We start from the raw sequence: 72,089 nt of genomic DNA on the forward strand, positions 1-72,089 counted from the left end.
TTTTGCTCACAGCAGATTGTTTCCCCCCTCTTAATAACATTAAGATTGATAGCCATCACTCTGTCTCTCTCCCATCATCTCTCTCTTTATCTCATGGGAATACTTACTACTAATTCTTGCTTGGCTTAACTTCATCTCATCCTATGTGTCTATGCCTCTATGATGTTTCTTGTGCTTTCAATGGACAGAATAATATATCTGTTCTCAACTATATTGTATCTACCTCGATAGCCCACAAGGAATAAAATCTCTTTTTTCCACAAGAGCCAGCATGTCTTAAATAATTTTGGACATAATTGCTGATTGGTTTATGCAACAGGACCAAAGATGAGATAAATTTCAAGAAAAAAGTTAAGAGTTTGTGTGTAGGTCGAAAAAGAAGGTCCCAAATCGCAATTAAAATGAGATATAACAATATCATTTGACATGAAAATTCACTATGATTTAGCAAAGGCAATATAAAAACATAGTGGAATTACAGCTTACTGACAGCCATATAAATAAACAGGAGATCACATTCCATAAATGGCAAAATCATCCTTAGCATTGGTAAAAAGAAAATATTATGATGCATTCTTGTCCTTGATGGGAAAAGCTGAAAATCTGTGTGAAAAGCAACAAGATCTATGAAAATCTTTTCTTTCTTGTGACTTTCTTTTTCTATTATTTTTTCACTTTATTAGTATTTGGTAAACGCAAGAATTCTCCTAAAAAGGGAAGTCTCTCCAACTCTTATTAAGGTAATAGAATAGTTTTATATTGTATCCCATCCAAGTATGCAGTCTATATACGGATTATAATCACTGGTTGACCCAAACACTCAACTCTTTAAATCTCCTCCCTCCCTTCTTTCCTCAAACTCCACAAAAACAAGCACAACATACTTTTGCCTTAACTTAGGAAAACAATTTAACATTAGTATAATTTTTCCTTTCCTTGGACTTCTAGAAACATGTTTCTCAAACAACATACTACTACTAATATTCTTTCCACCACAGTTTTGTTGCTATGCTGCTGCATGCCTCTCTCCCTCCCCACCGTCCCGATCCCCATCCTCGGCCACTTCACCTTCGACGGCAACGAATTCGCCGGCCGCGATTTCGGCAACCAGCTCCATTCCCTTCCCTGGGCCGTCCTCCACCCTAAGAAGGTCTCCGACGTGGCATCCACCATCAAGCACGTCTGGCATATGGGCCCGGCCTCCGCCATGACTGTCGCCGCCAGGGGCCACGGCCACTCCCTCCTGGGACAGGCGCAGGCGCCCCACGGGATCGTGATCAACATGGAATCCCTCCGCGGGGGCGAGATGCAGTTGGTGATCAAGGGGAAGTCCCCCTACGTGGACGCCCCTGCCGGTGAGCTCTGGATCAATGTGCTCCACCACTGCCTCAAACACGGCCTCGCCCCCAAATCGTGGACCGACTACCTCCATCTCACCGTCGGAGGCACCTTGTCCAACGCCGGGATCAGCGGCCAGGCATTCCGGCACGGCCCCCAAATCAGTAATGTCCACCAACTCGAGGTCATCACAGGTTAGTATTACTATTATTATTCAATATCATCATTCATTCATATCAATCAAAATTATGTCAATAACTCGATGACTAAATGAATGCAGGGAAAGGGGAAGTGGTGGTTTGCTCCGAAGACAAGAATGCTGACCTCTTCCACGGAGTTCTTGGCGGGCTCGGCCAATTCGGGATCATAACCAGAGCAAGAATCTCCCTCGAGCCAGCGCCTAAACGCGTCAAATGGATCAGAGTCGTGTACTCGGATTTCTCGACGTTCGCGAGAGACCAGGAGAGGCTCATATCTGCAGAGAAAACATTCGACTACATAGAAGGCCTGGTGATAGTGAACCGGTCGGGTCTGATCAACAACTGGCGATCATCGTTCGACCCACAGGATCCGGACGAAGCCAACCAGTTTGTATCAGATGGGAGGACTCTCTTCTGCCTTGAGCTCACAATGAACTTCAACCCTGATGAAGAAGCTCACATAGATAAGGTTAGATTTAGATACCATTAACCATTGCACTGCACAAACAAAGGAATAAATGTGTGAAATCTTCTTGATTCTGATTTTGCTTTGGTATGCAGGAAATAAAGTCGTTATTATCTGAATTAAGCTACATCCCATCAACGCTGTTTGTTACACAAGTTTCATATGTGGAATTCTTGGACAGGGTCCACGCAGCAGAGCTCAAACTGAGATCAAAGGGGCTCTGGGATCTCCCACACCCATGGCTCAATCTCCTCATCCCGCGCAGCAAAATCCACACCTTCGCCGACGGCGTCTTTGGAAACATTCTAACTGATACCAACAGCGGTCCCGTTCTCATCTACCCGGTGAACAAATCAAAGTAATAATCATTAATTAACACGCCCTTGTTTTTCTTTTCGTTCAGGCATTTCGTCGAGCACATTGTGATCGCTGTCTTTATTTTTCCAGGTGGGACAACAGAACGTCATTTGTGACGCCGGAGGAAGACGTGTTCTACCTCGTGGCGTTTCTCCCGCACGCGGCGGAGAGCCAGGGGCTGCAGCAACTGCTGAATCAGAACAGAAGAATCTTGAATTTCTGCGATTCGGCGCAGTTGGGAGTGAAGCAGTATCTGCCTCACTACGAATCGCAGGAGGAATGGAGGGCCCACTTTGGGCCGCGGTGGGAGATCTTTGCGCAGAAGAAATCGGCATACGATCCTCTAGCGATTCTCGCGCCGGGACAGAGAATTTTTCAGAAATCCATATCGATTTTATGACGAAAAACTGGAATGTCTGAAAAGAGAAAAAACGATGATACAGAAAGCTGAATATGGGATTAAAATATTGTATTTATATTTAGATATATATAAATATCGCTATTTTTTTTATTGAGCATGATGAAATATTATTTATTATTGAGCATGATGAAATAATTATTTAGTTTATTAAAATAAAGTTTTAATACTATACTCCCTCCTGTCCACGTTACTTGAGTCACTTCTTTTTCGCACTCATTTTTGAAAATATAATAGTAATAAATAATTAAAGTGGAGATAAAGTAAACTAAGAAAGACTCAAGTAAGGTAGGACGGAGGGAGTATGTTCTTTAGATAGTATTGAACTGTTTAAAATTATAAATAAATTCGGATTAAAATTAAACATCGGTTCCGATTCGGAACCGGTTCTTAACTGGCCGATTCCAAACCGGTACCGATCGGTTCCAGTTTCGGTTCCGATTCTAGGATTTATGAAAATTTAAAACCAGTTAACCGATCAACCGGTCCGGTTAGAACCGGAACCGGCCGAATAATATAACTTTCTCGATTTAAATTATTTTTTCGCACAACATATATCAAATTAAAGATAATTTCATAAGTATTCTAACGAGATCTCACTTGCATATGTTCCGATGTCAAAATTTGAAAAAAATTTCTAAATTTTTTATAAATTTCATTAACAGCTTCATATCAATACACGACATATAATATGTCAATACAGTGCTTATACAATGTCAATATGAAATTGTATTAACATTGTCATGTCTTTGTGTAGATGTATTTCATACACTGTATTGGCATTGTGTTTCTAAAACCTATATTTGATAGTTGCTATTATTTTTTTAATATTAAAAAATAAAAAATAAAATTACACATGGCAAATAGTAGACAACAAGATTTCTAAAATCCTATAGTCTTAAATTAGTTGTACTCCGTAGTTAACAATTAGTTAGCAATTGATCATCCCTTTAAAATAAGGGGTCAAATAAAAGTCCAAGAAGCAAAATTACATAAATTGTAGTATTAAATAAAAATAACATAAGTTGGCGCGTGTTAAATTAACATATTTTTTCGAGCATTTGCCGAGTAAGTTTGGCTCGGCAATATTATTTTTATAAGAGCATCCACAATGGGGCGGACGATGCGATCGTCAATCCACTGTGGCATCGCGGACGATGCGAACGTGTTTTCTTTTTTCTTTTCTTTTTTTGATTTTTTTCCAAATTTTTTTCTTATTTAAACACCACAATTCTCTACCATTTCACACACTACTATTTCACATCTCTTCAATTATTCTCTCTTATCTTCTCAAAAATGAATCCCGACAACTACGATTTGAGTACATCGGATGGCTGCAGACGGGCCTTGACTCGAGCCTTGTTCGATGCCGTTAGTGAAGCCGCGGCGGAGTGCTTGGCACAAATGCAGCGGAAGGCAGCGACGGAGGCGGCGGCGGTGGCGCAGGTTCCTCGGCCGATAAGTACACGTTGGAGGGATGTGATAAGTACTTCCAGTATCGGAAAGACGACATCGGCAGACCCGGACTTATGCCGTTGTAGAAGTGCACAGTTGCGATCCGACAGTTGGCCTACGGCACCACAACGGATATGTTCGACGAGTACCTTCACGTCGGGGAGACAACTGGCCGCGAATGTCTCAAGAATTTTTGTAAGATAGTTGTGGAGGCTTTTGGCGACGCATATTTGCGACGCCTGACTGCGGATGATTGCCAGAGCCTGATAAGGATGCACGAGACGGTGCACGACTTCCTTGGGATGCTAGGGAGCATAGACTATATGCACTGGCAGTGGAAGAACTGTCCGACGGCGTGGAGAGGCCAATTTACTAGCGGCTACAAGGGCAGCCACCCTTTCTCGCCGGCGCGTCGCCCCATATTCGTCGATCCTCGGCTCCCACTCGCTCGACTACCCTCTTTCTCGATCATGCGTAGGGCGGTCTGTCTCGGCGCGAGCGCCGACGGATCGCTCATCTCGTATGTTCGAATAATTCAAGTTCTATGAGTCGAATGTTCTTGAGTTCTTCATGCATAATATAAAAAAAACAAAATAACAAGAACATGCTTCGTAATCAAATAAGTCATGCATACATGAATTTCGCGAAATTTAAATCCAAATAATCAGAGCCAAAAACTGGCTCTGATACCAATTGAAGGAACTGGCAGCGGAAGCGCTGGTGGCTCAATTAATTTGCATGAATTAACATAATTTAGCAATCATTAATCACACCAATAAATCACATAATAACCAGATCTATTTAGAATATTATTTAGACAAAATCTATTCGCGTAATTCTTACATGTATCATGCTCATAACTTGAATTAATCATACTTTAGAATATTGAAACCTAAAACATGCTTTTCTACAGAGCAGAAAAGTACCTAATTAATTCTCCAAAGAATTGAAGATGACTAGCAGCTTCTCCACGTGACGCTTTGAATACTAGACCACAAATCTTCTCTCTGGTCCCGAACTGTACTCCGATATCAGTGTGGGCTGATCTCACCAGAATACTAGGACTTAAATAAAGAAGACAGAAGAAATCCTTTTGTGAAAAGGAAGGAATTCGAAAATCTCCTCAGCTGCGGAAGGGAATTTTCGAAAATTGTAAGGCTGGAAAAATTGTTATTTCTGTCTCCTTTATTCTCCTATTTATATTAAGTTCCTTTTGGGCCCAGACAGGGATCTATGGAAGGTTTTGGATATGGGCTCATCCAATTTACTTTTTACTAAATAAATTGAACCCACAATTTAATATAAGTTATAATTGGAATATTACGAGCAGCCACTACAGAAGTAATATTAAACTCTCCCCATCCAAATCCGAAATTATAAGTAATCCGGGTTTCCGTTTAACTTTCATTTCCCGCGCTTAAGATAAAAATGTCCATTAACTAATTAATGTCTACTATGGACTTAATTAATTAACTTGTTATTAATTCCAAGAGTGGATTTAGCATGAAACGCTTATTTATTATTCATAGAGTAATCAAACTCCAACTAGTTAGGTTCCGAATAATAAAACCTTGTTTCGCGCTCCTCTTGAGGACATTATCAAACGAGACTCACCTTGCGCACGATTCAATATAATAGCAATCCTAGCACCGCTAGATATTGATCACCACTACCCAATATATCAGGATAATTGGGTTACGAAAAACCCGCACCATTTGATAAGTCAAAGTAATGCATAATCAATACCGTATGCTCAGTGCTAACCTACATTGATTAAGAAACAAATATTATCAAGACCTCGCCTTTCAGTAGATAGCCCAAGGACAAGTCTTGCTGTTAGATCCGTTCAGTGCTATACCACACCAATGTCATCTTATTTCAGTAAGGCTTAGAAATATGCGGACTGACATTGCAACCTTTCTCGATGGATAGTCAAATTCCATCTAGGTTGTGAAATTCATCTTTTTCTTTGTTTAGAACTGACCGTGTTACCTTAAAGTGGACGACGCTCACAACCGGTCTACTAAAACAAAGACTTAGACTTTGTTAAGTTAACTTATACATTTAAACATGCATTAACATCCATTAAATGTAAAACATAACAACATTATGACAAAAATAATCTGTTTTATTCATTGGAAAATAAAATAAGAGTTTTACAGTATTCAATCACTTGAAACTTGATTTCTAGTATACAAACTCTAACAGAGGGGGCTTTTGGGGTGCTCCGATCGCGGTGGACAATCGTGAAAGGTCCGGCGCGTTTCTGGTTCAAGGAAGTCATCGCCGACGTCATGTATGCGTGCATCATCATGCATAACATGATAGTCGAACAAGAAGTTGGACATGTCACCGATTGGGTGGATGATGAAGCCGGATCTAGCTCCAGCACGACGACCCCGCCTGTCACTCGAGGATTACCGCTTGGCTTCGGTGAGGTTCTACAGCAACAGACCTCAATGCGCAGCCAACAAGATCATACTCAACTCATGACCGACATGATTGAAGAAGTTTGGAACCGCAATCGCCGTTGAGAATTTGTAGTTTTTTTTTATTTCGCATTTAATTTTAATGAAATGAACTTTTTTTTTTCCACATTTTGAAGTATTTAATATTCAAATAATAGATAAAATGCTTAGGGCGTGGCTTAGGGCGGGCTATAGTCCGCCCCATTGCAGGTGGAAGGGGCGGAGGATAAAATGCTGATGTGGCAGCGCATAGGGTGGGGCTTAGGGCGTCGCATCCTCCGCCCCATTGTGGATGCCCTAACTCATAAGTAGGGGTGGGAATACGGGTATCCGTGGATACCCGACCCGAAAATGCCGGGTACCCAAACCCGAAAATCATCGAAATGTCTATCCAAAACCCGCCCCGATATATTTTCGGGTACACCAATACCCGCCCCGGTATCCATACCCGACGTATCAGGTACCCAAATACCCGACTCTTTACATGTGTTAATAACTAATAAAAAAATTCAAATTATATATATATTAATATAAATATAGAAATATTTAAATTGACTAATATCTTTAATGTTTCATTTATTTTAAAGTATACGATTACATTTTTGGAGATTGGTTATGTAATATGTAAGTAAAATAATAAAAGTTACGCATTTAATATAACTGTAGAAGCAACCATTAATATAATTCAAAAGTCAAAATAATTAAATGAAATATAAAAACCACATGAGTTTGTTGTGCAATAGTAAAAGTCATTAAACAACTAAGCAAAATATAGAAGCAGTCATTGCTAAACACCTAAACCTAATTTAAAAAATGCTTTTAAATAATAAATTGGATATTCGGATAATACCCGATACCCATTCGGTTATCCAATACCCGATTTATCTCAAATTTCAATATCCAATCTCATACCCAATCCCACAAAATTGGATATTAGGTATCCAAAACCCTGCGGGTATCGAGTCGGGTACGGGTAAATCCAATACCCGATATCCGTATTTCCACCCTACTCATAACATAAAAAAAATATTCTGAGTATAAAAAGTAATTAGTTGTCAGTCGATACAATTGGCGGGAAATAAGTCGGAAAAGTGTGCGAGCATTTACAGAGTATAATTAAAGAGCTCGACAATCATTTTAATAATTCATAAATAAAGAAATTGTTGAGCAATGTTACTGGGTATATTTCATTTAAATTTACCGAACTAAAATTCCATGTAAACCTATTAATACCAAATGATATGATTCCCTAAAATATTACAAACATTTATCAAATGTGAAATCTTTGAAAACAAAGAGCATATCTGTGGACATTTTAATGGTAAGACTAGTTAGGAAATTTTCTAACCAAATGTTCCAATAAAATATTTTTAAATTGCTCTATATGTAGTAACGTCGATCCCTAAGGTTCATGTTTGAAAGGCGAAATAGAATATCATATCCCAAATGAAGTAAAAGATGGGATAAAAGATGACTCAATTGGATCATTTTTATAGTATAGAAAAGACTGAGATCTGATAAGATTTGAATTCGTGGGAAAGAAATTAGGCTTGAAAAGGAAAAAAAAAATATTAAAAAATATAGCCAAAAATCGTTGGGCAAAGCCTAGGCCTGCTTAACCGGTTCTCCGGTTCTCGGGTACCCGGTACCGGAACCGGAACCGGTCGGGTAATTGAGGAACCGGGAACCGGAAAAATCGGTTCCGGTTCCGGTTCCGGTTCTTATGCTTTTGAAAATTTCGGTTCCGGTTCTACCCGGAACCGACCGGTTCTTACCCGGAACCGAATAATATATCAATTTTAGATATTATAAAATTTAAATATAAATTAAAATAATAAACTAAGCATATTTCATTTGTTTTATTATTCATAAAATATTTTTGATTATCCTATTAGCAAAAGTGATTACTGCCTTTGCAAAAAGAAAGTATTACTTTTTGTGATCAATCTTCAATTTTTCGCACCTTTTATTAGATCAAAATTATTTGTTGATTCGCTCCTATTATGATAACTCAAAAATAATTGAAATTTTTAAAAAATAACTCATAATTAATTAAGATTTTTTTATTATAAAAAATCAAGTTTAAAGTGAATGATTAAATGTATTAATATATCGATTTTTTTCTAAAATCAAAATAGAGTAATTAAGATTTTGGTCTTTTGAATATTATTGCCTTATTAGAATATTGGTTTCGTATTTTGTTGTGTATAGATTGTAATTTTTAGTGTTAGATTTTTTTAGTAATTTATTAAATTATTGTTTTAAGTATTTAATATTGGTTGATGCATATTGTTATCTTGTTGATTTGCATTTTTTGTATTTTTTGTGTTTATTTGGACTTTTAGGTATTAATTATTTTAGGTATTTATTGAATTATAGTTTTTAGGTATTGGAATATTGGATTATGAATATTGTTATTTTGATGATTTGTATTTATTTGAATTTTTCGGTATTAATTGTTATATTTCTATATGTTGAATTATTTAAAAAAAATTAAAATTGAAACTACAAATCGGTTCCGGTTCGGAACCGGAACCGACCGGTTCTTATCCGGCCGGTTCGAAACCGAAACCGGCCGGATCCGATTCCGGTTCCGGTTCCCAAATTTATGATAATTTGTAACCGGGTACCCGGTCAACCGGACCGGGTAGAACCGGAACCGGCCGAATAAGCAGGCCTAGCAAAGCCGACGGATTGCTAGGTGGGTTAGACCTACTTAGCGGGTCACTGAAAATTTCTATTCTTGCTGGACATTGTCACCGGGCCGTTGGGTTGGTTCAAACTAACTCAGTGGTCCTCTAGATTTGTACTGCATCAACCAGTTTTTCGTAAAATGGTAATAACTTTTTCTATTAGATTCTGATAGAAGCGTACGAAATACGTATCCAAAACTCTTTCGAATACGAAGACATTCGTAGAAATTGTACACTCCAAACTTTCTCCCTTTTCCATTTTACCTTGAACTAATTAATACTACCTATGAGAGCAGGAAGTACACTTACTATACATAATGTGTCTATAAAACACTCAAATTGCATAACACTAAGGTGAAAATAGCAAATATAATTCACATCAGTTATCATAAAATCACCCCCTCGACAGTCCCAAATTGCAATTAAGAAAGAAATTTTTTATTTGGATTGACCATTCGTAAAAATTGTTTTCTTGATTGGATAGTGATAAACGTCACATTAATTATAAATTCATGTTCTACAGTTTTAGTTACAAACGTATGGAGATCGTACGTATAGAATGTACATTATCTACACTAAAAGTTAGTATGCTTATTATTGGGGCGTCAGATAGTTGCTATCATCTTCTAGAAAGTGTAACAAAATCTACTAACATTACAGATGGTGTCTACACATATATATAGTCCCATTATTGCACACATATAATAAAGGTGAAAAATTAACTCCATATTTGACAAATGTTAGTAATCAATAACCTTCATTTCTAAATGTTTTTGCTAATGTTAGTCATCAGTAGCCTTTATTACTAAATGTTTTTGTTATACTTAATACTACAATTAAACTCCAAATTTGAAAATATTAGTCATCGATAACCTCATTTCTAAATGCTTTTGTTATGATTAATATTAAGCCTCCAAAGAATTATTTTTAACGGTCCAGTTTGCTCATCTTTGAGTTGACCCAAGTCAACCAACAACAAGAATTGGAGAAAAGCCACTGTGGTCGGTTTCACATAGGGGTGGGGTGGCGAAAATGGGTTACCCGCGGATACCCGCACCCGACAAGTCGGGTACCCGTACCCATTTTAGTCAAATTTGTTGTCTCAATACCCGCCCCGCGGCATACCGGGATTACCCGATACCCGTGTCGGGTATCCCGTACCCGACATTGCGGGTACCCATACCCGACCCGCTAATAAAAAATTTGAAAACCATAATAACCGTCAATATTCCCTAATTTACTTTATTAATATCGATGGTAAACGTCGAATAGATTGAGAATAAAAGAGATGTGACACTTTATAGCTAATTCCGGTGGGTTTTCAATTGTATGTTCGTTGGAATATAAAAATGTTTTAGAAGAACTCTTAGATTATATAAAGTACTTCTATAATTCCCCCTTAATAGAGGCATTTCAATTTCTTCACTCATTTTAAAAATATAATAATAGAAATACTCTTCTCTACATTATTATCCATCTTACTCTATTTTTTCTCCGTTCTAACTATTTATTTTTAATTTTTCAAAATGAGTGCGTATATGGCTATTAAGTAAGTACGTATTATTTAACTATTTACTTTTTTTTTTCTCCACTTTAACTATTTAAACACCTCTATTATTATGGAACGAAGAGAGTATTAAAAGATAGAATATAGCCAATACTAATAATAGCGGGTATTATCGGGACTAACGGGTACACCCGCGCGGATAGTGGGTATACCCGCTACCCGCAAAACTCTAAAACACGCTATCCGATCCCGCCCCATTTCCCATTATCGTCGGATAACGGGTACCCAATACCCGGCGGGTAGCGGGTCAAGATGGGAATTACCCATTACCCGCTACCCATTTTGCCACCCCTAGTTTCACATGTACAAACACAACAACCTTCTATATATCTAATATAAAAGGTAAAAACTTATACTCCCTCCGTCCGTGAATAGGAGTCCCGTTTTGCCATTTTAGTCCGTCCGTGAATAAGAGTCCCGGTTCACTTTTACCATAAATTGTAATAAGGTCCCACCTTTCCACTAACTCACTCCACTCACATTTCATTTAAAACTAATATATACAAGTGGGACCCCTATTCCACTAACTATTTTCTATCTACTTTTCTTAACATTTCTTAAAACCCGTGCCATTGAGAAATGGGACACCTAATAGTGGACGGAGGTAGTATTATATTATATTATATTATATTATTAGATCAATTAAAGTGCGGTTGTTGGACAAAATTAGGTGATGGGGCGGTGAATTTATTCTTCATTACAATAGTAAATTGCAAATTAAGAAGGTAAATAATGGCGCACTTTCATCACATGCATGATTATGAAAACTCACCACTGAGAGTCATTTTGATGATAATTTAATAATAATCTATCTATTTATACATAAAAGAAAAGTTTTGAGAAGTTTTGGAGAGTTTTGGAGAAAATAATAAGATTGCTATTATGATTTTTAATAAAATTAGAAAAATGAAAAAGTTTTTATTTATTTATGTAGTAATTAGAGAGATAAAACGGTTTCATTTATACAAATAAATTTAATACAAGCCGTTAACTATAATAAATATAAATGTTCCCTATAAAACCGTCACAAATGATAGTTAAAAAAAACAATCTATTTAACAATACTATTTTACAAAACTATGGCTTTGATTAATTTAATATTATGTGCGTGTTCAGTTTTCCTTTATAATTTTTCTTGAATATTGTCGGGTTTAATGTGTGATTGGGAATGTTTTAATATTACAATCCAACACTAATATTACGTCACAATTATACAGATCAATTTCCAACATCAAATTACATCTTACGATTCTTACCAAGTATGCAAAAAAAATAAGAAAGCAATTAAATATGGGTACAATGGCGTGAGCAGGGGAATGTGACCATGGCCATGAGAAGACTTTTGGCCTTTCATTTCACATAAGTAACATTCTTTATCTTAATTTTGTTGTTTACAGTGTGTTAATTCCATGACTTTTCATATTCTTATTTTGTGACTATAAAGGTTATAGGCTCGTGGATGGATTACACACCAACAAAAATATTTTCTCTTAATTCTCGTGCTCTCTACAATTTTGTGTACATTTTAGGCTATTGGATTCTCGAAGCTCAATCAATTTCGTCGGTCCCTAGCGAGTTTGTGGTGCTTCTATATGCTAGGAGAGTCGTTTTATCTTTGGAACAATACGTCAATTCAAGAGCACTAGCCGCGACATAATTTGTCTTGCTGAAAGAGGGATGTCCTCGACTCAACTAATCATAGTTCTATTTGTTTTATTATTTTCATTGTAATTTCATATTCCATTAATTGTTGTTTTCTTTCTTCGATTGTAATAGTTAGAATACTGAAAATTTTGACAATCAAGGCATTCCGCCGTTGATATGATGAGGGTTGTAGATCAGAAAACGGAATTTAGATTATTGTAATCATGTACTATTTAAAAATTACATTTAATGTTATGGTTGTTACGTGAAACATTGTATTAAATAAATAATTAAATTAAATTATAATTTATATTTTCTCTATTTTATTAATTGACAATTATTATATTTATAAATTTAATTTTATATGTATATGTAAATATTATTTTATAATAAATCTAAACTTTCAATAATTGATAATGCATATTTTTATCTAATTTTAGGATTATTATCAAATAATGGTAGTGAGTACTGTATTATTTTGTACGAAGCTAAAGTATTATATTATTTTTATGCCATGTAGATATTACTCTCTTCGTTTCACTATAGTTGGGTCATATAGTTGAGTCATTTTACCATTTTGGGAAGTTTGTTCATAGTTGAGTTATTTCTATTTTCGTGCCGAAAAGTTTCGCTTCAACTATGGCAGGGAGTACTTAATTTTGAAAAAATTTAAATTAGAAGAGTTTTGAAAAAAATTAACATAAAGTCATATAATTGCTATACACTAAAAAAAAAAAGCGCCCATTTGTGAGCACAATAGTGCTAGCAAACCTGTATTAAAGTGCTCGCAAATGTAAGTTTTGCTAGCAGATTGCGAGCACCAACTCTGCTAGCTAATTTGCTTACTAATTTGCGAGTACATGTATATTTCTGTCATGTTGCGAGCACCCTTTGCTCGCAAACTTTCGAGCACTAAAGGTGTGCTCGCAAAATCCCTCATTTTATTCCAGCTGGCTAAAAATGGGTGTAAATGAATATTGTTTTCGTGTATGCTCGCTAATCTGCTCGCAAACGTCCAAGCACAGACGTGTGCTCGCAAAATAGTGGTCGCAAACAAGCGCTTTTTTTTTAGTGATAAAATCATGTCGTAAGTGAGAAATCAAAAGATTCTTATGATAAATAAATGAAATAAGTGGAAATATTTTAAAATAAGATTGACAGAGGTCGAAAAGGTTTTTTCAATTATTATGATGAGTTTAGAATTTAAGGTTTAGGGGTTAGGGTTTTATATTTTATTATAAATTTAACAATATATGATGAATGTTTTAGTGATAATAATTTAATTGTAAAACGTTAAATGAATAGTACAAAATTATTAATTTGATAATCTCGGTATACAATTATAGTGAAATAGATAATTAAATTAAACTACAATTTATATATTCTCTCTTCTATTAGTGACCAATTATTATATTGATAAATTCACTTTTATAGTGTGTCGTATTTTTTGTGAATATACTTATTTTTTTCATTATTTTGTATAAGGCTAAATTGTTGTTGCAAATATATCTATTTATATTTTATGGCATATATATTACTTAATTTTTAAAATTTAAACTAATATAAAATAAATTAAATTCTGAGCATTGCATCAGTGTTTGCTCAATTTTACTAATATTTTAGTTTTTACTTTTCTTTGAGAAGTCATCATATTTGGTATTTAATTCTTTTTTCTTATTATTTGTTTCTGAAAAATATCTGGTTCGTGCATCGCACTTGGTGTATACTAGTTATCATTATAATTAGGCAATTCAAGTACTCCATCAAAGTTGAGACATCATAAAATTCTAGTATTTGATTAGCGAAAGGTCTTAGGTTTCAGGTTTAATTATCGATGTAGTGATACATAAGTTTGACATCATAAAATTCTATCATAAAAAATTGTCCTTAGATATATTTTTATAATGTATATATCATGTAATTCTTTCAAAAGAATAATGATAAATATTGTGAAGCACTGAAAAAGCTACATTGAGCTTGGGGTCCATACCATGCCATAACAATTTTAATGAATATCACGTATTATTTCATAAAAATAGAGACTCTTGCAAATAATTGTATTTTTATTATTTTTAATAATTGATTGTGAGACATTGATTTGCATGTTTACACCCAAAATTTCACAACAATAATCTAAATTGAATTTCATCGTAGACTGATTAAAGATGTGTAGAAATATTATAAAAAAATAATATAGAATTTTGAAATATTAATATCAACTATGGATGGATGGAAAAAAAAGAAAGATATTACTCCACCCCTCCCATAAAAATAAGAACGTTGGGGACGGCACGAGTTTTAATGCAAAATTAGTAAAACATGTATGAGAGATGTAGAAAGAAAAAGTGATTAAAGCATTGTTAGTGGAGAATGAGGCTCACCTTATAAGAGAGAAAAAAACTTGCCAAAAATATAAATGGGTTATTTTTATGGGACGAACCAAAATGGAAAAAGAAAACTATATTTGTGGGACGGGGGAGTATATAGTTTATTTCGTGTTGTGATGCTTATTAATCAAGAAAAAATGTTACTCTCTCTGTCAGTGGCGGACGCAGGATTTTGAAGTTGGGGGGTCCAATTATCTTATAACAATCGTAAAATATTATTTGATGTCGTTGAAGCTGAAAGTTGCGATATTATTACGATGCGAGGGAAATGAGTAATGTGATAGATTTAATTAGATGATATAGAAACTAGATATGTATATATTTAATATTATTAATCATGAATAAATTTTGAAATAAGTTATAATGAAGTATATAACAAGAAAATTTTTGTGTATAATATTGTAGAAAAAAAAACATCACAAAAAAATACTAGCTTAAAGAAAATTTGAAATAATTAATTTTAAATATATTAATTAATGAAGTACATAAACATGAATTTTTGTATATAATTGTGTAAAAATTAGTATAAATAAACATCAGATAAATAGTAAAAGTATGAAACTGAAAAGGACCAAAATGGTCTAGATGAGGCTTGAACACAGGATGGGGAGATGGGTGGCGTGTATTCTTACCAACTGAACTAAGTTGGTATATAATTTCTAGGAATATATAATTATACTAATATTCGTTAATGGGGTTTTCATGGGTCCCCCAAACTCCATGTAGGTCCGCCACTGCTCTCTGTCCTACTGAAAATAACTCATTTTTTTTTAGTTTGTCCAACTCATGATGTTTCATTACTAAAAATAGAAACTCATTTATCTCTACTTTATTCCATATCTCTTACTTTATTCTTTCAATTTAACACAAAATAAAACTATATAAATCTCGTACCGTCCAAAAAAAAGGTCATCTTCCTTGGGACAGAGTGAGTATTATAAACATATATGGATGATGACACTACTTTTTACAATTGTATGCATCTCTAGTTACGTATCCTCTGATTCTTTATCTTTCATTATCCATCTATATTTCTCGCATCCCCTTATTATCCACGTTGCATCTGCTTTTTCAACACCAAATTTTCAGTGTCAAAATCGTAGCTCCACAAATATAAACAACGGTGAATCTAAAAGATTTTGTCTATATATAGCCTTCAAAATTTGTCAAGGAAGGAGGCTATGTATATAGCTATTTTTTGTCCTTGGTAAGACATGCACTGCAAGCCGTCAAATGTTTCCTCCATTAGCTAGAAGCTTCTTAATTAGAGTAACTTGTTATCTTGCTTTTGTGTAATTTTAACGTAACTATATCAGCGACTTTAATTTCCACTAATGTCAAGTTAATTTTTATGAAATCGGCACACAAAATTTTTACATTTTTAAATAATTGCCATAGGATCAATTTTACATTATTGAAGAAACAATGTTAAAATGCATCAAAATAATTGATTGAAAATATGGCCTCAAGACATCCTTGAAAAAACCCTTGAACGTTGTGTACTAATTTGAAAAATAAATTATGAATTTTTGATATTTTTAAAGAAGAAATTCAAATGTCGTCATTATAGTTTCTGGCATTTTATCTTTTTTGGTATAAATTAGAGCATACTATTGAACTTATTTGTGATGCAATATGTATCTGTTATCCTGTCGTTTTATATCTAAGCAAAGTTGTCTATAGTAATATTCTCCAAAAAGTCCAAAAATTTAGAGTAATATAAAAAATAAAAGGTTTAACAGTACTATAGTACTTCCCAAGTCTCGTCACCGAATCAGGAAAAATAGAGTGGGAATAAATATGAAATTGATACCAATGGCCATGCCCATCAATGGGTCCTATTTCAGATACGTACAATGCAACTTTTGGTAAAGGGTTTAGATCAAGAACCCTACCACCAAAAGAGAAAGAATCTGAGTAAATATTCTTGCTAGGCATGTGAATATGTGATATATATTCCTTGAAATCACTGGCTCACAATCTTATGTGTATTCTTGTCAATATATGGATTAACTTAACTATATATACTTGATGCTATTAGTAGAGTTGATGATACTCAAGATGTCTAAATTAAAAGACACCCAAAAGCCAATTTTAAATAGATCATGAAATGACATATCGCTTAAGTTTATGGAATGGAGACCCAACTATAATCGCAGAGACGTTGTTAATTTATTGTGCATAAAATATTTAAGACTCCATTCTCCACTATTTACAACAAGATATCAAAAACTGCTTAAAATTATGTAGCTGAAAATAATATGTTCAGTGATTTTTGGGCCTAACTTTAAAGCAAAATATATGCTAATATGTGACACTAGGTCAACATGCATGATACTATTTTCCTTTTTATCTCGATATCGATTCAGTCTGCACGATTTATCAGCCCTCTACATGCATCACCAAGTCATCATGATAGAATTTTCTTTTATTTACTTGAGGGGGACAGAATTGGTGGTTTGAAATTAATAGATTATATTTTCTACAATTATATATTTTAAAATTTACACACACGGATGAAACACTGCATTAAGAAAATAATTGTGGGTCATCTATTTGATCTCGTATTCTTGTAGAGAGAATATAATAGTATATAAACGTTTTAATTTCTTCTTACATTGGATTCTTATTACTTCAATGCCCTAGCTACTTGTCATATAATTGGACCTAAACTAATTAATGAAACAACAACCTTTTCAAACAATAGAAAATGATACATATCGATCCTACATATATTATTTTCAAATTTTAATTGATAAATTAAAAGCTGGTAATTGTTTGTAACTCAATCCCCGTCGAGCTAATTTCATCTTTTTTGTCTTTTAATTCTTTGCTTTTACATAATGAGGTGGATTTGTATCAGCATGCCTTATTTATGATTAAAATGCTGATAAAACAAAAAAAATTAGTGAATAGTTATAAAAAACAAAAAGGTGGCTGATAATTAATTAATAATTAAATTATGTTAGTTATTAAACCTTGTAGGCAGCTAGCTAGACAGATGATGCTCCAGCAACCCGGCCATAATTTTGCACAATTCTAGTTATCCCATTTAATACTACAATATATTTTATGTAACAATAAAAGAAGAAATACTAGATTTAATTTATCGATAGTGTGCCAATCTCAAACTCTATTTCAAATGTTATGTATCCATGCATGAATGTGACTCCCAGCAGTTGCGTGTATGATTTATATACTCATAAGTTAAGCTACAAAAAAATAGGCTTCATAAATAATTTGTATAGTCCTGACAAATAATGAGGCTAATTTGTTTTGGCTTGTCGGAAATGGATTTTTGCTGAATATGGTTGTATGGCTTGTCATAAAGAAGTTGGACAACTTTACCTCATTCTTCTAGGTACTAAAAATGGACATGAATTTGTTGCGTCTAATCAATAAAAAGGAAATTAGGTTTATGTCTGGATATAGTCCAGAATGAAAAAAGAGCCCTTTAATTCCATTTTATTATAAAAAAGATAAAAGGGAAATTTATGTTCATTTATGGGTCTTCCCTTTTACCAATCTAAGGCTCCAAGTATAGAGGGCGTTTCTTGAAAAAAATACCTCCTTTTCCAACAAAAATTTGAAGAGATGTTCAAGTCGATCTTCTTATTCCACCTGTCCAAGTGCATGCACATAAAATGAAGTACTATATATGATTGAATTATTGATATTCAAAATGAATTACTCCATGTATTACTAACGTATGCTGTCCTCTTAAACAGTTGAAAATATTACACTTTATTCTTATTTTACATGGCCCATAAAATGTCAGGAACTATTAGTAGTACCATACTAGAAATGGTGTCCTTTGCCATATTTAAAACATTTTAAAAATGTCTCAAGTCCTTTTAATATCTAATATAAAAAAAGGCCATTAATTTTTACTTAACCTGATCCACAGATCACATGATACCATAATACAAATATTTAAGTCTAGTGAATTGTACATATTTGTATTAATATTAAAGTATTAAACCCTAATTCAAAATCTTAACTATAGATCCTCAAGTAATCATGGACTATAAACTATGGATCTTATACGTACATTGGACTCCCATTCCAATACTATATTATTGGTAAGTTCAATCATATGATCATATTGTGAGTAACTCATACAAAACACATTCAAACAATGGACCACTACAGCACTCACTAAAATGTGTCAAGTCTTTATTCTAAAAAATGTGTGATCTTCTTTACCAACCGTATCTACGTTATTTGGACATATATTACTCAGTCTATATGACAATAAATCCTCTAATTATTATGCTCATACGATTTTGATTCGTTATCTATTTTGTTCCGTATCTATTTAGTCTAACGATATAATCATTTGACAAGCGCGACTCACTAGTGGTAGGCCACAACTGTTGTCAAAAGTCTCAGGTTCAAATATTATTGACGTCATAATATGGCAATAATAGTAGAGAATATATGTACACATCTATTAAAACAGGACACTCCATTTAAACGGATCTAGGGTTAGCTTTTAAATCTTGTGAAATATTTTAAAATTAAAATGATTGAAACATCCAAGAAAGCAATGGGACGGTATTATAAAATCAAATACTAAGCCAAGCATTTTATTAATTTGAATACTTTAATATGCACCTTTTTCACGTCTTATTTAGTTGAAAATGTTTACAAGACTGCCTGTTGTCATATATTTTTGTTTTGTGTATACATAGTTGGATTTGATATGATTAGATATTGACAGATAATAGTACTTAATAATTAAGCCCGCATATTACTTTCTAATTAATTGTTATTTTTGAAATCATGGGGTGATTAATTTTTGACAATTTTTAGGAATCATGACAATTTTCATGGGCAGATTAAACAAATTAACTATGATAATATTCATTTCTATTTTCCATCTGGGAAATACGTGAAATAGAAAAGATAGGAAGCATTAAAAATCCAGTTACAAATTTGAAATGTTACTAATATTCATTTCTATTACTATAATTTATTAAACTAGAAAATTCAATATTATTGAATAAAAACAGTATTAACTTATAATTTCCTGTTCCACTCATTTATGTTTTCTTTTCTTATCGAGAATCTTATTCAATTCAGTTACATTGTTAAATATTATGAGAAGTAGATACAGTCTAGTGAATCGTACCTCAAATGAATTGGTAATAGCAAAAAAATAATAAGTAACTATTTAAATTGATCTCACTTTTACTTAATATTTTCAACATAAGACAACTTATCTCATAGTATCCTAACCAAATAAATTCGAAATTTATCATCAATTTATTATTCAAATGATATCTAATGATAATCCTACTCCGTTTTGTTAGTGACATCAACTTAACAATGACAATGGAGTGGCTAGACCATTATTAATCACATATAATTTTTTATATATAGATAAACATAGTTAGTATAATAAGTAGGAATTAGGCAAATAAAGGAGGGAATGTGATGTAGGCCTCAAAGTTGGGACAAGTGTTTGCTTGTCTTTGTAGTGGGCCTTGTTCAATATTCCTTTCCACAAAGATCCATAATAGACAACTTTATTTGGGCTTTAACTTGTATATAGTTCAAGCAAGTGTCAAATTCCAAATTATTGGTCAAAAGAACTTTGGTGAAAGAGATCAAATAAAAAGCTTAGTCAAGATTGTGAAGGGCTCATATTTAAGCATATCCTATCCCATATTTAGGGTCCACAAATGTGATTAGGAGAAAGTGAAATCACATTTACAACTAGTAGTTGTCTAGTTTTTGTAATAACCTAACAATTAACTTACTCATTCTGTCCCAAATTAGTTGAATTGAAGTATAATATTGTAGACTATCTCAACTTAGTTGAGCCATTTTTTCCTTTTATGGCAAATAAATCATGTAATCACTTTTACTTTATTTTTTCTCCTATTTTACTCTCTTTTCTTTATCTCCTACTTTTTTCTCGCTCCTATTATATTTTATCTCTATTTAATCTATTTTCTCTCTCCTACTCCCTCTGTTCCATAATAATAGAGTCATTTTACCATTTTGATACGTTTCATAGTAATAGAGTCATTTCCTTTTTTAATAAAAGTCAACACATTTTTCCACACATACTTTACTCTCTCTTACTTTTTTCTCTCTTCATCTCTCTACCTTTTTCATTTTCCACTTTATTCTCTCTTTACTTAACTCACCTAACACAATTTTTCTTAATCTTCGTGCCGAAAAGAAACGCATCCATCGCTACGGAACGGAGGGAGTATTATATTTTTTCTTTGTTTAATTTATTAAACACAAATTTATTAATTTCTATAAAAAAAAGTGCTGCTAAGATAAGACATTATGCGCCCATTTACATGAAACCCAAATTGGGTTGATACCCAAAATTTGTGACTTTGTGTTAAGGGTTCTGTTATTATGCGCGGGCCAAAATGCTCATATGTTAGCAACCTATATTAATATGTACTCCATCTCTAGAGGTGCCCACGGTTCGAAACCACCGGTCCCGGTTTTAGAAATTGTTGAATCGGAACCGAACCGCGAGGGTGATTCGCGGTTACGGTTACGGTTCCCAAATCGCCGGTTCGGTTTCAATTCCGAACCAGCAGTTTTCCGATGGTTTTTTATGGTTTTTCACGGTTCCAAACCGCCGGTTTTTTGCGGTTCCAGCTTGATTTCACGGTTTTCTGGCGGTTTTTTGTGGTTCCCGTTTGAAACCGCGTGGAACCGGCGCCGGTTCGAAAATTTTTGAACCTGAACCGAACCCGGTTCAAAAATCGACGGTTTCGGTTCGAGTAAATTCTCACGGTTTCGATTTTAACTGCAGGTTCGGTAAACCTTGGGCATGTCTAATCTATCCTGACTAAAATGCATACTATCTTCATTCACCAAAACTAGACAAAGTTGTAAATAACATGAGTTTTAATGTGCAATTGGTAAATTAAGAGAGCGCGAGGAAAAGGTGGTGAAAATAGTGACAGTGGATCGTGGGATCCATGTTTAGAATGATATGTAGGGATAGTATTTGTTTATAAAATCTTCCATATTTAGAATTAGTCTAATTTTGGTAGACACCTAAAAATGATAAATATTAGTCTATTTTTATGGCCGGAGGTAGTATTTCTTAGTTGGCACAAAATTCTAGAAGTTTTTTATTTAATGTGTTTAATAGGGGAGAGAAAAAATGGTTTGATGTAGTAATAGAAAAGAGAAAATTGTTTTATTATTTTCAAAAATAAAAATGTACTATTCAAGGTCTAAGACTCTAAATTTAGCAGATTATGCAGATTTATCGACAAATTTAGCAGATTATGCAGATTATTCATGTAAACCAACGAATTTCAAGTTGCACTGTCTCTATTTGCAGGCTACATTCTCCCAATGTTTCATATTTTGGATTATTATTGGCGATGTTTTTATCAAGGCAGACTTAATATTTAACACCGAGAACTTAATGAGAAATTGAATAATTTTCTTAAAATATTATACAAGCTATATGATTATAAATAAATAGTGAAATATTGACGTTATACAAAAATTTCGTGCACCACAAAAAATTGCTTTTGAATACTTGAACTCTACAGACATCTAATTTGTCTTATTTTTTCTATAGGTATCTCATTTTATTAAAAGATCTTAGCTTTTCTAATTCTCGTATACTTTACGTCTTTAACCAAGCAGAAACTTTATGCAATGGATCATTTGCAATTTTTTAGTAATAATAAAGTGACATCAAAACATGCTATCTCTGATCTGGATTAATTTGTAATCTTTATCATGTGCACTCCATTGTTTGTTTGTTTTTTCGAAAAAAAAAGATTTGCACAAATATTAAATCTGGTTTATAGTGGTATGATAAAAACAACTAACACCAACAAATATTAATTAAAAGATTTAATTCGTAAATGATTTTGTTCGTAATTAATACAAATTTGTTTTGTACATATCATTGTACCACCAGTTTTATAGATGTATGTATGCGTCAAACCATATGCTATCATGTTTTTAGCATGTCATCGTTTTATAAATTCCTTTTTATTATGATTAGAAACTTGACAAGAACAAAATAAGCACCAATATCAATAATTTGGAAGGCATGTGGGTTAAGATAGATTATCATCTATGTTCAATAATTATGTAGGTCAAGGTCCGGTTCCACCATTGTAAAAGGCATACCGAAATGAAAAAGAATATGAGATTGAAGGGATCTGATCAAATGCAAACTCTATATATTGTACAAATTTCAAACTATGATCTAAATAATTAGAAATGTCAACAAATGACAAAACAACATTAACATAAAATATCAACACAGTGTCAACAGTTGACGCCATGTTGACTTTGTGTTGACATCAATATATTGAAATTTTACACTGTGTTAACGTTGTGTTAACATTGTGTTGAAGAGTTTGGAGTTTGTACAATATATAAAGTATGCATTTTATCACTACCCTGAGATTATAACCATTTAAACATGTGAATGTGCCCTCAACTATAGCAAAAGGAAAAACGGTTTCTAATTTATAGAGTATAATTTATCGAAATAGTAAAATTTATACCTCAGTCTCAACTAAGATGTCATACTTTCTCCAATTAATATACCTATCCATCTTTTTTTTTCGATAAAGAAAGCAGGCTAAGTCTGAATTGAAAATAAACTAACGACAATATGAAATGCCTATTCTAGCATGAAGGAGCCAAATATTAAGACATGATGGTGATTGATCCAAAAGCATGCATCCCCGAGCAAAGTTGCATAGTGTGATAAGAAGTCCGCTGCAAAATTCCCCTTATGATGCACATGGCGCACCACTTCTGAGTCAAACTCTGAGATTAATTTACAAATCCTTCACACTACAAGCCTTGCAACTCTTTCTAAATAAATATACCATTCTATTTCGCTTTCCATTTAACTCCAACATCTTCAATTAATCAACAACTTCTAAAATCTCATAACGACTAAGAAATGCGTCATCTTAGGCGGGACGGAGTAGTAAATAAATGTGCGGGATGAGGAACACAAAATCTAAATTGCGGGCTCGCTCGTCCCTCCGCCTCTCCACAACGCGGATCGCAATTGGCTCTTGTCGCGTCCATTACATGCGTTGCTAATGCCCTAAAATAATTTATGTGTTTGAAAAAAAACAAAAACAATAGATTCATATATATACTACGAGAAAAAGAATGAATCAGCATAAGAGCATCTCCAATAGCGGCTAGCCGAACTATTGGAATCGGCCAGCGCAAAATCGGCGAAGAAATCGGCGTGGGCTGGCCGATTTGAGGGCGCTGGCCGCCATTGTGGCGTGCCGATCGGCCAGCGATCGGCCAACGCTATTTTTAATTTTTTTTTTTATTTTTGAAAAACTATATAAACGCGATTTTAGTTTCATTTTATCCAGTTGCATTTTTTTTAAATAGGCACACAGACGGCGGGCTAGGCCCAATACAAAATTAAGACCTAAAACAGAAACATGTCATACCCCCGTTCGGTTAGCGGCAAACTATAACGGATTCAAGGCATACTAACATTTTTTAATGTATTTTTTTAATAAATTAGTGAGGAGTAGAGTGGGGCGGTTGGTCGTGTGTGGAAGCCCGGATTTTTTTTTATTATGTAATTTTTTTGATTTTTAGTTAATATACTTTTTTTATTTAAATAAAATTAACGATTTTTTCCCGTATATGTGTCGTAAATTTTATTCCGTAAATGTAGTTGTTTTTTAATTACTGTTATTGCGGCTGGCCTATGGCTGGCCTAAGGCTAGCCTATTTGAGTAAAATGTTGATATGGCAGGTGGATTTTTGCCAGCCATAGGCCAGCCACTCTCTCTCCCTGCCACGTCAACAGCACTAAAAATCCACCTGTCACATCAGATTTAGGCCAGCCATAGGCCAGCCGCAATAAAAATAATTCAAAAAATACTACATTTACGGAATTAAAATTACGATTAAATTACGGAATTAAATTTACGAGACATATACGGAAAAATTCATTAATTGCATTAAAAAAGGTAAATTTCTATCACTTGCGTGCCTGATCGTCTTCACAAAGACAGACCATCTAGGGTATATCTCATCCGCCAAGTAGTAGCTCATATCATGCCGGTTGTCGTTGGCCACAAATGAGACGGCTGGACCGATGCCCTGACACTTCTCGTTGAAGAGGGGTGACGAGTTCAGGACGTTGAGGTCGTTGTTCGACCCGGCTACCCCAAAATACGCATGCCACAGCCGGTAATCAGCTACGGCCTCGAGGATCATCGTGGGATTCTTTGACTTGTAGCCGGTCGTGTAGGCCCCCATCGTCAGACAGTTCTTCCACTCCCAATGCATACAATCTATGCTGCCTAACATCCCGGGGAACCCATGCTGCTCCCCGTGCATCTGCATCAAATTCTGACAATCTTGGGGAGTAGGGCTTCGAAGGTACTCCTCACCGAAAATGTTTATCACGCCCTGACAGAAAGACTCCAGAAACTCCAGAGCAGTCGTCTCACCGATGTGGAGGTACTCATCCCACATGTCTGCCGCGCCTCCGTAGGCCAACTGCCTGATTGCCGCCGTGCACTTTTGAATAGGGGTGTGACCGGGTCTGCCAACCGCATCGTGCCTGAAGCGGAAATACAGATATCGACGCTCCAAAGCGTCAACGATACGCATAAACAACTCCCTGCACATTCTAAAACGCCGCCTGAACATGGTTGCGGGAAATCGCGGGTTCTCTGAAAAGTAGTCGTCATATAGCCGCTAATGTGCAGCTACGTGATCCCGATCAATCACTGCTCGGCGGTGGACAACCCGTGGAGGGCGAGGTATCGCCTGCTGTTCCACCATACGCATGTACCGCTCCATCTCGCAGTTCATGTAGGCCTCCATAGCCCCGTTCATCCTTCGTTCGTACTCCTCAGCATCCCCACCATTACCACCACTGCTACCACCCGCGTTACTCATCGTTCGATGATGCTCTTGTAGAGAAATTTAGAGAGAGAGAAAACTCGTTAAAACAAGTGGTGCAAATGAAAATGAAACTAAAATCGCGTTTATATAGGCTTTCAAAAAAAAAATCGAAAAATCGCGCTGGCCGATCGGGACGCCACAATGGCGGCCAGCGCGAGGCGATCGGCTAGCCCACGCCGCTTTTTTCGCCGATTTCGGGCTGGCCTATTGCAATGGTTCGGCTAGCCGACCGGCTAGCGACGCGAATCGGCTAGCCGGCATTGTGGATGCTCTAAGAGCATCCTCAATGGTAATAGGCCAGCCATAGGCCAACCACTCTCTCTCCCTGCCACGTCAGCAACACAAAAAATTCACCTGCCACATCAGCATAGGCCAGCCGCAATAAAAATAATTCAAAAACAACTACATTTTACGGAATAAAATTTACGATTAAATTACGGAATTAAATTTACGAGACATATACGGAAAAATTCATTCATTTCATTAAAAAAAAGGTATATAGTTTTAAAAAAAATACATGATTTTTTTCAAAAAAAAAGGACTTCCACACACGAGCCCCGCCACTCTCTACTCCTCGTCGTCGCCGGCGGCATCCTCGCCGCCGCCGCCACCCGGGGTATCTGAGCCCGCGTCTGAACCCCCCACCAGTGCCCTCGAGGCATCCAAATCCACCCGCATATTCTCGAGCATCGAGTAGAGGAACATCTTCTCCGTGGGGTCGGTTGCGGCCTTCCACTCTTGGAAGACCTCGAACATATGTTCCTCCGTCTTCGCACGCGAGAATAACGTGTACGCGCGTGGGGGTGGGGGGCCGAGATGACCTCATGGGGCGATAGGGGGGATCCTCCCCTCGCTGCCCGTTGCGCCCGCTTTTTGCCAACCGGGCGAGGGCGACGAGCAACGGATGGAGGGGACGGAAACTCCTCAGCATCCGGGGGGAGGTCGTGGGATCCGCCGCTGTAGTCGCCGGAATAGTTCAGCCTCTGCTTCTTCGGCCACCCAGCGTCGCACCCCGCCTGGAACTTCTCGGAGTCCTTCAGCAACACATAGCATTCCCAGAAGAGGAATTCCTTATACTTCCCCGACAAGGGGAACTGACTCTCCGCTATCCTCCGGGCGTCCTCCTCATTCTGTCTACTAGTCAGCTGGCGGAGGGCGTTGGCGTACAACCCCGAAAAATGGCCGACCGCGGCCCTAATGCGCTCCCACCTCTTCCGGCACTCCTCCCCGCTGAAGTCTTTCCCGTGCGGGCAGTTCCTCCTGTAGGCAGCTCTAATCTTCGCCCACATGTTGACGACCCGCTGGTTGTTCGCAACCAGTGGATCGTCGCACACCGTCAACCACGCCTTGGCCACCCCGGCGTACTCATCCTCCGTCCACTTCCTCCGGATGGGGGTGTCGTCAACAGCGGGCTGCGACAACTCGCCGACCGCCTTGGCCTTCCCTTTCGTCTTCTTCTTCTTCGCCGCGGTCCGCCCCGCTGGAACGGGAGTGTCCGGATCCCCGAGATCGATCCCCATCTCATGCAATGACAAAAGGTCATCGCTAGTGAACTGCCTCTCCACTGGGGTCGACGTGTGAGACGAAGCCGTCAAAAAATCAAGAGAGGGACAATAAACCGTGTCCCCCTCCCCCGGTGGCCCCTGCATCCCGGGATGCATACCGTGCTGCATCCCTCCCTGCCACATCATCCCCATCATCTGCTGCTGCATCTGGGGCATACCTCCCCACCCCGGCGCTGACTGCCCGCCGCTCCCCTGCCCCCCGCCCGGCATCCCCCACGGCATACCCCCTGGTTCCCCCCTGAATGCCCCCCTGCACCCCTCCCCCCCCGGCGCTCCAGCCATCATCCCCATCAACTGCCCCCAAGGGACGTTAAACCCTGGGCCCATCTGTCCGCCCATCTGGCCCCATCCAGATCCCACGGGTACCGTGGGCGTATGAGAGCCGCTCGTCGCCGGACTGGACTCGTTGTTGTTGTCCATCGCTCGATGATGTTCTTGTACAGAAAGCTAGAGAGAGAGAAAACTCGTTAAAACAAGTGGTGCAAATGAAAATGAAACTAAAATCGCGTATATATAGGTTTTCAAAAAAAAAACAAAAAAAAACGAAAATAGGCGCTGGCCGATCGGCACGCCACAATGGCGGCCCGCGCCCCTGAATCGGCTACCCCACGCCGATTTTCTGGCCGATTCGCTGCTGGCCGACTGCAATGGTTCGGCTAGCGACGCGAATCGGCTAGCCGGCATTGTGGATGCTCTAAGAAAAAAAAAGAAAGGACATGACTATTTAGTGTAACAAATGGCATCAAATAAGTTTTTAGCATAGAGGTGGATGGGGAAAAAGAAATCGAAATCTCAAATAGTAGGATATAAAAAGGAATAATTGGGCAAATTCGAAATCTAAAAGCCAAAATAATGAGTACTCCTACAAAATAACAAGAATCACCGTTGATATCATAAGATGTTAAATTATTAATTTTGTGTGTATTCAAGTAGTAAAATTGTTAGTAACATTAAATTATACTTTCTCGAGATGACTCATTTCTTGATCGATACAAAATTTTATATAGTGATTTTTGTATGTAGAATGAAGAGATAATAAAGTAAAGATAAAGATTCTTTTACAATTTTAAGAATGAATCAATTTTATTGGTACAAATTAAAAAGGAAAGTGATCATCTTCATACAGATAAAGTCGAGAAAAAATTTCATAGAGTACACCACATGGCAATGTGAGGTGGTATGCCCGACCAATATTAATTTGCCAATTGGAAATATACAAGGCCTCTACTTCAAGCTAGAAGCATAAAAAATTTGGAAAGAAGAATGCATTCTCATTTATTATGGAAACTATCCCTATTAATATGCATTTTCGTTTATGTGTACCCTAAAATGAATGATATTATCATATTGCACCATCAACTTTTTTGACTTTGCTGTCTTAGCTTGGTGTGCATATTGCTTCAAGTGGCTTTGACCTTTTCTTTGTTTTTGTCTTGTAACTCTTTGCTCTGCTTATCTCTCGCTGGGGGTTTGAGTACTTTGGTGCATTTAATGCATGTATTGAAAAAAAATGTGAGTATATTATTACAGTTTTAATAACCTTGAATGCCGTATTATATTTTAATTAAATTGTCTTGAACTCTTGATAATATGCTGGGGTTAACCCAATCACCGTCTGGACGATTTTCTTAATTGGTTTGTTAAAGATTTGAGTACTTTCCGAAATGTCCAATTCTATTATGAGTGAACTGCATAAAAGGGCCCAAACTTTTCGGCTTGTTGCACCGTTGACCCCTAACAAAAAAAAATCTCACCATAGGGGTCTGACAAAATATAAAATCACAAACCAGGTTTTTTCAGACCATAATACTCTCACCTCCTAAAAGGGCATTCTCGTCAAACACAGACACCATGCTGACACCGCCCCCGCCATGCAGTCTGCTTCATGTACCGGCACACTTACACATCAAGAGGATGTGACTTAAAGTAATATTTTTTCACTCTATATAAATATGTATCTTAAAAAGACTTATTTTTAATTACACTTATTTTTAATTAAGATATCACAATTCATCCTCTCTCAACTCTCAAACAATTTCTCTCTCTCTCTACCTATCCCCTCGCCGACCTTCCTCTTCAATTTCCGGCAGCAGATCAACGACGCCGCCCCTCTTTGTGCTTCAGACCTCACCCCACCCGCCGCCCTTCGTTTTTGTTTTCCCCCATTTACACTTTCTCTTCTCTTTCCCTCCTCCCTAGCTTTCAATTAGGGATCTAGGGTTTTTGACTACGATTCGCTTGATTACTATACCGGGAAGCTTGAGCAGGAATCCCGGATTCGAATCCTCATCTCCTCTCCAGCTCGATTCTTCGCCATGAGCTGCAGCGATTGCATCCGTTACCGTCGATTTCTCCTCGCTCGTCTCATTACTCTGCAAAGCAGGCTTCGTGTCCTCCAATCTCATCTCGTGCTCATCCAATTTCGGAGAAAGCGATACATTTTTTCTTTCTCTCAAGTATCTGTCCATACTTTCCACCAAGCCGAACTTCGCCAGCTCTGCCGAGCCATCTCCGAAGGATTTGTCTTCGCCGGAGAACGGACATTGCCGGGGATTTGTCTTCTTGAGGAGGATTAGAGCTGGGATTTGAAATTGATTCTTCATGACTGGATTCAGTTTGATCGGAAAAATTCTCGCGGCAGTCGTAAAATTTGAATTCGCCGACCGCATCATGAAATTCATCATCGCATTTGTTGAATTGCGTGCTCGATTTCGTCTCCTCCATTTGAAGCTATCGCCTGAATTGTGAAAACGAACAACTTCTCACTTCTTAATAATGGTTGTTAAAAATGTGTAAATTTATGTTGGAGATTATAATCTCTTTCGTCTAAAATTGGATGAAGTTGATCTATTGATAAATCTAGTAAAATAATTGAAGGGCCATAGGATATATGACCCACACTGTATGATTTTACAAAGCTCTGTAAGTCAATATAGAGTGGGTGAGCAGGATGTCAGATGTCAGTTATCAGACAAAATTGTCCTTCAAGCTATTTGGGCAATTTCGTCCGAAAAATGGCAAAATATACAAGGTTGGTGATTTTATATTTTGTCAGACCCCTATGATGGAATTTTTTTTTGTTAGGGATCAACGGTGCAACAAGCCGAAAAGTTAGGGCCCTTTTATGCCGTTCACTCTTCTATTATTTTTTTTTGTAATGTCCAATTCTATTATTTTAATTCTTGATTTTAAATGGGCAGTGTTATTAATGGAAAACGGTCAAACACATATTCTAGAGGGTAATGTGCCATTTTCGGGCATATGAATAAGTTTTGGAAAATGGATATCTGGAAAGTGTAGAAACAAATTTCTATTATTAGAATGTATTTCCTTACTCATTTTTATAATGAGAACCGTGAAAAAGGGAAAGAGAATAAAGGATCAAATAAACATAAAAAGTGAAGCATCTTTAACCATATTATTTGATCACATGATATGACATATCTATTAAAAATTAGGATAATGATAAATGTACATTATTGTATGTACACAATCAATTTTTTTTAACATTTTATATTTAAAACCGATTTACATATATTAAATGATTTAAAATAAATTTCATACTAATCATTTTGTAACACTTTAAAAAAATTGAAATTATAACTTAAATAATTGTATATTTAAGAAAAAAAATATTTTCCTGCTAAATATTGTATAATTAATTCGAATAAAGCTCGGAATCATGTTACAATTTGACATAAAATTTCTATATCACTTCTTTCTTATTGCTACATATGATAAAATAAATAACAAAGCAAATTTTTAATCAAATTCAATTTAATTTAAAAATTTAAGGATTAAAATAATAGAATTGGACATTTAAATATATGCCTTTATTTAAAGAATTTATTATTCAATTCCCACCTATAGTATTTTATTCGAATATTTCCTCAACAACATTCTTTTCGATAACCATTTTATAATTTTAAAGATTCTTTTCATTATTTAAGTTCTAATTTGATATAGAGTCTTCGTAATTCTATAGATACTTCTTAGATGTTTGAACTTTGAAGTGATGTATATAAAGAATCAAACATATTTTAAAACTCCCTCCATTTGAAAACATACACACATTTTAGACTAATATAAAAAAACCAATTTTTGATACAAGACTTCAATTTTTTCCAAAACTATCAAAATATATCCCCTTAAAATTTCTAATACATGGGCCTTGACAACAATTAAAATAGTAATACTCCACATCTCATTCTACTGACATTTCAATTGCAATGAAATCTAGTAGTAAAAGAAACTTAAATAAAAGCTAAGAGGAATGAGTGGAAGTCCTATATCCGACAGCATATCAGAAAAACTGAGGGAGAGGAACATGCTCACACTATATAATGTCCCCTTGGACTCAAGTCTCTATCAGTCATATTCTTCTCTCCAACTTGAACTTTTTTTAATAACAAAACTTGGAAAATTAATTTCTTAAACAATACTATAAAAATTGATGTTTATTATGTTCATGAAATTCAATAAGTGAGAAAAAAGGGGTTGGCTCATGAATAAAACTTGGGTATCCAATATGGAAATCATCCTTACTGCATTGCAACATTACATGTGAAGACTGAATCATTTCCGAAACAAAGAAAATTTGATCCACTTTAATAATTATTAATCTAGCTAACTAATGTTGAATATTGCATATGAATGTGATAAGCAGAAACAGGGCCCTCAACAGCTGTCTCTCTCCTTCAAAGACTTGCTTGCTCTCTTTACCCCATTCATTGCATAGTAAGGATTTCCCCACCTCCAATAATGTAATTTTTACTTGGATTTCATATTCTTCATTTTTCGGTCTCTCATCTATTGTGGCAAAAATTAGGCCTCCGGTTCAAGACTCAAATTGTGTTACACCTTCTATTCTAGCATATCATCCTTATTAGCAAGGACTCGAATCTAAAGAACCTCGTACTATCATGAACGAACATCATATCCGACCACCTACAACTAACTCCGCGCAATTCTTAAAGGGTTGAAATAAATATAAAAGGTGAATCTAGATTTTTAAACTCCAAAGGGGAAAGGCCGAAAGACCCATGCATGATTCAAGTGATTACACTAATTCAAGTGAACACAGCATACAAGAATTCACATTAAACTAAGTTGGCAAACAAGGAGAATAGACCAAGCTGACCCTAACTCACTTTATGGTGCAAGGCCCACGTGCCCAGCACGTGAAACACATCATAGAAAAAGATGAATAATTGATAGAAGATAAAAAGGAGCAACTACAATGGACATGATACAAAAGCGAGTTTGTCAAGAAATTATACAATAGCACATGCATTTATGAGGACTATTTTCTTGTTGTCCATATTGAGGAAGCACATACTATTATGCACACAGATCAGATGTCCATTTGCTATTCTTAGTTAGTCTAACTCTTTTTTAATCTCCACACTCATTTTGAGCAGTGGTACTTGATGGCAAAGAAGAAGAAGACCTGGTTCAGTCTAATTAAGAGGTTTTTCATTTCAGAGCCACAACCAAGAAGGGAAAAGGTACACAACGTTATACTTTTCAAATTCATATTTTACTGTGTAGAAGATTTACCTGAACTGCTTCGATCTCTCGTGCGCTGCGAAAAGGATAAGCGAAGGAGATGGGTGTGCCGATTGCTTAAAGTGAAAGAACTCGTGCCATCGTCTCCGCGGGAAAGGCTACCATGGCAACTCACAGCAACAGACACTCCTGAGCTTCAGCAGAATGGGGAAACAGCTCATCCCGAATCTTCTGAAAACCACAATCATGCCATTATTCGCAACAACACATTAGAAGCTTCGGCTGCCATCAAAGTTCAAGCTGCATTTCGTGGTTATCTAGTGAGTCTTTTTTAGATCCTTTACTTCTTGAAAGTAGCACATTTAGGAGAACTAATGAGATGAGTAAAAACATTATCAATGTCATTATCACTCCAGGCTAGGAAAGCACTACGAGCACTGAAAGGAGTCGTCAAGCTTCAAGCTCTTATTCGAGGTTGGGCTGTTCGACAGCAAGCTATCAACACCCTCAAGTGTCTGCAGTCCATAGTAAACATCCAATCAGAAGTTTTCTCAAACAAGTGTGAAAGAGTTACGGAGTTGCGGTGTAAAGATTACAAATCACAGGATTTCAGCGAAAAGGACATAAAGGTTAAGTTGTGGAATGTGGTTTCCTTAATCTACATCCATGTATTTAGCTTCTGTTCTTTATACTAAAATAAGAAATAGAATTATGATGAGTACAAACAAAAAGGGTACATACACAATAAACTACATCAATAAAACAAATTTTAGGTGCAGTTGTTTCCATTATCCATCAATATCTGATGATAAGTAATCTTCTACAAAAGTGCAGGTAGATCTCAACAGCCAAAAGAGGTGGGATGACAGTACATTGACCAAGGAAGAGCTAAAAGCCCTGCTTCTTACTAAAAGAGAGGCTTCTATCAAGAGAGAGAGGGTTAGAGAATACTACTTGAACCACCGGGTGAGTTTTTTTTTAGTGTCAACTTTCATTATAGCAATAGCATCCACTTTTTGAATTATCCTCATATCACTATATATTGCCAGAGATCTGCAGAAACAGAACGTGACAAGGTATATGGGAGACGGAGATATTGGTTAGAACAGTGGGTAGATTCCCAGCTAGCTAAAAGTGAAAGTCCAGGCAATTTGATTGGAACCTTGTCAGCTAATTCAAGAAACATAGATGAAATTGGGGGCAAACTGAGAAATTTTCAAAAGCAATATCAAGCAGATGTTTCAGAGTCTCCTGCATATGTCCCAAGAAAACCATATCATCATAGGAAGCAGCGGTCCACAGGAGATGAAACTTTATTTGTAGGTTCTCCTATCATTCCTGCATACATGGCCTCGACAGAATCTGCCAAAGCGAAAGCTAGATCAACGAGCTCCCCAAGATTACGACCACTTAGTTTTGATGTATGTTCTGAGATTACCTCTCCTTATAAGCATAAGCTGTCTCCAATATCATCTATTAACAGTGAGCTGACAAGCAGTAGTTGGGTTGGGAATCATTATCATATGGGATCCTCACATCGATCTCCACGCTTTAAAGGATCACCTGGTCCAATCAAATCAACGATGAGCACGAAGGACATCAAACTTTGGGGCCTTCATCACCAAATAGGTACTAATGTTTCTCCCACAGCTTGTGCATGTCCATTGGGGAAATAAACTGTAGCAGATATCTGGGATGGGATATTTTACTTAAGTTTCATGCAAGTTATTGTATCTTATATCTTACAACCAAAACATGAAGTACCATGTCAGTGATATATCCATTCCGTTAAAAGAATTGGAAAGGAGCATAAGGACTCTCTGATCTTCATTGTACAGAAGTTTAATATAGTAATCAACTAGCACTGGTTTCTAAAAAAAAAATTGTAACTTCAATTATCCCAGAATTTGAAGTGCTATTGACTATTAAGTTTGGACCTCTGCTTCCAGGTTAACGTGATATTTTTCCCTCTATTCCCTAATTCTCCCCAGTGATTCCGAGCATATTGTGTTTTGAATAAGTTCTGCAAATATGAAAGAGATTAGTGACAGTATCAATTGTAAGTAAATGGTTATATGAAATCAGATGTAGACACAATAAACACTGAGAAATTGAGATGCAAAACCATTAAGCCCCCAAAAAAGACTACCACTTTTGATCATCACTGCAACACTGCGAGCAGCAGTTATAGGCATCAAGACATTCAGCTTCTAACGCAGCCCTGTGGAGGTCTGTGCGTGCTTGATGAATTCTCCATCTCTTCGCACCTCCCTTATTGATTGAATGAAGATCGTGTCGGCCTCAAATTTCACAGTCGATCATCTAAGCAAAACATCAAACAGCTTCAAGGCGCAATCAGAAACCGAGTGAAGCACAAAAGCGAAGGCTTTGGAATCATTAAAGTGGAAGCCCACCCCCGGCCAGGGGATATACTTTGCGGCGAAGAGAGGCGATACTTAGGGCGATTCGAGGAGGGAGTCTCTCCGGCGAGGCGACTACACATGGCGAAATTTATTGGGGAGTTTTTTTTCAAATTCTGGCACGTAAGAGCGCGTTGTTGCCTAGGACGAGATCCCCCACGTGGCACGCTTTCGTCACTTGCCCAATTTGAAAAAAAGGGATATTGGTCTATAAAATCATAAAATTTGCCGCAAATTTGATATTTCCACTCACTTTGAAATTGATCTACAATATCATAAATTTTGCACTTTTTTAGGTATTTTTCAAATTGACTCAAATAAGATATTTTCATCAAAATCTTATTTTACATTAGCAATCGTGATATACGTTTTATGGTATTTCAAATTACCTTTTAAGTTCATAACAAGTAGAATAAAAAGTCACGTAGAAAACGACATTGATTTAATTGTGCCAATTATGATTAAAAAAAGGCCTCGTAAATAGTCAAATATGATGATAGACATGCCGTGAGAAATACCAAACAAAGTGCAAAGTTTGTGATATTTTAAACCAATTTTAAAGTTTGTGAGAAATACCAAATTTTTGGGTAAAGTTCATGATTTTAGGGACCAATATCTCATTTTAAAAATAGATTTTAACTTTTAATTATAAATATGTTTTTTAATTATAATAATTAATTTTCATTTTAAAAAATCTAATTTTAAAATAAAATGAAATAAAATTATAATTTCACAACGATCCACACCTAACGGTTCCGTAAATTAGTTGAAGATTATATTTTGAACTTTCTAAAAGTTTAAGAGAAAGAGAGAAGGAAGATTTGGCTGAAAAAGTAAAGAGAAAAATATCATTTCTGTTACTCAAACTATAAGAAATTACCATATCCAATACTAGAGAAATAAAAAAAAATCATATTGAGTACCTAGATATCTCATTTTTATGAAAGTTTAAAAATGTCCATGTCTTGGGGGTATTTTTGGTACTTCCTATGTCCGAAGGAAGATGACCCTTTCTTGAGCGGCACAAGAATTTATGAAACTTTATCTTATGTCAAAGTGGAGAGAGTTTAGTAAGAAAGAGAGAATATAATATAGAAAAATGTGTTTTTACTTTTAGTAATGGTCATGTTGGGACAAATCTAAAAGAGGAAAGTGAATCTCTTCAATGAGACAGATGAAATATAAATTTGCGATGAATGGCGAAAAAGTATTACAAATATAATTACACCTTAGTTCATAGACTATCCATAACATTTTTAAAAATACAAAGATTATTGGCGTGCAAAACACAAAATTCGTTCAATCAAAAGTTAATGATATTTAAACATATGACGCCGAGTTTTGAAATGAAGCCACTATGAACTTTTGTGCACTCCATGTGTCCAGAATAACAATTCTATTTTGCCTATTTGTAGTGTTCTGCTATTTCATCTCTCTTACTTTTTTACATTTTCTTTCATACTCTTTCTCTTTATTTTTGCTATTTTTGCTTTTATCTACTTTTTCTCATCTTGATTATATTTTTAATAAATTCGTGTAGTCTGACAAATAAGACTCTCATCACTCTTACTTTTTACATTTTTTTTCTTAGTCTCTCTATTTATTTTTCCTTTTATCTATTTTATTTCATCTTTATTAAATTTAAATAAACTCATGTAGTTTACAAATAAGACTCTCATTTGTCTCGCTCCTTCCGTCCCAATTAAATTGGTAAAAAAAAATTGGACATGAAAATTAAGGCACTGTGTTGAACAAATCAAATAAAATAGAAAACAAAAAAAATAAGAGAGATAAAAAGAGAGTAAAATAGATAATTAAATAAAATAAGAGCGATTAAATGTTTTATTTTTTTATCAAAAAAGAAAATGACTCAATAGACTTAACTTAGTTGGAAAAAAGGGAGTAAATTTTTTACATTTTCTTTCTTACTCTTACTCTTTCTCTTTATTTTTCCTTTTATCTATTTATTTTTCATCTTTATTAAATTTTTAATAAACTCGTGTATACGACTATTTTGTTATGGACGAGATAATAGCATTATTTATACTCCATAAATTCAAAATTTTCTGTATGATGAGTACAATGTACGAGAAGCGATATATTTAGATTGATTTTTCATCTTCCTGCGAGTTCCCCTTTCTCAAGTCTATCAATGGGAAATTGGAATCGGAGATATATGCCCAGAAGGAAGCCCAGGCACTACGACTACGAAGATCCGCCTCCAACTTCCCCAATATCATATTCTTCTGGTTCGTATTCAGCTACTTCTTTTTCATCTAAATTTCGTTTTCATCCCATCATATTTTCTATGCTTATTCAATCATGATTCCTCAATTGGAATTTGAAAAAAAGCAATTGCAATTGTGTGCCTGGTTTTTGATCAAATATGTCCACAATTGTCAACGCTTTTGGATTTATGCGAACAATCAGATTGCTAGTTGTTTCGTTATCCCAATTATTCTATTTTCCCCGTAATTGCAGTGTGCATATTTTGTTTCCTGCTATCTTTTTTTTTTCTTATCTGTGGATATGCTAACAATAATTGAAGCTGAAAGAGATATCCGGTTTTGGTTGGGGATTTTTTATCAATGTTAAGCTATTATGCTATTGACATTGTTCATAAGCCAATATAACCTGAATATCTGGACAGTTAAGATCTCTGCATTTACTTAATTCAGCAAAAATACATGCTCATCACAGACTTGATTCAGCAAAAATACATGCTCAGCAAAAATACAAAAGATCCATCTTTAATTTTTTTCACATAAGCATATCTGAGCACTAGACTGCCAGTGCTAAACCATTTTACCTTTGCATATTTTTCAGTAGTTCACGTCAATCTACTTCTTGCCAAGTAACAAGGTCTGAACAATTAGAAGAACACCATTTTAGGTTATTTTTGTTCATATAACTCCAACATAATTGAGTTATCTGCCCTACCAAACTGCCCTTTAATATTTTATCTGCCAAAGTGCCAAGTCTTGTTCTATGGTTGGAGGTATCATTTCGAATTGAAAACTTTTAAAGCAACGGAAATCGATATTGTAATTAGTAGCATCTTAATCTTGTAGCTGTCAACTTTTCTGTTAACATCTTTTTGAAATACTGTAATTGATGTATTGATTGTACTTTCAAAGGACTTGCTCACAATAGGGTGCCATCATGGGAAATTGACTATTGTCATTCTTGTAAAGTTCCTTGGAATAAGGTGTTGGCATCCAAAAAGTACATATACAGTTATCCAAGTGTGCTGAATTGGGATGGTTCTGCTGGTAAAGAAGCATTGGAGAATGCAAAACAGCGATTTTGGGCCAAGATCAATGGTCTTCTATGCGATAAGCCTTTGCCAGACCCAGACATGTACATCAGTGAGATTGAGTGGAACCCTCAAATAGATCGTGAGTTGATGGAAGATCTGGATCATCAAGTTTTTAATCCAGATGAAGCAGAGAAGATAGAGCAGCTGGATACTATTAATGAAGAAGTTGAGTGCACTCAAACACAGCATGATAAAAACCAATACGCTAGTGATAACCAATGGGAAACAGATCAGGTGATAGGTACTGGAAATGTAAAAGAAGAGAATGGTTGGGGTAGGTGGGACGATTCATTAAATCTGACAAATGACGATCCATGGGAGCAAAGTTGCCGAAAACTTGTTGGTTCTTCAAATGATAATGCTTGGGGGAGTAGAAATGAGTCTTGGAATTGGCCCCAGGGGCTTGACAGTACAAGGTCATCTTCCTTTGCTGATCATGGATGCGGCAAGCTTTGGAATTGTAATGAGAAAACTGTGGATGTAAGAGAAGACGGATGGGGACAAGGACAAGGACAAAGAGAGATAAATTCTTGGAGTCGGGGTCCAGCAAATAACAATTCTACAGGAGTGACATCATTTGAAAATAACAATTCTATAGGCTCAAAAGAGATAGGATGGAGGGGCAACAGGAATGTGTCTTGGGGTGTGCGCGATTCTGAATATCATGATAATGAGACTAAGCATTGGGATCCAAATTTCAGGCGGGGTGGATGGTCCTCTAGGGGTGGTGGCCGAAAGAGAGAGAGTTCTGTACAACACGTCAACATATAAGAGTTCCAGATATCTTGGCGACTCCTATGGATATGGTCATCAGATGTGAAGATTTTCAGGAACTTGGTTAATATTATGTTGTAAAGTTCTTAGAAAGTGTAATTGCTTTGGGGAATTTACATTTTCAGCACTACTTTTTGCCAATAGTGCAGATCACCAAATATTTTACCAGGAAAATGCTTATAGCTATTTTACTGAGGAAACGTTGGTTGTTTTTTTTTTTGAGGTTTTGGAGAATGCAAACGTTTCTTAAGGATTCACAGATTCTATGTAAACTTGTCGAAGGATGTAGCTTGTGTTAATAGCCAATCCCACTGAGAAGGTAAGATTGAATTTATTCTTCTAATATTTCTTCCAAGTTTATTTTGGTATCTAGCGCTGTTACATGCTCTGTAGCAATCCGATGTATTCCCTCCCTCCATCTCCAACCCTTCTGCTGAGTCCTGAGACTGATGGATGTTGTTGAATGTGAACTATTTTCATTTTCATCTGAGAGTATATTCTTTGAGAGAAGAACATGAAGGAGGGATCTGTGTCCCCGACCTTCACTTGGCTACATGGAATTCTTGGACAGATTCTTGTGCTCCTTTTTACCTCAGTTCCTACAACCTTGAGCGAAATAGCCAAACAAGGCCTTTGAATGCACTTATAATAGCTGTAGCTTTATTTATGCTTGATCCGCAGAACTTTGTTATTCCTCATAAGTCATGCTTAAGCATATATCTGAAAAATAACATTTATTTTTTTAGATCTGGATCTGGATCTACAATACTTGCTAAGTTGAATTACGATGAGAGAGACCCTTAACTCTTGTGTGAAGGCTTGGCCTACCTGCAGCTCTTTTCGCTCTTTTTTGTCAGTAATTTCACCTCCAATACGTGACTCATTTTCTATGCTCTCTCTGCATTCAATATCCGTTGAGTTTTGCATTTATTGCTTTGAGCAATGATATGGCAATTTGCAATAGATTAGATGCCAGCCATGTGGTATTTTCATATAAATGTGTAGGATGTAGATTATGACCTTCTTGTATCTGACTTTCTGTAACAGGGAATTAGCTGGTGAATCAACAGCCTGCGGCAGTGATATCTTTAGATGCATGCTGATCATTTTGAGGTCCGTAAATATGGACTTCCTAAGATTTTGATGCTTATGGTAGGGTGGCATATGATTTGTGATTCGGTGATTTGGTTGAGGATGAAGATGTTAAACGCCCTCTAGGGTCCTTAAGAAACAAATGCTAGTTTGCATAATGGGAAGAATTGTAAGAATCATCTTATAGAAGAGAGAAAAAAGAAACACAGTTTTTTGTTGATTTAAGTTTGTTGGAGTGATTTGAAATTCAAATCAGTTAAGAGTGACTTGCTGTCTGGCTTAGTTGTACTTTTGTATCAGTGTTGTTATTTTGGTTTTATTAGATTGTCCTAATTTTATACTCCTTCGTCCCACAAAATTACATGCATTTGAAATTGAAATAGCATGGGAAGCAATGCACAACTAGTAAAATAAGATAGATGAGATAAAGAGTAGTTAAATAATGTTAGTGGATAGTGAGATCATATTATTATTAGTGTTTAATGAGTTATAATAGTGGGCCATAGTGGTGATATAAATAAATTGACATACATGAGTAATGAATTGAGGATAACTTTCCATAAACGGAAATGCTTATATTTTTATGGGACAGACAAAAATAAAAGTACACATTTTTATGGGACGGAGAGAGAGTATATTGTAGCTGTGAAATTTGTGCTTGTACATATGAGCAATAGCAGCAAGTAACATCACAAGAAAGAAGCTGGTATAGAAAAAAGCAGATCAAAGGACCTCCTAAAATAATGATTCATGTAAAGTGCAAATATGCAATTGCACTACACTATACAACAAAAATGGAGAAGGAAATCTGGTGATGGATTCACTTCATTTCTATACATAAGTCGACGTCTGAAGAATGAAGTTAGCTCGCCTTGTCTCTCCCCCGTGTCTATGATATAATATACACCTCCGCTTGGGTAATGATCGGGAATAGCCACAGATCCAAACACAACCTCTGCTATTGAAATGCTCGCTCAAATCTTTCCCTACTTGTACGCCTCACACCAAGGAGAGCAGTCTACACCATCTTACAGAAAGAAAAAAGCAGCACTCGTGCAGGAGAAATCACGCTTCAATCTGGGCGTCTTCATCAATTAATGGGGGAGATAATGGTGGGATGGCTGATTCATCGGAAGAGATGTCTATGTCTAGGGATTTTCTAGCTGCTGACTGAGAGACTCTATCCCTGCCTATCTTTCTTGAATCGAGCAATCTGGATATGGAAGCCCTGGAGGAATTACTGCTCTCAATGGATGCTAAGAAATTGTCCTTTGATAGAGATCCTTGAGCAGAAGCAATGATGGACCTGAAGATGCCAGACTCTCTCAACCCTTGGATGATTGTCTGAAATATGAGCAAACAAAAGCCAAGTTAGAAAGGCTAATTAGATTGTCTTGTCGAGGACTTAGGAGACCTCTGCGCCATGTTAAAAGGTTTACCATGGGAGCATAGATGCGCGTTAAGATTCCTTTTCTCAACAATTTCAAATTTAGAGCCCTATCAGTCCACACAACATGCTCGCGGTACCTGTTGCAGAAGTAAGATATAATGGGTGTTTCAAGAGAGAAACACAAGCAGTTGGCATCTATCACATCTTTTATTTGTTCTACAAAAATACAAAAGCTATTGGTGGTATTCCAGAGCTCAGAAGTAATGTTGTTGAACTGAATCCAAAGTGAATTCAACAAACCGGTTTGCTTCGATTATAATAGGAAAAAGATAGGTATGTTTAAGAAAAAATTCATTACCAGTTTAGCATCTCCTCCTCAGTTGCTGTTGAAGCAATTATAAAAGCCTGTGAAGAATGGGCAGTGTTTAGTCAATATATTAAACTAGACATTATTATATATTCTTGAAAGAAACTTCTATTTAAATAATGGTTGCAGGGATCTGTGCGATTCTTCATGAAATCACTTTTTCGCAATGGTTGTAAGGATTAATTATGGTTGAGTCCACAAAAATAGTAGCAACAAAGTTTATCCAAATGTTGTATCCTAGGACTAAAGTAGATATGGATGCATGTAGTTGTAAGGAAACTCACAGATCTATCAAAATCCAGCATAAAACATCGCTTCACATCATCCTTTGTAGGTTTACATCCACACCTATCCCGTCTAGAAGTCAAGTCAGAGAACTTGGAATATGTATAATGTAAGACAGCAGCCTCTTCCAATTTGATCTCACTGTCAACCATTAGAACAATTATATGCTAAGATCCAGCAAAAAGAATAGCAATGTGGTTCTTAAAATAGGCAGTGCAGAACAGATTGTATGTAAAACAGGCACATGAATAAGAGGTTTGCATTATAACGTCGTAGCTACGCAGGGAGATATACTTGGGAGTTTTCATGTAGTTGTGCCATCTGTGTGCACCATTAGGGCGAAGATGATCTTGTATTCTAGCTGCAGACTTCCCATTCCCATAGGTCAAAAAGTAATTTGGATTGCCTCGGGTTGATTCCTTATACATGCCAAAGTAAGTGTCTTTTGTAAGATGGTCATAGTTTTTCTTGAACATTGACACCTGAATGACATATGGAAAAAATATTTAAGAGTCAGTTTCAACAAATCAAGGAATATAGAATGTCATAGTAGAGAATCTACGCTAATATTCTCTCTTAAACTGACATTTTTTTCAAAAACAGGAAGAAGAAAGAAAAGGGAATGATTATAAAGTACAACAGAGTGATGAATTTATGATTCATTTCTTGTCCCACAAAAATGCAGACAACATAACTTTATACAAGAATACTTATTATTATCGTGGCTGCTTGATTACCTCTGTGAAAGGTTCCTTGACATCATCCCGTTCAATGCTGCTCTCCTGTAAAAGGACATATTATGGTAATATGATGTCTTAGTTAATATGGTTTAAATCAGCTACTTGCTACAAGAATATTAGAACAATAGAGAATGTACAAGGCATATATTTTAGTGTTCAGGAATAGGTCGTGCATAGAGAAAACTGCTTACATAGTTGGGAAAGACAACCGTGTCAACATTCTTTGGAACATCAAGTAACAATTGTCTCAAAGAATATTCCCGAGCACCAGCTGGATGTATCAATTCATCAGTGTCCAGATGAAGTATCCAGTCCATGCCAGCATCCTTGATACAAAAGATGCAAAAAAATTGAGTAATTCTTCAATAGGGAAAAATATGTAACTTTTCTTGAATTTTGTCGTGATCAATACCCTCGCCATAACTATTGCCATTTCCATGTTCAAGGATTGCTTCACAAAAAGCTCATAGTTGCAAGGCTTGTAAAAGAAACTTGACAACCAAGTTTCGTTCCAGATCCGGCTGGAGCAGCAAGAAAGAAGAGAATCATAATTATATACAAAGCAAAATGTAAGACATGAGAAGAAGCTTTGAAAGAAAATGAAGAGTTAGTTAGCTGATGAACAATGTTTTACCAAACCATCAGTTTACTATGTCTTAGCTATGTCTATTTTCCCGTATCGTTCAAAGAATGAAACCAGATAACAAATATGCAAAGCAGAGGAGAAGAACAAATAAACCAGACAAGGAATATATAAAATAGACGTGAGTCACAAACAAACAAACTAAAAATATGTAGCAAACACAAAGTTTAAGTGATGTACCTCCTAGCTTGTTGGTCCTCCAGCTCTTTGGTTCTGTATATCACCTTCACACCCTGCAAGAGCAGTAAAAGGCCACACTTACTGATTGTAACTTGCAAGACAGGAAGTTGAAAGCAAACATATCCCATGCAATATGTTTATGATGCAAGATAGGTGGTGCAATTTCAGGCAGAGAAACAGTAAAACAGGTCCATCTTGCAGATATTTTATGCTGTCCTTAATGTAGTGACTATATCAAGATAATCCAGTTAAAAACATTAGTTCAATAGTTGAAAGACAAACATGACGAGAGAAATGGATTTGGGAAAAAATGTAGAACTTTGCTATGGTTGGGGGAAAGCAGCATATTGTTCTCCCATAGATACACAATGTGTTTCTATTGCATAAATGTGAAATATATTTCCAAAAAAACTAACATTGCTTTATTTTGTTGGCAAAGTGAACATGGACAACAGTGTAACATTACCCTAGTGTAAAATTGCACCTTCTATCTGCAATTCTGTTTTGTTCATATTGTTTGTTTATACTTTATTGTTTCATATAAATTGTTTATACTATATGAGAATGTCACAATCAAGAACTCTAGCCTCTCTGACTCCTTCACATGTGCTTGCATGTGGCACCAATCAGTGTCTTACTTACATAACTAGGCCAGGTGCCTAAACCTTACATAGTTACAGAGAGGTTTAATGACTTAATAAACTATTTGCATCATTGCAATAAAATGTACATAAGATTTATCAGCGGTTTTTATTACCAAGGAAATATATCCAGCATTGTGAGAGATCTAACAGGATTTTTTATTCAGGTAGTGTATATCCAGCACTGGTTTACGGTCTAACTTTTACTCAAACATGCATAGAAGAGACTGAACCGCAATCAAATATTGGGGAGGGGGGGGGGGGGGGGGAATTAATCATGATACCTCAATTATTTATAGTTCTTCCTTCCTTTACAAGGTATTTTCAGGCAATAGTACATACTATCAAGTAATGAAACCAGCAGTCCTTTCACTCAAAACGTAACAGTAAATTAACCAATTAACCATGTCTTCTCCTAGAATACTATTGTTAATGTAGCCAAGGACATTACGAATAAAAATTTTAATAAATGAAAAGGGAAAAGGAACGATATGTGCTTTAGTATATCGGGCATAAAAAAGACTACAGGGTCCAAAGACTCGAACACAAACTCACCGCAATGGATTCAAGAACTTTGGATACTTGAGGAGATGCAGCCTTCCCTTCAACAAATAGGAAAAAAGTTGAAACCCCAATAACTTTATGATAGAACATCCAGGGCAGAATCTGCTCCAATCCAGCAGATGTGCTAGTTGTAACACATATCTGCATATAAAAATCACGAACAGATCAAGCAAATAATTTCAAACTTTAAGCACACTAGAATCTGATATAAAAAAATTGCACAATGTGAATCAAGTATAGAATGTCAAGAATTTAGGTTAACTACATCAGAGCAAAATTCCATTTTGAGATGATTTCCAATTCTAAATCTAACCACATAACATTAATGCAGTTTCACTATAACAATCCTATAAATTTGTCAACACATGATGATGCACTGCAGTCAATCCCCAACACAATTGTGACTGTTGCTATTGTCATTACGCAATCACTTCCAGTGCCCAAACTCATGCATTTGCCTCTTCACTTAAACAAAACTAACATCTAACTCAACTGGTTAAATTGGCATGAGAAAATTTGGAAAACAAATCAAACTGTTAAATCATGCAAAATTGATGCCAAAGTAACCGAATCAAAAAGTAGCTCCTTTTCATAAGTACATTTTATTCAGAAATTCTGCGATATTCTAAACTCAAAAACTAGCCCCAAAACTCCAAATCAGCAAGAATTCCGCCATCCCAGGGAAAGAAATGAAAATGGAAAAGAAAGCCATTAAAATCGAAAACCCCCAGAAGCAGATAAAACCCTAATTACAATCCCAAAATAAAAAAAGGAAAGACCTTGGGCTTAAGATCGGCGTGAAAGTTGAACTTCCAGTCTTTAAAGTAGGGAAATGAGGCGGTAGAGGAGTGGCCGAAGAGCGTGGTGCAATCGGATGAGTGGGCGACGGTGGAGAGAGGGGAGGAATCCATGCCGGGGAACTTGTGAGATTCATCGGGAGACCATCGGGAGATGGGATCATCGATGCCGCCGCCGCGCCATTGGAGGAGGAAGGCGAAGAGGGCGAGGGAGAGGGGGAGGAGGGTGAGGAGGAGGAGAAGCTTCGCAGTGAAGGAGTTTTGGGAGGCAGCGGAGGACGGTGGTTGTTGCCGGAGACCCGCCATTGTGAGACAAGGCTGGGCCAGGGAGTGATCCAACTTTTGGTAATCGACTGTTATGTTTTTTTTTATTTAAACGTACACATTGATTATTTTATTAATTGTGTTTTGCCAAATTATTGCACTAGTAATTTATTACACGAATATTTTTGTTGCATTTTCTGAATTCGTACTCATGAATTTGGGGAATGTGTTGTCCAAAGGTACCTAATTATTACTAACATGGTCTCGACTCTCATCAATAGAATTGTTGAAATTAGTATATTGAATATCCTTTTAATATGGAATAAAGAAAAGACAAAATACATACTTAGGTCCTTCTATTTTAGTCAAAATGTTCATTAGGTCTTTGTATAATTTTTTGTTTTAATAGGTCCTTATACTTTTCACAATATTTTTATCAGGTCCTCGTACAATTTTTCGTTTTAGTAGGTCCTTATACTTTTATCATAACTTTCATTAGGTCCTTGTACAATCTTTTATTTTAGGGACTTTTTTACATTTATCTTGGATAATAATCTAAATTTAATTAAACTTAATGAACTTTTTAATATTCCATTATTTAACTTAGCATAATCTATAAATATAATATCATCTTGTTATCCAATAATCTCAATAAGTTGTAGAGAATAATAAAAAGATTAACCGTGATGATTGAAGATTAAAATCGAAGTTTTTTTAGAATAACTATCTGAATTTTCAATTGATTATTTATATTTATATTGAAAGATACGCTTCCTGAATATTTATAATTATACGATAAGTTAAATAATAAAATTAAAAGGTTCATTAAATTTAATTAAATATAAATTATTATCTAAGATAAAAGTAAAAGAATATCTTAAAATAAAAAATTGTATAAGGACCTAATAAAAGTTATAATTAAAGTATAAGGACCTAATAAAACGAAAAAATTGTACGAGGATGTGATGAAATTTATGAGAAAGGTATAAGGACCTATTAAAACGAAAAAATTGTATGAGGACTTAATGAACATTTTGATTAAAGTATAAGGATCTAAGAATGTGTTTTGCCTAAAGAAAACAGTAGTATTGGGTAATGCAACAATTTTAATTTTTACATAACATATGGTCAACTTTGTTGAAGTAAAACAGCAGTTTTTTGAAAAGGATCATTTGATATTATATAAATAGATTACACACCCAAGATTTTGACTTGTGAAAATTTTCCTATGAATATTTGGAAGAGAAATCAAGGGTGAGATGGCCTAGAAATTTCATTGAGACGTTATTTGGAAGGAGGTGATAATATATTATGGTAGTCACACGTAACTAATAATAATGTTAGGTAGGTAGGTTGATCCCTAGTGAAATTATTTCAGTGGACTCCAAGGCTTCATAGATAACTTACGAATTCGTTAATCAAAAGTTGAAAATCACAGAAAAAAGAAGGCTATATATAGTGGAAGCTGCGGCACTAATCTGGCTGTAATTCAATGTTAACTGATTTATAGACATTTAAAGTAGTATGGAAAATGTATTGTAGCCTCCTCATTTGCATTAATAACTATTTTTAAAATCCTAAAATAATTAAAATCACATTTTATTTTCGCAAGTGTCCGTTTTTTGAGGCTTAAACAACTGGGGACTAAAAGAAGTTGGGTCTAGTTTCATCTTTAATTTGATTGTTGGGTTTAACTACATTTAAGAGGGTGTTTAATTATATGATTCATCTACGAAAAATAGCTTCGTTGATGTAAGGTACGGACTTTAATGTGAAAATTGGTAAATTATACTCACTCCGTCCCGCTTTATCAGTCCCATTCACTTTTCTGCACTCATTTTGTAAAAATGATAATAAATAGTTAAAGTGGAGAAATAATAAAGTAAAAAAGAGAATAATATAGATAAGACTCTTCTCTATATTATTCTCTTTTTTACTTTATTATTTCTCCACTTTAACTATTTATTATCATTTTTACAAAACGAGTGCAGAAAAGTCAATGGGACTGCTATAGCGGGATGGAGGGAGTAACATATAAATAGAGAAAGATAAAATGTGAATAAAGTACGATATAATGTAAGTAATAAATTGAGAGTACGTAAAAGCGAGAGTAAAAATGTGAATAAAGTAAAAAAAAAATGATATAAAGTGAGTAAACAAACTGAGAATAACTTTCATTTTTTATGAGATTAATTTTGATGGACGGATTAAAATGTAAGATGAGACAATTTTTGTAGAGATCTAAATAATAAACTAGGTTGGATAAAAACTAACGAATAAGTGATGATACCACGGTCAAAGTTAAACATTGATTCCGAGTTAGAAGAATGGTGAATGGATAAAGACGGAATAGAAATGGATTTGAGGTATTTGAATGGGCCACTCTCCCTCTTAAGGGCGAGGATTGATTAAGATATTTTAGCACGCTCCCACACGTATAGATCGAAAATGACACATTGGACTTCCATCATGTGGGTAGGCAAGACAAGAGAACCATAATCACGTCCATCAAGTAGGTAGGCAAGACAAAGAGAACCATCATATATGTGGGCTGAAATTAACATTGGACTTTCACTCGTGAGGTAACGAGATAAAAAGATTCATCATCGTTTAAGCCCACTATAATACCATATTACAAATGTTACTCACCTTCTTAAAATGACTTATAAGAGGGAGAATTATCCACTCTTATATAGATTAAATTAGATATTTACCAAGTCGAAGTGAGACAGAATTTAAGAAATAATAGAGGCACCACCAACACCACCTAGTTCATTGTCGCCACCTCGCCTTCCCTAGCTGGTGGCGACCGTAGGACGACTAAAGAGGGTTCAAGGTCCGCCAAGGCATTACGGGGACTACATCTAGTTATTGATGGGGGAGTACTATTTTTTCTCTCCACTTAACACACAAAACAACATCTCCTAAAATCATGTGTTAGTACCAAGTGTATCATCTATTATGGGACGGAAGGAATATATATTATGTGGAGGACTAGAAGAAGACATCCAAGAGCGATCAATTTTGTTGGCGGTGTTGATCTTGGCCTCCATGAGAGGATTACTTGGTCTCTTTGGAGGATTATTTTCTTTCGGCTGTTTCAGTCTTTCAAGTTATTTTCTTTCGATTCTTATCTAGTTCCCAATTTCTAATCAAAGTTATTCTCTTCCTGCCTTTCACTCCATATAACGTTAGAAACCGATAATTTTGAATTGGGTTTGTAACCCATTAAAAAATCATACTAAGAATTATTTCAATTATTTTTCTTAAAATTTAAGTATATTTTATCTTTATATTCATATAAATCATATTTAGATCATATAAACCTGATATATAAAAATCAGGTAACAAGGTCTTATTATGTGCTCCCTCCGTTCGCCATTAGGAGTCTCATTTATGGGTGGCACAGGTTTTAAGAAATATTAAGAAAAATAGGTGGAAAAAAGTTAGTGGAATAGGATTCCCACTTGTATATATTAGTTTTAAATGAAATGTGAGTGGAATGAGTTAGTGGAAGGTGGGACCCTATTACAATTTATGGTAAAAGTGAACCGGGGCTTCTATTTGCGGACGGACTAAAATGGAAAAATGGGACTCCTATTTGCGGACGAAGGGAGTAAATCATATTTTTGAATCGTGTAATTTCAGATTTTAATCGTGTAGATTAGATTTTCGGGTCATTAGCGTGTTATGTCAACTCATATTATATCGCGTAGTTAATGGGTTCAGGTCGTATGCAGACTGTGTTTAGATTTGAAAGTAGCAGGTCATGTTAGTATTCGGATATAGCCATAATGACCCGACCCACATGGATTTGTCATCCTAAAGATATGTAGTGGACCCACATCGAAGTGAAGAGCTTTTTATTGTATTTTACAACTTTTGTGTATAGTATATTACTATGGGCTAAAAGAATTCCTAGCAAGTTGCATATGGCCCAAATATGAAAAGACTTTTGTTAAGTGTAAGGCTCTGTTCAATAGCAACTAACAAAAATACTAAAAGAGTCGTAGAATTCTTTGTTTATATTAAAATTTCATGTAACTGTGAAGAAAGTTGAAACAGAGGAATTACTGTTTGTTTTTAAGACTATTCCCAGATCTACTTTCTTGATCTTCCACCTTAACTGCGTAATTATTTAGAGTTTATGTAAAACTTCCACCATATAATCCAGACTATTAGCTTCCATATGTTGAAATACTAAATATTTTTTATGTCACAAAAAACGTTACTCTGCTAAATCGCTCATTACCATCCTTATGGTCCCTTAACAAACAAAAATTATTTAAAAGCAATATATCTGTTGAGTCACGAATTTTCTTTTTCGTTCCATTGGGTTTCTGTAGAAGGAATGAGCTTTGTTTAGTACTCACAGTCTGCTTGAATTCTCTATTTAAATTAAAAAAAGAAGTTGGTGAAATAAATTGGTTCAATAATATAACAGCACATAGACCTTTTAGGTGATAATGTTTTCAAAGCTAATTGTGATGACTTTTTAGGATTTAGGTGATCCATTAAATTAAGCAGAACAGTTTAGCAGTGTATATTATGTTTCCAATTCAACACTATTTGTTTTGTTGACTTCTTCATATTTTTCTTTTTCCCTAAACATATTAGAGAAGTAAATCCCCTGTTTTCTGGCAACATTACACTTTTATATTCAAATCCAATCCAACTAATTTACACATTCAAGCAAAAATGTATCTCCAAAATCACAAAAAACAACAATAATCTAAATAACACATTCAATTGGCACCCACCAAACCCTAAGACTCCTATCAAGACTCCCACTATACAACATGAAGCCGCCGCCAACCCTGAGCGGCGACGCCTGCAGGCACTTCACCGGGCCGTGGTGCCCCTTGACCACCATATGCCTAAACACCCCACCACCCACCTCCCTCCTCCACACGCAAATGTTCTTATCCGCGGACCCGCTGCACATCATCCTCTCCCCCATCAAGCACAGGCACAACACCGCAGACTCATGCGCCCTGACATCACAAACAGGCCTCCACCCCTCCCAACGCCACCCCATAAGGCTCCCATCCGAGCCACCCCCGTACACGAAGCCCCCATCCTCCGTCAGCACCACAGCATTGAAGGACACATCCTTGTGGCCCTCCAGCACCTTCCTGCACGACAGCCCCGCAACGCCCCGCCCCCAGGCCTTGATCCGGCCGTCGGCCGAGGCAGTGTAGACCATGCCATTCCCCGCGGAGATGCCGTTGATGGCGTCGTCGTGGGCGCGGACGGACTCGAGGCACTTGAAGTCGGAGAGGCGCCAGACCTTAAGGGTCTTGTCCCAGGAGGCGGAGTAGATGAGGCCGGCGGAGAGGGCGAGGCAGGAGATAGTGTCGGAATGCTCGATCCAGAGGGACTTGTGGTTGCGCCTCTGCTTCATGCATTTTCCTAGATAGTCCTTGGTGGTGGGGAGGGTGTCGATGAGGCGGAACACATTCTCGGAGGATCGGGAGACCTGCCAGGCGCGGATGCGGCTGTCCTGGTGGGCGGTGAAGACGCGGTTGCCGGAGGTGAGGATGGCCTTGACGGCGCCGTCGCCCTGGCCGAATTTGGTGAAGAGGCGGAGGTCGGGCTGCTGCCAGACGATGATGTCGTTGGCGTGGGAGGCGCTGAGGATGAATTCGCCGCAGAGGGCGAGGCAGGAGACGGAGCCGACGTGGCCGGAGAGGATGGCCAGGGATTTGTAGGATTGGGAGGAGGTGGCGGGGACCTTGGCTTTCAGATCTTGGAAATCGTACCGGAATGATGGCGTGGGGCTTTCTTCGGCGGTGCTACGCGGCGTCGAGCTTGTTGTTAGCAATGACGTTGGTTCTTGAAGGAATACGGATTGAAGCATTGTTTTTTGTTGATTGAATAATTTGAATTGGTGATTTGTTTTTGTGAAGAAATGAATTGGGGGAGGGTTCTCCTCAATACATGCATACAGGAAATTAACAGAGAGGATCAATATTTTGGAGAGAGAGAATGGAATGGAGAGGATCAATATTTTGGAAATTAACAGAGGATCAATATTTTGGAGAGAGAGAATGGAATTGAGAAGAAAATAAATTAAATTGAGAGGGAAGGGGGCGGGTACGGGGTGGTGCAACGGCTACGTAGACTATACCAAAACTCATATTGCAACGATTTTATTATATACAAGATTAATAAAAATGTTTAAATTTGTAAAGAAAGTGAGTGAAAAAATTTTATGTGCGATTTACTTATAGGGATATAGGGAGTATTTGTTGCACTTGTGTCCGCCAATGTTACCAAACTATGTGTAAAAATAATGAGTATTTATTTTGAAAATAATTCACGTGAGCCTTATTTTAGAGCCTTTTTCTTTAATGTAAATAAAGGCGCATTATTTTCTTGATTAAATGAGTTATCACTAATTAAATTTCAAAAAGAACTTGGTACTTTAGAGAAATATTTGCTTAGGTACATCAAGAACGTGTAATAAAGAGTGTTGAAAGAGTAAATTAAAAAGGATGATAGTTTATAAATAAAAATTAATACTCCCTCCGTCCATTGAGAGTCACACTTTGACCGGGCACGAATTTTAAAAAATATAAAGAAAAGTTGGTTAAAAAAGTTAGTGGAATGTGAGACCCATTTATTGGTTTTATAATAAAATGTGAGTGAATTAAGTTAGTAGAATATGAGACTTATTTGAAATACTATTTATGGTCAAAATGAAGTGAGACTCTTAATTAGGGACGGACCGAAATGAAAAAGTGTGACTCTTAATCGGGGACGGAGGGAGTAATAATTGTTGCATAGTTGTGTAAGATGAATGGAGTAAAATTAAGGACAATATTAATGACGCATGTGTGTCTATATATATTATTTATATTAATATTTGTTGAATGGATACTCGCGGTAACATCTCACAAAGGACGGATTTGGATCCCCTGCTGTGGCTCCAAGCACAGCAGGGGCTGCTGTTACACACACCAAATTTTTTAAAATAAAAAAAGTTAATATTTTATATATTATTTTAATATTATAATTTATTATTTAAAAATTGGCTGTATGTAACAGCAGCCCCTGCTGTGCTTGGATGGAGCCACAGCAGGGGATCCAAACCCCACAAAGGACTAAACTGTCTCCAATTTAACCTTGGAACAATATTATACCCATCCAAACTTATTCATGCAATTATTTTAAATTCATCGGCTGAATTGCTCCTCGATACTTAACGGAGTTTCCTCGACAATACAGCCTGCATCAATAATATAATACTCAGTACGTCACCACATAACACAAAATTGTACTAGTACTTATATATAAAATATAAGGAAGAGCATTCTCGCATAAATATAGAGGTACATGGGGAAAAAAAATTCATAGCATATATAATTATGAAATACCGATCAAATATTCATGAGATTTCTTAAGTAGAACGATGAAATAAAATATTGGGACTTACTTCCACATTTTGAGTTAAGGGGGAGAGGACTGTTGCACATTTTGGCGACGTGAGCGACATTTTGAGGGCTAAGTACTTCCTCTGTATAAGTCGCAAACATTTGGCAAAATTGCAAAACATTCACATTTTTTAAACTTGTGCAACATTTTTGATCGGGTTTGACCATTTTTGGTGCTTCTATATGCATATACAGCGCATAGTCCCTTATTAAATCGATCATGCTGCTAAACTGTTGTTGGCCGCCCTCTGCAGGTGGAAGTGCACCCGCGGCTGTAGCCACCTGAGCGTTCATAGTTATGATACCGACGATCACGAGGGTTATTGACACCATTGAAAGGCGAGTTGGATGAATATTGGTCATGTTATATATTGTTGTGATTTTGTGGTATTTGGTTTTTGTTGGGGTTTTATACAACTTGGATTAGGCTATATATAATTGTAATTTGGCAATAATCAATATCTCACATTTGCATGTAAATTTTTCATATTAGTGAACTATATATATTTGCAATTCGGCAATAATTCAATATCTCACATTTGCATGTAAGGTTTTCATATTAGTAAACTCAAGTAAAGAGAATTAAAGTTGATTTCCTTGAAAATCCTTTTGGAATATTTTCCGTAGAGGGTTCGAAGTTTAAGACATTAATAATTAGTAATTACCATGCCTCATATACTAATATATAGTAAATTTGATAAAAATGTGACACCGTGTATGGGCAAGCTATTTATATTACTACACATGAATAAATCTAGAAAAAGTAAAAACAATAAATTAAAACAATTTAGTAAAGGATACATAAAAAGCAAATTATTGATTTCCTTGACAATTGGATTTTAAATCAGGAATCACAAGATGAATCGAAGAAGATAATGTTTCCGGACACACTACGATCGAAATTGAAAGAGAATAAAAACTAAAATTAAACAAAAAAAAAAAAAAAACAGAACCAACAGCTACAAACTCATGTAACTCCATCTGCCAGATCAGTGGCGGCTGAGATGCAATGATGCATAACAACTTATTTTCTTCCTTCCTTGTAATGAGATGATAGAGCATTGAATGAGAATCCATGGTTTTCAAATCGAGTCGAAATATCTCTCCCTCCGCAAGGAGAAACACGCTTTGGCTAGTGCACACGAATTGACATATCGTCTCCAAAGATGAAACAAATTATCAAGTATAAGTATCCTAAACTTGTAGGGACCATTGAACTTGATGTGGAGTCGAGAAGCGCGCGCCACAATGCTCCTAAAATACATTATACTACTTTCTAAAATGATAGAGAACAAATGAGAGAGTTGAGAGAAATTGTGTTCTCTCGAAAAGAGCAAAAAACAACGTACAGAGAGTCAGAACTGGTTGTATGAAGCATGTAGGTGTCTCTAGAGAGTCAGTCACAGCTTAGTGAGATTGGATCTTAATCCATTCGTCTGGGTGAAAAAGGGATGGGGTGTTATATTTAATGTGAAGAAAATTGTGTGAATGTTGGAAGCCATATTTGTAGAAGAACTTATTGTGGTGATATAGATTTTGGTGAATTAATTAATTTCAGGATGATGGGGGAGGAGAGAAGTCACACGGCATTTTCCAAGTTATTTGGACTGCAGATTGAAGGGAGAAAAGAAAATAAGTTGGGCTAGAAGGATCATTTTATTTTTCTTAGTTAGTTGCTAGGCCCAAATTGTAAATTTGATTTGACTTCAAATTTATTTTGTTTTGCAAAAGAAGAGACATTAAATGTATTATTAAGCACTTATTACTTTGGCGTTACTCCGAGTACTATGGTTTGTAATTCTATTGGATCTTCCAAAAAAACATATACTATTCCTTGAATCTATATTACTATGACATATGATTCATAACATTTGTCGATCATTCAATAATTCATATTCATAGCATATCAATAATTCAATAATAATTCAATAATAATAATAATAATAATAATAATAATAATAATAATTATTATTATTATTAATAATAATTATCATCATCATCATCATCATTCATTATTCATATTCATCATCATCTTAAAATACTCCCTCCATCCTATAGTAGATGTCACACTTTCCTTTTTAGTTTGTCCCACAAAAGATGTCACATTTTCTCTTTTGGAAAAAGTTCCTTGTCACATCAATTATAAAATTATATTTTCTCTCACCACTAAACACACAAAATAACATATCCTAAAATCTCGTGTCATCTCCCAAGTGTGACATCTACTATGGGACGAAGGGAGTAATTGTTAAATGCTTTCAGGGAGCTTATAAGAGCATCCACATCCATGCTCTTTGGCAAGAGCATGGAAGTGGGTCCGGACCCACTTTATTCATTTTTTACTCTCTGCTCTTCCGCAAGAGCACAACACTCACACTCATGCTCTTCAGCAAGAGCATGCTCAAGGGTCCCACCATTCCATTATTCAATTTAAATACTTGAATTACTAAAAACATTTCCACAATATTCAAATGCATTAAAAATACCTGATACCATTACAAATTACTAAAAAACTAAAAATTACATAATTAAAATCCAAAAAATTAAAATTACATAATTAAAATCCTAAAAATTGAGATTGAGAGAGTTGTTTGGTTTAGTGTCATTTTTTGTGTTTGAAATGAGAGTATTTTGACAAACACAGATTTTGCATGTTTTTAAGGGCTAGATTTGACTTGTTTTAAATGTCAATCATGCGAATTATGTTCTTAAATTGCATATGTTGGTATTTTTGATGTGTTTGTTGATAAATGATAGAAAAAGATAGAAAAAAGGTGTAAAAAGGCCAAGGTGCAGCAGCCTCTGTTCGAGCCCATTCTGCCAGCGATTTTGAAGTCCAATCAGTGCTTAGTTCATACCATTCTCTTCGTCTTTGAAATAGCTTCTCCTGGATATCTCGCACGTCTCAATCGGAGTTCTGTGGAGAAAGTTATGTCTATTCTACGAACGTTGCGCAGTGCAGTCAAAGCTGAAGGGAATTTAGGCGGAAATTCACGAAAGAAAAGAAATTAGTATTATATTGTGAAGCCCAATCTCTCCCAATTATTCTAGGGCACGAAAATTATCAAGCTAAACCTTTTTCCACCCTATAAATACCTCTTAACCTAATTTATATTCTCCATCTCAGAGCCTCCAATCCTTCTCCCCTCTACACATTCTTCCATTCCATAATCCACACATAATCATCCATCTTCCATTGGAGCGGAGCTCTGCAGATCCAGGCAAGAGAAGGCTGAAGATTGAAGATTCAACCTTGGGTTTTATCAATTTCTTTCATGTCTTGTACTTTAATTGGTGTATTTACTTGTCTATGAGTAGAACATCTTTTGTGGATTTTTTGGTGAAGATATTCAATTGATTTTCCTCGTTAGCTCTTGCAGTTATTTGATTTATCCTTGTGCTTTCTATGTTCAATTGATTAGCTACCTCTTGAATACATGTTAGAGTTGATTAAAGTACTCGGGAGACGAAATAGTTGACTTGGAAAAGGGATAACTCACACTTTAATTCAATAGAACTCGGGAGAGTTGAGGTTTCACGTGAGGTCATTGGTCTTAACGATCTTTTAGGAGTTAGGTCTAAGAATTAGAAGGGGACTTCAATTATTACAACTAATCTACGAATTTCTCACATCGGAAGGGAGTTTAATCTAGTTAAGTGACCGACTTAATAACTCTAGAGACCGTAATTCAAGGAGGTCGATTGTGTTTTGGATCCTAAAATTCTACATCATTCGCCTGCTTTGTATCATATGTTTTTATGCTTCTTGTTATTTATTTATTTATTTTATGTCTAGTTTATAAAATCAAACCAAAACACTCTGAGATAGTATGTGATGCTTAGTATATGGTAGTCAGTTGCAATCTTATTCCATGTGTTCGATATCCCGGTACTGACCTTTAGTTATACTAGATCTACCATGTATGCTTGCAGGTGTATTTAGTGCTAATAAATAGTGTATCAAGTTTTTGGCGCCGTTGCCGGGAAATATTATTGCTTTAAGCTGATATTGTAAAACGGTTGATAATACTAATTTAGAGTGTAATATTTTGTATAGTTTTATTTTATTTTATTTCTTTCTTCTGTTTTGCGAGGAGAGCACGAATCACAACAATGGATTACTCTTCGCTCCGGTGCAAGATACATTCATCTGCTACAACACTTGATATGCTCCGTAGAGCGTGGGTGAGATATAAATTTCAATGATATAGCTCTTTGGTGTTTTTTTTTTTTTTAAGTTTCCTAGTTTAGTTGTTTTTTTCCCTCCTCCGTAAAGCTAAGGTCTTACTCCGTAGAGCTGTAGCTTATTTCTTTTTTTTTTCTATGTTTCTTTTTTTGTTTTTTTGTTTTTTTAAATTTTCGTTTTCTATACAGAAACGTCTTTTTAAAAAAAATCTTTCTTTTTCCTTTTCTTTTTATTTTCTTTTTAAAATTATTTAAAAAAAAAAATAGAACTCACTTCCCCATTATATTTTATTTTCTCCATATTATTCACACATCCATACTACAAGTTCACATCACTTAATCAAATTCTTTGGATTCTATCAATGGTTCTTATGCTCAACCGTCATCCAACACAAGGTATGTTCTTATTGTAATTTCTGAGTTTTGAACTTGAATTCTTTCATTGAATGACTTTGTTGTTGATATGTATTGGTAGTTTGGATTGGAGTTTGAAGGAGAATGATAAATTTGTATGGTTTGGATTGATTGGAATTAATTATTGTTGGGTGTGCTTGAGTATGTGGGTGAAAACCAAATATCACTTTGGCTTGATTGTTGATACACACAGTTCATGTTCATAGCATTGCGAGACTATTTTATCTTTAATGAATTGTGTATATTTTCAGACCTTAATTGTTTTGCTTGATATTGGTCTATTGTTGAAATTTTTTGCAATTAAATGGGGATAGAGAATATTACGGGGGATGAAAAAGGATCATGTTAAGGTAGATAACTTGTTTTGCATATTTTATGCCTTGATATGATTAAAGTTTGGGGGATTGCCACACATTATGCATTGTACTACAATTTTCTTCATTCTATACTCACATTGCGAAATTGTAGGTACAAAAGGCATCCCAAAGGAAGTCCCGAGAATGGGGCTAACTTATGAGCTTCAAAGAACGGCAAGCTAAAGACGTTAACCAAGCGCTTGTTGGGAGGCAACCCAACATTTGTATCATTTTTTTCATATTTAATTTTGTTTTAGTTTAATGTGTTTTCTTAGTTTACCCACGTCCCTACCGACTTTTCAAACTTATTCTTAACTTAATTTTGAATAAGTTTGGGGGGATGAAGTGGTGGACCGTGAGTTTAGTTGTTTTTGCTTAATTTGGCTAGTTTTAGATTTTTTTTAATAATCCCGAGGTGAATCTTGTCGTGAGCATAACATGGAAAACTTAGAAATACTCATGTTTAAGGACATCAGACTGAGTTGCCTATGATAAAAAGTTCTTTTATGTGTTGGTTGAGTTGACTTGATGCATTGATTTGAAGGTTTAGTTAAAAGGTGCACAATTAATGAATTGCTTGTTTACTTTGAATCATGTTTATACCTTGTGAGACTTGAGCTATAATTTCCTTCTTGTGTGATTTATCTGCATTCATGTATTTGTTTCTAGAACTTGCTCCTAGTCTGCCTAAGTCTACATAGTGTTTAAATGATAAAAGAGGACGTTAGGCCATCCTTCTTAGCTACTTTCTATATTCAAATTATTGACCTTACTCAAAATATTTTTCCCTAGCTAGCCACTTTGAGCCTTTAAAGTCTTTTTCTTTGGAAGCTAAATAATGGGAAATATCCATACACTCTTGGTGAATTTTAGTTTATATTTTGTGAAAAGAGTTGGAGAGATAAGGTAGAGAGAAAAGTAGTGTGCTTACTTGTGAAAAGTGCATAGACATTTGTGGTTTGAATGAGATATTCAGTTGTGCATAAAAAAAAAGAGGATGTAAAAGAAAAATGAAAAGAAAAGAAAAATAATCAAAGGAATTTGGGAAGTGAGAAGAAATTTAGACAAAGTCTAGAATTTACTGAGATTCGAATTGTTGGTGGGGTGCTAAGTTTGATGTAGTAGAACTTGATCCCTTTTGCTATGTTTGGGTTTAGTCACTTTTTAGCCATATTTCCTCACCTTACCAAAGAGCCTACATTATAACCTAAAATAAAGACCTTTCGGATTTTTGATTTTAATTACATAAAGTAGAGGAGTGATTAGACTTTGAGCAAGCCTATGGTAAACTGTGCATGTTGCATGATCTGAGAGCATACACTTTTTCCAATAAACACTTTGAGAGTGAGCGATAAACACACTTCTAAACACTGTGAGCGCATGTACTTCAAGGTGATCAACGAGCTAGTAATGAAAATGCACTACTAAGCTTTGCTTGATTTGATTTGTATTATAGTCAAACTCTTTATTTCTTGTTACAATTTTTGAGGCAACTATGAAGTCTAGTTCTTAGCATCCGTGTTTCTTTATTAGTTTTTCTCTTGTTTTGTTTGAGGACAAACAAATAATTAAGTTTGGGGGAGTTGACAAACACGGATTTTGCATGTTTTTAAGGGCTAGATTTGACTTGTTTTAAATGTCAATCATGCAAATTATGTTCTTAAATTGCATATGTTATACATTTGGTATTTTTGATGTGTTTGTTGATAAATGATAGAAAAATATAGAAAAAAGGTGCAAAAAGGCCAAGGTGCAGCAGCCTCTGTTCGAGCCCATTCTGCCAGCGATTTTGAAGTCCAATCAGTGCTTAGTTCATTCCATTCTCTTCGTCTTTGAAAGATCTTCGCGTGGATATCTCGCACGTCTCAATCGGAGTTTTGTGGAGAAAGTTATGTCTATTCTACGAACGTTGCGCAGTGCAGTCAAAGCTGACGGGAATTTAGGCGGAAATTCACGGAAGGAAAAAATTACTATATTGTGAAGCCCAATCTCTCCCAATTATTCTAGGGCACGAAAATTATCAAGCTAAACCTTTTTCCACCCTATAAATACCTCTTAACCTAATTTATATTCTCCATCTCAGAGCCTCCAATCCTTCTCCCCTCTACACATTCTTCCATTCCATAATCCACACATAATCATCCATCTTCCATTGGAGCGGAGCTCTGCAGATCCAGGCAAGAGAAGGCTGAAGATTGAAGATTCAACCTTGGGTTTTATCAATTTCTTTCATGTCTTGTACTTTAATTGGTGTATTTACTTGTCTATGAGTAGAACATCTTTTGTGGATTTTTTGGTGAAGATATTCAATTGATTTTCCTCGTTAGCTCTTGCAGTTATTTGATTTATCCTTGTGCTTTCTATGTTCAATTGATTAGCTACATCTTGAATACATGTTAGAGTTGATTAAAGTATTCGGGAGACGAAATAGTTGACTTGGAAAAGGGATAACTCACACTTTAATTCAATAGAACTCGGGAGAGTTGAGGTTTCACGTGAGGTCATTGGTCTTAACGATCTTTTAGGAGTTAGGTCTAAGAATTAGAAGGGGACTTCAATTATTACAACTAATCTACGGATTTCTCACCTCGGGAGGGGGTTTAATCTAGTTAAGTGACCGACTTAATAACTCTAGAGACCGTAATTCAAGGAGGTCGATTGTGTTTTGGATCCTAAAATTCTACATCATTCGCCTGCTTTGTATCATATGTTTTTATGCTTCTTGTTATTTGTTTATTTATTTTATGTCTAGTTTATAAAATCAAACCAAAAAACTCTGTGTCTCTAGATAGTATGTGATGCTTAGTATATGGTAATCAGTTGCAATCTTATTCCCTGTGTTCGATATCTCGGTATTCATCTTTAGTTATACTAGATCTACCCTGTACGTATGCTTGCAGGTATATTTAGTGCTAATAAATAGTGCATCATATTTATAGATGAAAGTATGAATTTTGGGATAAAAATAATGAAAAAATAAATTAAAAGAATGAAAAAAATAGATATATTTTATTAGAGAGTGGGAAAATATTTTTTTTATTAATATGAAATTTTCAGATTTTTACGAATTTTTAAAAAATAATAATAATAAAAAATAATAAATCAACGGTCAATCAAAGCATGCCACGTCGGCTGCTCGTGCTCTTGCCATTGGCACGGACATGCTCTATGCATAGAGCAGGGCCCAGAAATCGCAATTGAAAGCTGAAGAACTTCAAAATTGGTAAAATCGACCGAAAAACTTCAAAATCAACACATAAATCTGTTTTTCGAAAATTGAATCGCAAATCAGATATCGTTGAAATCGTTGAAATCGTCTGAGTCTAATTTTCGAATCAATTGAATCATAAATCGTTAAAATAGATTCAATCAGTAATCTGACGGAAATTGCAAAATCTCACAAGAATCGCCAATCTCACGGTAATATGCTGAAGAAACCTAGATTAAAACACGAAAAGACAGTTTTACCCATTCATATTAAATTAATCTAAAAATATTTATTTTGTGGCAAAATCTGGACCACTCATTTAATAAAAATGAGTGGCTGATATTGCATCTCATTTCTCAATTAGCCTAAATAATCTCAATTGATCACAATCCCTATTACCTATACTATATTTTTTAACTTCTTAGAATTTATATTTTGGGTATACAATTAAGAACGTTATTTAACTCATTATGAAATGCATGATTTCCATTTAATTGTATTCAGATTCACACGTGACACTAATTAAGCGATATGTTTATATATTTTGTTTCAATTTTCAATAGCTATTATTTTTCTTCTCTTGATCACTTTGATAATATTTCACTTTACGACAGTCTGTTTTTATTTATAAGTTAGAATATTGAATTGGATTGAAAGAAACAAATAAGATCACTTCTGACCCGAATTGCCTGTGGGTTAGCTCGAAACCCGAAGAGTTAGGGTTAGGGCCAAAAATTTATAACACTAAAAATCTACAGCTCGAATAACCCGCACCCAAATAGCTCGACAATCCGAGCGGTTTGGCCCGAACCCGAGCGGGTTAGCCCAATTGATATCCCTAGTTATATTGATACTTGGAGTTAAATTATCTTAACCTTTAATTTTAAGATCTAATGCATATTATTTAGTTATAGTTAGCAATTTAACTATAAGTTAGCAATATAACATAACCCTTGCATATAAAATAATATAATAATGTTTAATAAATAGTTTCTTGCGGAACATGTTACAGTGATTAATACACTTTTAACCCTCTAACAATATCGTTACCGCCAAATTTATTTGCTTTAACTTATTTCTTCGGGCTTCATTGGTTGTATTGCTCCTTCACACTTCACATATATGCTTTAACTTTGTAAGCTGCATTTTGGAATTAATCTTTAATCACCATATAATTAACACAAAATTATCCACATTTAACAAAAATAAATAAATGAATACTTACTTCCACATCTTGATTTAGCAGGGAGAGGAACTCCGCAATACTTGGCTGTGCGGACGACTTTACGAGGACTAAATACCAACTCACTATTTGGTATAAAAAAGATTTTGCAAAATAATGAAACATTCACTTTTTTAATACTTGCGCAACATTTTGCATTGGGTCTAAAAATTCTTGGCACGGTTCTGTGCATATAAATCGAACAATACTTTAGGAAATCGAACATGTTGCTGAAATGTTGTTGGACGCCCCCGCTTGGCACCGGCCCCGCCACGGGAGGTGATGCTCGTGGCGGCGGTGATGCCCGTGGCGGTGGTGATGCTCGTGGAGGCGGTGATGCTCGAGGCGGTGGTGATGCTTGTGGTGCCGGTGATGTTTGTGGCACCGGTGCTTTAGGCCGAGACCACGGCGCTGCTGCACCCATCTGAGCACTCATAGTTATCATTGCGACGATCATTAGGGTCGTCGCCACCACAAAGTTTGATGCTGGATTAGTATTGGCCATATTTCTTTTCTCGTCTGATATTTGATTAGTTATGTTATGGGGTTTTATATAGTTGGACTAGCTGTACATATTTGTAATTTGGCAATAATCAATATGTCACATTTTGCTTGTTAGGTTTTCATATTATCAAAGTCTAGTAAAGAGTGTTTAATGCTAATAGGAAAGTTGGTTTATTGTAAATAATTGGATAATTACTAGGGACAAAATATTAAGGGTGAATTTTTTGGTTAATGATTAGTTACGTGTCAAAAACACGTTTATAATTACGTGTAACTATTGGAGGGCCACACCGGATCAGAGCCATCTTGAATTAGTTAATAATTAAAATAAGATATGTAGCTAGTACTTTGTTTTAGTAAATATATTTATTTTTCTTGTATTATTGAATTTCAATTTACGGTTCATAGTTGATTTGTAATGGAGTACATTACTAATTAGTATTGGCGCCCATGTAGATGTTCTCGTCCATTGTGGATTAATTTCTTTAGAAAATATTTTTCTATTTTTTTATTATAAATGTTCTTAGCTCATTGATAAACACGGATATTCTTTGCATATTGGTATACACGAGTTTTGCATGTTTTAAAGTACTTACTCGAGATGAGATACTTTGATAATGACACTAGATTTTAAGTACTCACTCGAGATGATATACTTTGATAATGACACTAGATTTTAGAGATTTTAGAAGATGTTGTTTTATGTTTAAGTGTAAGGAGAAAATATTATATTTATATTAATGTGAAGGAGCACATTTTTCAAATAAGGAAATATGACATCTTTTGTGAGACAAACAAAAAAAGAAATTGTGACATCTATTTTGGGACGGGGGAGTACTAGATTTGGCTAGTGTTGTCTATTTTTAATGCAAAATATGTACTTAAATTATGCTCCTTCCATCCTACCATAAATGATCAACTTTCCATTTTGGGTTGTCCCATCATAAGTGATTGATTTCCTCTTTTGGCATAAAGCAACACCTTTGTCTCTGTTACTTTATTTATTCTCTGTTTCTTATTGCCTCCGTCCAACTGAAGATGACTCACTTTCCTTTTTAGTTTGTCCATACCAACATAACTCAATACTATTGTAGGGATCAGACCGCTTAGGATTCACTAATTACCGAGACCTTTTTTATTGATTGGATCTGAGATGGCTAATCTCAGAAGTACAAGCAGTACAAGCGTGGTATCAAGATTACACACTAAGTACAAGAGTTACAAACAGAAACCCTAGACTAATCTCAAGCACTTCTCGGTCCTTGAGATTCCATCTTTTCTGATAGTACCTGCACACTTAGTAAGAGAGTTAGTCACAAAAGAAAATGATCCCGAAGAATCAAAGCACAAAAGAGACTAAGTCAGAGAATCGGGCCACGAGTGGCTCAGGTCACAGCAGTGACTGCACTAGGCCTCAAACCTCCCCAATCCTCACAACAAGTCACAAAGGAGAGCACCGTTGAACGAACTCACACCAGAGATCAGTGGAACCCTAGATCTCACCGGTCAACGATCACCACGGCCTTCTCACACGTGGACAAGCACACACAACTCAGAACTTCACCACGAACACAAGAACCCTCACAAAACACTCCAAGCACTTCGGGATTGATCACAGACAAAAGACCAAACCCTAGATTAGTGTATTGAATGAGAGAGAGAAGTGTATTGAATGAGAGAAACCAAAAGACTCTCTCTCACTTAACAAGCACAACACACATCCAACGGCTGTGAGGCAGGATCCGCGAGGAGTTGCCACATGGCGCGCATCCTGTGACATCCCTAACCTGAAACATGCATCATTTTACATTATTGCATATTATTTTATCATTTGCATATTAGATATATTAAAAGAGTTTTGTAGATATTAATATTAATTAAAAAAAATGTAGTTAATTATATATTTGGACAAAGTACTAAATTATTATTGATAGATATATATACCTATAAGTAAATAAATGTAATTATGATTAAATACTTAAGTATATTAAATTAGATTACCTATTTATAAATTTACCTACACATAATATATATGTGCATATGATATATGTATGTGTAAAATATATATATGACTAAGGAAATGCTAGTTAGATAATTGTTTACTTTTAGTATAGTTTATTATTATAGAATTGTTATTAGTAAGCTATGGTTGGATTGCAACGTGTTAAATTCTTAAACAATAACTTTTTGTCCAATTTTAAAAATACATTCTAAATTGCTTAAAGCCATATAATTAAGTCGGCTAGCTAGTTGGAATGTACTATATACTATGAGTTAGGCTTTTTTTTAAAAAAAAATAAAGAGAAAAGAGAGGGGAAATAAACTAGAAACAACGAGAGCTTTAAATCTATCAAAGTTTGAAGAGGTAGACTATCATTTGAGTAAATTTTCGCCTATACCAATTCTTAGTTTCTCATAAGTTTCTTTACTTCTAGTTACTGATATATAAATGATATTTTTTATCTAGATTTATATAGAAGACTATAGGGTTTTAAAGAAGTTTGTGGTTAAGTTATCCACTAAATACTTGGAAGTATCGATTGAATTCATCCTTTTGTAACTAATATTTGTATACGAATTTTAATCTTTGGCCTATTTAGCTAGAATTAATTTTTTTTTTATCACAGTAGTTAATTAGTAGGCAACACTCCCATGATAATAAAGTGGTTTCTACACCTCTCATCTAAGATGTCTTTTTTCCAATCTTATAAAATATTTATCACTTGTTTGAGATGCTTTTATTGATAAGTGTTATGTTAATATACATTAATATAAAGTAAGTTAATTAGTTTATGCATAGATATATGAACTAATATATTTGAATGTTAACTGGAATTTTGATAAATAATAAAGTTACAGGGACTATGTTTATATATTGGTGTGCTATATGATATAGAATGTAGAAAATAAAATAAAATAAAAATAAAGCTTCTTAGATTAGAAAAAAATGAGAGAAAGAAATTAGAGTTTATTTTTTTAATATAGAATTTGAGAATAAGACACATATAGTTCCGTATATGTACTGCCCTTTTATTATAAGTTATATATGAATATGTATTTAATTATATAGGTGATAAGGCTCGTTTTATGAATCGGTTTAGGGTTAAAATTCTGTGCATTAGGGGCGCTAATGTGCATTATTGAGTTCAGGTGTGAAGTAAATCTGCCGGACCCAGGAGTTGCTGTTACCGGACCTGGCAGATGCAAAAGAGATGAAATTGAAGCAAAATCAGAAGTCGTCGTTCGGACCTGGGAGAATCAAAAGTTGGCGACAGGAGCAGAATGGAGCGTAAGCAGATTATTTTAAAAGAGTCTTACTCAAGGGCAAGGGCGTAAAATCACCAGAGGGATACCCTAGGGATCAGAGCCTCACACATATAAAGAGCTCGACCTTGAAGAACAAGATATCCGTGAACAGCCACTTCTATGCTCTCCTAGCTCTAGTTCTAGTTCCATACTTCAAATTTTCATTTCGTCTGCTGCGCACTTGGACATGGAGGATTCTGGCCACCGTGGTTCTCATCGCCATCGTTGTTATTTTGCTGTGTAACACCGCCTTGTGAAGGCGAAGAAACAATTTTATTTGCTTTCGTTTAGTACCTTGTTGGTTTTTAAGTTCCGCAACTCTAGTTTCTTGCTTTGATCTGCTGGATTCAGACTTATTTCTAGTTATTATGGAAGTTTATGTTTGCTTTTGGTTGGATATCTCTGAGTTTATGTTAATCTCTTGTTTTTAGCTTTCGTTCTTGTTTGTTGTTGTATGTTTGGAGCTGAGATCTGTTGGTTTGTTGTTGGAGGTTGGGGATTTGCATATGGAGATGTTGGATTTGTTAAATCTTGGTGTTTCGGAGTTGAAATTTCGTATATTTGGTGCTTGATGTTTACGTTGTGCATGAGTATGGCTATTTACTTTCTGTTCTTTGCATCCTTTAGGTCCAGTAGCGTAGATCTGTTAGTATAGGCTTTAATTTCTTGTTTTAAGTCTAGATCTTAAGTTTGCTTTGTTTCCTTGGTGTTTAAAACTCTGTTTTCTCTGCTATTCTCGTTTGATTCCCGAAGAAGATGAAGTTGTTGGTAGTTAGAACCAGATCTGCTTTATGTCAGTACTTTTCAGCATGTACTTTGCTTTTTTCTGCATGTCTCCTAGACCTGTCAGTACGATCCACTTTGTCTCTTTTACTTTTCTGCATGCTTTTCCAGACGCTGGTAGTTTAAGGAAACTTGTCTTGCTTTTTTGCTTTATGCTTGTCTGTCCAAATTCGGAAAACCTTTCTAGTTAAGTTTACTTCAGCTGTTTGAGAACTTTAAAATATCGCAGTCTCTAAGTCATGTATGTTCCGTACGCTCTCAGTTCTTAGACCCAGTAGGTAGAGTAAAGTTCTCCTGATCTATTAGACCCAGTAGGTAGAGTAAAGTTCTCCTGATCTATTAGACCCAGTAGGTAGAGTAGAGTTTTGCTTATCTCTCAGACCCAGTAGTCTTAAAATCTCGACCCACAAATTGCGTGGCAGCAACCAACCCCTTTTTCCAAAACATCCTCAAATGTAGTTTCGTAGCACCTTCGTCCTCGTGGGATCGATCATTTACTTCCCTGTGCTAAGTTGTAGTATAGTGGGTTGAGGTTTTTGAAGGGACAGAGTGCACCCAACGACCCCTTTCTGATAAGTTTCATGATCTTCTAGCCTCTGAAATCTAGTCGAATCCTCTGGACCTGTTAGATCGAGTGACACATATTACTGTACAAACCTGCACTGCACTCTTAGGACCTGTCAAAATGGCGCCGTTGCCGGGGAGTGCATGGTGTTATTTGTGTGTTTGCGAATGTTTTGGTGTAAATAGTTTATTTACTATGTCTTCTTTTGTTTCTTTTTTCAGTTTATGAACAGGAGCTACCGGTTCGGACACTGGAACAACTCACCTGGTTGGAGAAGCGCCCAGACCAGTTGGCGGGTCAAGGAAGCGATATTCCCAGTTACCACCAGATTGGGGCTTACGAAAGGAGATCCAGTTCACTTGAGTTCGGAGAGCGACGAGGAATCAACTTCGTTAGTAAAAAGAGAGCCAAGGTCAACCTCAGAAACAGAGGAGGAAAACATTGAAAATATGGCCAACGCAGGCGAGGACGACCCAGAGATCGGCTGGCTCACTGCCCACATAGATGGCGAGCCCGACCAGGCCATCGTCTCTACCCAGCACCAGAGGGCGATCGACATCAAAACTAATGTGCTGGGCATTCTCCCCACTTTCTCGGGTCGGAGGAGCCCTCTAAGGAAGATCCGACAAACGCAGCAAAGAGGGTTAAACCTTTCCCCTACCGAGGGGATGCCAAGAAGAAAAAGGACAACCCCGTGGATTTCATGGAGATCTTTGGGAAGCTGGAAATAAATCTCCCGTTCCTGGAGGCTATGAAACTGCCCCCGTTCAGCAAATTCATTAAAGAGTTTATTGCGGGCAAGGCAAAATCTGATGGAAAGATCGTGATCGGGGAGAATGTATCTGCAGTAATTCAAAAGAGGATAATGCCGTCGAAGCAAACTGACCCAGGTATATTTACCTTACCTATCACTATAGGAGGTGTCAGAGTTGAGCATGCTATGTGTGACCTAGGTGCGTCTATTAATATGTTACCGCTTTCCATATATAAAAAATTGTTAGGAGCGAGAATGACTGATACAAAAGTGGTGATCCAGTTAGCTGATAGATCATGCATTAGCCCTGAGGGAGTGTTAGAGAACGTGATAGTTAAAGTTCATGATTTTCTATACCCTGCTAATTTCCATGTGATAAAGATGAGTGAAAATGAAACTGCTGAGTCTAGTGGCGTTCTTTTAGGAAGACCATTTTTGAGGACCGCCAAGACTATAATTGATGTTTTTGATGGCACCATCTGTTTAGATTACAATGGGGAGAAATTCACTTTTAGTATTGATGAAGCTATGAGGAAACCACTTGACGTGGAAAACCTCCATTTCGTTGATGTGATTAACCCCCTGGTCCAGGAGTTTCTTGAGACCGAGCTATTGCAGAAACAGGCTGATACCTCGGAGATGACCGAATCCATGAGGAAAGAAGTTGCAAGATGGTGTGAAGCAGTTATTAAACAGGGCCTATCTGATGAGGAAATCACAAAGGCAATAATGGATTTCTGTGGCATGGCAGGATTCCCTGGGTCCAAGGGATCAGTCCAACTGGCCAGTGTGGAAAAATTTCCAGAGTTGGACGAGCTGGTCAAGAAAGGAATGGAGAAGAATCCGTTGCCACCTGAAGTACCCCCTCCAAAGAAAGAGTTGAAGAACCTCCCTCCGGGTTTGAAGTATGCCTACTTGGGAGAAGGCGAATCTCTGCCTGTCATAATCAACAGCCTTCTGACCCAGGAGCAGGAAGTCAAGCTATTGGAAGTGCTGGGGAGGAACCAGAAAGCAATAGGGTGGACTCTATCTGACCTAGTGGGGATCAGTCCAGATCTATGTATGCACCATATCCGTTTGGAAGAATGATCCAAGGCACACCGGGATCTCCAGAGGAAACTTAACCCCAACATGAGAGAGGAAGTCTTAAAGGAAGTATTGAAGCTGCTGGCCCTGGGAATCATATACTCCATTCCCGATAGTGAGTGGGTGAGTCCCGTCCACATGGTGCCGAAGAAATCAGGAATACAAGTAGTCAAGAATGACTGCAATGAGCTTGTGCCCACAAGGTTAGTCACGGGGTGGATAATGTGCATAGACTACCGGAAACTCAATGCGGCCACACGCAAGGATCATTTCCCGCTACCCTTCATCGACCAAATGCTGGAAAGGTTGGCGGGAAAGCAATACTTCTGCTTTCTAGATGGCTATAGTGGATACTTCCAAATATATGTCAATCCGGAGGATCAGGAGAAGACCACATTTACCTTCCCCTTTGGAACATACGCCTAACGGAGAATGCCTTTTGGTCTATGCAACGCACCTGGGACATTTCAGCGATGCATGATGAGTATTTTCTCGGATCTACTGGAGGACTGCATCGAGATATTTATGGATGATTTCACCGTATATGGAGATTCTTTCGAGACTTGCCTGGGGCACCTAGATGTTGTTTTGGAGAGATGCAGGAAGAAGAACCTGGTGCTGAACTATGAGAAATGCCACTTTATGGTCAAGGAAGGGATAGTACTGGGACATATTGTATCTGAGAGGGGCATCGAGGTAGATCAAGCAAAAGTGGAGGTGATCTCTAAGCTTCCACACCCAACGAATCAGAAAGAGATTCGAGGATTCTTGGGGCATGCAGGGTTCTACCGAAGGTTCATCCAGGACTTCGCAAAAATCACCCAACCCGTAATAAGACTACTCCAGAATGAGGTGGAATTTGAGTTTGATGATAAGTGTAAAAAATCCTTCCAGCTACTCAAGGATCGTCTGGTCACAGCTCCGATAATCCGCTCACCCAACTAGGATTATCCTTTCGAGGTAATGTGCGATGCGAGTGACTTTGCAGTAGGAGCAGTGTTAGGATAGAGGATCGAAGGAAAAAGTTATGTCATATTTTATGCCTCAAAGACTCTCAACCAGGCCCAGAAGAACTACGACACCACCGAGAAGGAGATGCTGGCTGTGGTGTACTCATTTGAAAAATTCCGACCATATCTACTGGGGTCAAGGGCAATAGTGTTCACTGACCATGCAACCATTAAGTATCTTCTAGCCAAGAAGGAATCAAAGCCAAGGCTAATCCAATGGGTACTGCTATTGCAAGAGTTCGACTGGGAGGTCAAAGATAAAGGAGGAACCGAGAATAGAGTGGTTGACCATTTAAGCAGAATTACCCAGGGAGAAGATGAGGAAGCCGTCCCTGATGTTTTTCCAGAGGAGCACTTGTATTACTTAGGGAAATCCACTAGACCAATCAGATGGGTAGCAGTGTTAGCATTAACTGGGCCCGAGGAGTCAGAGAAACGGAAAGGCAAGCCGAATGACGAGCCTTGGTTCGCTGATCTGGCAAATTATTTAGTTACTGGAGAATTACCTACCGCACAAGAAATCACTAGGGCCCAGAGGATGAAGATTAAAAGCGATTCCAAGTACTACTTTTGGGATGACCCATACCTCTGGAAGATGGGTCCAAATCAAGTAATAAGAAGTTGTATTCCAGAGTGGGAGCAAAGAGACGTGCTAAACCATTGCCATGCACTAGCATGTGGTGGCCATTTCGGCCCAAGGAAAACGGCAAGAAAGGTTCTGGATAGCGGTTTCTACTGGCCTTCGTTGAATAGGGATGCTTATGAGTTATGCCAGAATTGTAACAGGTGCCAATT

At 36.2% G+C, this 72,089-nt stretch overlaps 4 protein-coding genes, 1 long non-coding RNA gene and 1 pseudogene across 7 annotated transcripts; 3 read left to right on the forward strand and 3 right to left on the reverse strand.

The window, feature by feature from the left end:
- Window positions 1-784: 784 nt before the first annotated feature.
- On the forward strand, window positions 785-2,872 carry LOC125197211 (cytokinin dehydrogenase 9-like). Its single transcript, XM_048095923.2, has 4 exons — window positions 785-1,532; window positions 1,619-2,007; window positions 2,100-2,362; window positions 2,452-2,872. The coding sequence occupies exons 1-4, from the start codon at window positions 953-955 to the stop codon at window positions 2,759-2,761; spliced, it is 1,542 nt and encodes a 513-aa protein (XP_047951880.1). The 5' UTR covers window positions 785-952; the 3' UTR covers window positions 2,762-2,872.
- A 29,868-nt stretch (window positions 2,873-32,740) lies between these two features.
- LOC125192266 (protein IQ-DOMAIN 11-like) lies at window positions 32,741-34,819 on the forward strand. Of its 2 annotated transcripts, XM_048089791.2 has the most exons (5): window positions 32,743-32,988; window positions 33,076-33,309; window positions 33,406-33,618; window positions 33,824-33,955; window positions 34,039-34,819. In XM_048089791.2, the coding sequence occupies exons 1-5, from the start codon at window positions 32,911-32,913 to the stop codon at window positions 34,663-34,665; spliced, it is 1,284 nt and encodes a 427-aa protein (XP_047945748.1). In that variant the 5' UTR covers window positions 32,743-32,910; the 3' UTR covers window positions 34,666-34,819. The 2 variants fall into 2 exon arrangements, with proteins under 2 accessions (XP_088925770.1, XP_047945748.1); XM_089069644.1 differs by having other exon boundaries at window positions 32,741-33,309.
- Window positions 33,724-35,570, reverse strand: LOC125192267 (uncharacterized). Its single transcript, XR_016137581.1, has 3 exons — window positions 35,139-35,570; window positions 34,428-35,012; window positions 33,724-34,351 (listed from the first exon to the last, which is right to left on the reverse strand). It is a non-coding gene; the product is annotated as an uncharacterized LOC125192267 (long non-coding RNA).
- Window positions 35,571-37,473: 1,903 nt separating this feature from the next.
- On the forward strand, window positions 37,474-40,934 carry LOC125196739 (uncharacterized; annotated as a pseudogene). The gene is made up of 3 exons (XR_016137547.1): window positions 37,474-37,658; window positions 38,547-39,821; window positions 40,550-40,934. The product of XR_016137547.1 is annotated as an uncharacterized LOC125196739 (transcript).
- Window positions 40,935-41,205: 271 nt separating this feature from the next.
- LOC125191681 (glycosyltransferase-like KOBITO 1) lies at window positions 41,206-46,558 on the reverse strand. The gene is made up of 11 exons (XM_048089084.2): window positions 46,184-46,558; window positions 45,396-45,545; window positions 44,200-44,252; window positions 43,789-43,897; window positions 43,568-43,702; window positions 43,374-43,418; window positions 42,931-43,118; window positions 42,636-42,777; window positions 42,343-42,389; window positions 42,034-42,121; window positions 41,206-41,938 (listed from the first exon to the last, which is right to left on the reverse strand). The coding sequence occupies exons 1-11, from the start codon at window positions 46,505-46,507 to the stop codon at window positions 41,660-41,662; spliced, it is 1,560 nt and encodes a 519-aa protein (XP_047945041.1). The 5' UTR covers window positions 46,508-46,558; the 3' UTR covers window positions 41,206-41,659.
- Window positions 46,559-51,197: 4,639 nt separating this feature from the next.
- On the reverse strand, window positions 51,198-52,356 carry LOC125194838 (protein JINGUBANG-like). The gene has a single exon (XM_048093054.2). The coding sequence runs from the start codon at window positions 52,323-52,325 to the stop codon at window positions 51,198-51,200; it is 1,128 nt and encodes a 375-aa protein (XP_047949011.1). The 5' UTR covers window positions 52,326-52,356.
- Window positions 52,357-72,089: the final 19,733 nt, after the last annotated feature.

This window comes from Salvia hispanica, chromosome 4 (genome assembly GCF_029641045.1).
Source record: "Salvia hispanica isolate PSC_SH4W2 chromosome 4, Shi_PSC_v1, whole genome shotgun sequence".
Classification (NCBI taxonomy): Eukaryota; Viridiplantae; Streptophyta; class Magnoliopsida; order Lamiales; family Lamiaceae; genus Salvia; species Salvia hispanica.

What these genes read in the sequence shown, in the direction of transcription:
- LOC125197211 (XM_048095923.2), top strand. Translation starts at nt 953, where the DNA reads ATGTTTCTCAAACAACATACTACTACTAATATTCTTTCCACCACAGTT. An exon ending in CCAACTCGAGGTCATCACAG is followed by an intron (nt 1,533 to 1,618) that starts GTTAGTATTACT and finishes AAATGAATGCAG; the next exon opens with GGAAAGGGGAAGTGGTGGTT. An exon ending in TACCCGGTGAACAAATCAAA is followed by an intron (nt 2,363 to 2,451) that starts GTAATAATCATT and finishes TTATTTTTCCAG; the next exon opens with GTGGGACAACAGAACGTCAT.
- LOC125191681 (XM_048089084.2), bottom strand. Translation starts at nt 46,507, where the DNA reads ATGGCGGGTCTCCGGCAACAACCACCGTCCTCCGCTGCCTCCCAAAAC. An exon ending in TGCTGGATTTTGATAGATCT is followed by an intron (nt 42,390 to 42,635) that starts GTGAGTTTCCTT and finishes CATTCTTCACAG; the next exon opens with GCTTTTATAATTGCTTCAAC. An exon ending in CGCGCATCTATGCTCCCATG is followed by an intron (nt 41,939 to 42,033) that starts GTAAACCTTTTA and finishes CTCATATTTCAG; the next exon opens with ACAATCATCCAAGGGTTGAG.
- LOC125194838 (XM_048093054.2), bottom strand. Translation starts at nt 52,325, where the DNA reads ATGCTTCAATCCGTATTCCTTCAAGAACCAACGTCATTGCTAACAACA.
- LOC125192266 (XM_089069644.1), top strand. Translation starts at nt 32,911, where the DNA reads ATGGCAAAGAAGAAGAAGACCTGGTTCAGTCTAATTAAGAGGTTTTTC. An exon ending in CTGCATTTCGTGGTTATCTA is followed by an intron (nt 33,310 to 33,405) that starts GTGAGTCTTTTT and finishes TTATCACTCCAG; the next exon opens with GCTAGGAAAGCACTACGAGC. An exon ending in AATACTACTTGAACCACCGG is followed by an intron (nt 33,956 to 34,038) that starts GTGAGTTTTTTT and finishes ATATATTGCCAG; the next exon opens with AGATCTGCAGAAACAGAACG.